The sequence below is a fragment of the Coptis chinensis genome, chromosome 6 (assembly GCF_015680905.1).
Source record: "Coptis chinensis isolate HL-2020 chromosome 6, ASM1568090v1, whole genome shotgun sequence".
Taxonomy (NCBI): domain Eukaryota; kingdom Viridiplantae; phylum Streptophyta; class Magnoliopsida; order Ranunculales; family Ranunculaceae; genus Coptis; species Coptis chinensis.
Genome location: NC_141461.1, coordinates 76,070,525 through 76,142,613, shown reverse-complemented (window position 1 = coordinate 76,142,613; position 72,089 = coordinate 76,070,525). Strand labels below are relative to the sequence as shown.

The 72,089-nt window shown below is 40.0% G+C and overlaps 2 protein-coding genes, 1 long non-coding RNA gene and 1 pseudogene across 7 annotated transcripts; 1 reads left to right on the top strand and 3 right to left on the bottom strand.

The window, feature by feature from the left end:
* Window positions 1-1,432: 1,432 nt before the first annotated feature.
* Window positions 1,433-6,079, bottom strand: LOC147494514 (uncharacterized). Its single transcript, XR_015199928.1, has 7 exons — window positions 5,845-6,079; window positions 5,563-5,676; window positions 4,591-4,664; window positions 3,641-4,476; window positions 3,405-3,531; window positions 3,257-3,309; window positions 1,433-2,437 (listed from the first exon to the last, which is right to left on the bottom strand). It is a non-coding gene; the product is annotated as an uncharacterized LOC147494514 (long non-coding RNA).
* An 8,803-nt stretch (window positions 6,080-14,882) lies between these two features.
* LOC147494513 (metallo-beta-lactamase family protein) lies at window positions 14,883-30,300 on the bottom strand. Of its 4 annotated transcripts, none has more exons than XR_015199926.1 (12): window positions 29,921-30,204; window positions 29,272-29,315; window positions 28,504-28,584; window positions 26,671-26,778; window positions 25,828-25,919; window positions 25,669-25,743; window positions 25,429-25,498; window positions 25,170-25,271; window positions 24,481-24,589; window positions 23,956-24,018; window positions 23,552-23,777; window positions 15,881-23,437 (listed from the first exon to the last, which is right to left on the bottom strand). XR_015199926.1 is itself a non-coding variant. In XM_086568931.1 (11 exons), exons 1-11 carry the CDS (start codon window positions 30,123-30,125, stop codon window positions 15,122-15,124), a joined length of 1,041 nt encoding a protein of 346 aa, XP_086425057.1. In that variant the 5' UTR covers window positions 30,126-30,300; the 3' UTR covers window positions 14,883-15,121. The 4 variants fall into 4 exon arrangements, 2 of the variants coding, with proteins under 2 accessions (XP_086425057.1, XP_086425058.1); XR_015199927.1 differs by having other exon boundaries at window positions 15,881-23,623; window positions 23,701-23,777; XM_086568931.1 differs by lacking the exons at window positions 15,881-23,437; window positions 23,552-23,777 and adding an exon at window positions 14,883-15,213 and having other exon boundaries at window positions 29,921-30,300.
* Window positions 30,301-30,343: 43 nt separating this feature from the next.
* LOC147494512 (heat shock cognate 70 kDa protein 2-like) lies at window positions 30,344-62,030 on the top strand (annotated as a pseudogene). The gene is made up of 4 exons (XR_015199925.1): window positions 30,344-30,821; window positions 31,158-31,309; window positions 52,455-52,461; window positions 60,444-62,030. The product of XR_015199925.1 is annotated as a heat shock cognate 70 kDa protein 2-like (transcript).
* Window positions 62,031-64,505: 2,475 nt separating this feature from the next.
* Window positions 64,506-69,107, bottom strand: LOC147494511 (ankyrin repeat-containing protein BDA1-like). Its single transcript, XM_086568161.1, has 3 exons — window positions 68,683-69,107; window positions 65,613-65,808; window positions 64,506-65,378 (listed from the first exon to the last, which is right to left on the bottom strand). Exons 1-3 carry the CDS (start codon window positions 69,090-69,092, stop codon window positions 64,710-64,712), a joined length of 1,275 nt encoding a protein of 424 aa, XP_086424287.1. The 5' UTR covers window positions 69,093-69,107; the 3' UTR covers window positions 64,506-64,709.
* Between the last annotated feature and the right edge of the window lie 2,982 nt (window positions 69,108-72,089).

The window sequence follows — 72,089 nt, the reverse complement described above, 5'->3', positions numbered from 1 at the left end:
ATGGTTTGGTTACTCAAGTAATCGAGATCACGACGGCGCCAATGTAAAGGCGTGATATGGTTTTTCCTTACAAACATCTTTAGGGATTTGGAAATAGATAATTGGATGAGACCGAAGTTCGACTTGAGAGCGAACTGCCTACGTATCTTACTCTGGATTCCAAGGGGGAGAGTAGAATCAGGTCTGGCGTAGTTCATAGGAGAGGTATTTATAGAGATTGAGCGTGTATCCTTGCTCTCCACGTGTAAAGGGTGTCCTAAACGTGAGGTGGAGATTAGGATGGCATGTGAGAACTGTTCTCATAGGTCTCTTTTGTAATGATGTGGAGTGGCAGTCTGTACAAGTAGCTTGCGGCCGTGATCAGTGGCTGATGGTCAAGATATGTACAAGTACTCTTTAGTCATGATTGCTTATAGATAGGGGATCTGTGTCACTTCCTAGCGTGGTTCGCCTGATATTGCGATCTGGCTGTAGCGTTCTACTGGCTCATGGATGCGACCTGTCTCCATAGGTCGATGTGTTATTTCCACCATGTTAAGCGCGTGCTGGATAGAGAATATCACTCCCCTACAGTTATGATGTAGCACCTAGCTAGATAAGAGGCAAGCCACAGTATATCACTGAATACCCCACCGGCTGTAACTTGAACCCCAGCTCCTGGCCCAATTATGATCAATGGATGGTCCTTGTATCTTGTCGCTGTGAAGGAGATGATATTATCATAACCCGACAATCGTGCATTTCCATTACAATGAGTTGTAGAGCTTAGTGTTGGATTTGTTGGTTCTTATTTGTAATGGCTCTGGTACAAGGCTTTGCAATGGGATATCAGCAAGCTCAAGCTTAGCAAAAAAACAATGGAAATGACTTACTGGGACTACTTTCCTTTGACTATGCTCGTAACTTAAACTACACAATCACCTGAATCTAGATGGATGTATTGTGCAATATACCAATCAGTTATTCGGATCACTACTACTCAACTTCACTTCAAACATGAGAACTCCAAAGGAACACAGTTTATAACGTGAGTTTACCAAAATGCAACCTAACTACAGCATAAATTAAAATTTCATGAACGACACCGAATTGAATCTTTCTTCCCTGCCATATATCTTACTTTATAAAGTATTATTTTGGTGGCTATGACCAGATAACATTTGTAATCACGAGCTCTTATGCATAGTATAATACGAACTAAGGCACACACAACGAGGTGTATTCCTAATTTCCTAGCATACCGCTCAATGACGTTAGAGAGAGAGTATTTTCCTTTTACCCCAAGCGTAGGATCTAAGAAGGTTCTATTTTGCGGGAAGACAGAAAAAATCTAACTACGTTATACTTTCTTGAGATGCACACACTTTAGCTTGCTGTGGGCTATTGTATTATCTGTTCTGATTAGTCAACACTAAGCAACCAAAACCTCATATACACACTTTAAAGTTATACCCATCCAACGGTAACAAAATATACACTTTAAAGTTATACCCATCCAACGGTAACAAAATATCATAGCTGAGACAACAATATCATCTACATTTGGTTCCACTGGGATATTATACAGTGGAACCCCTTTTAACAGGTGAAGCATTTCTCACTAGCCAGACCATAAACACATGCTCTCAACAAAATTCAATTCAGAGTCCACACCATACGCACTAGCCAGACCATAAACACATGCCTCAACAACATTCAATTTGGGTCCACAATCCACACCATACGCTTCGTACTAAACTTCAAAATCATCCTAGCAGAGATCTGACTGTTGAATCCATGGTAACTGATCCTGCCTGATTCATCATTTTTTTCTCCTGTCTATACTCCAGTACATACTACACTTATTTACCTGGACCAGTAACATAGGAAGTTCTTCACATAACCACATTTATAGACAGGGAGCAAGCACATTCACTGTTCTAATGTTATATATATATATATATATTTACAGTTTAAGCAAAATGAAGTCAGCCAAAATCCACGATGCCTATATAACAGTAAAGCTCCAATCCCATTTTATATCGCCCAACACAGAACCCAGAGCTCCTTCAATGGAGTATGTGTGCCATTATAAACACACCTGCATTGATATTTTTTGTGTTGTATATGGTATATACTCTTCTTTCTTCACCTCAACTGTAACTTTGTATGAGCGTAAGGACATAGGATTCTCTAATGCACAAAAAGAACCGCCTTGGTAGCTGCACCAATTGGATCAACTGCATCCATCTTTTGCATGTGAAAGATTTCCCTGCTAATACGTTGCTTCTATTTGATCTTCTCTCTACCAGTAAGAGGTTGTTTAGTCACCATCTCTGAACGTTGAAGGTTGAAAAATGGCGGCATTCTACACCAACAAGGTCATGAACCAGAAATCTTTTGAACAATCTAGAAGAGAAGCCTCCAACACCAAAACAAAGTCCCAACTGGTGACAAGCTGATTCCAGAAACAAGAAATACTAGTGAGAAGGGAATAAGGGAGTACACTTCAACATTATACCATGCTGCAGCTCCTGCCCCTCACAGTAAGCATATGGAAGAGAAATATCTAAAAACAAATAATTAGTATAAAGCTTTTTGAAGGTTCAAGTAGCTAGTAAAAATATCTCCAATTAGACAAATGAAATTGGTATATCAACTCACATAAAATGTTCTTGGTTAGACCCATGGGGTCAGTATTTGATTGCAAAATCTTTAGTTGTTGATCATGAATCAGAATAGCTAGACAGAAAATGGACAACTAGCAATTGTAACATGCAAAGTTATAGTATCAACTATCAAGTAACCAAAATATAAATGCAATAACAATGTTTGTCACTTGACTGACCAGCAAAAACCATGAAGAGAACAAACATGAAAGTGAGATGATGTTAGGAGAAATCCAAAAGCAAAAGTAGTAAATCCCACAGGTAAAAAGAAAACAGTAGTCCTTGTCTCCACTATCATATCTCAAGACATTAGATATGATAATAATAACAATACCAACATTACTGACGAACATAGCACTAACAATAGCAGCAGAATATAGAAAAAAGTAAAAATGCCAATGTAGCCATGTTATGCAATGAGTTTGATCAGGAATCAATGAGGTCCAAAGCATTAGTTTCTGCCAACGATTATGTGTGATACATCATAGGTTAAAAAAATGTCACGCCTATGTTCAAGCTTTTAGAGCAGAACAATATAAACGCTAAGCCTAATATAAGAATACAATTATTACAAGAGTCTAAGAAGGACATTCGAGAATATAGCTTACCAGATTAAGAAATACTAAGTTCCAGAGCCAGACTTCTGAACCCACACTTGCTTCTGCACATGCATAAACTCACACTGATTACCTTTGGTCCAACTAAACACATACCATGATACTAGGATAACTTGAAGGAAAACAAACTATCACCAACCTCATGGGAACCATATCCAGTAGCACCTCCCCTTTTCGTAGTCTTGCCCTCACTTAAATATAAAGATCCATCAACATCCTTCATCCCCTCAAGCAGGACCAGGGACGACCACCATACCTGTGGGAACCTGGACATGAATTGGAGATAATAGGTAATGTGTTAATTTTACAGCGAGAACTAATTATTCTTGATTATCTCAATAATTATTAATCGAAAAATCTTTAAAGATAACTAACCATTCTCCATAGATGAGCTACTTAATGCTTCCAATTGTTTTAACTTCACCACTCCTGCTTGAATTAGGCTGGTCAACCCTCATATCTACATGACTTGACGAGGGATTTCGATGGTTCCCACTGATATCATCCCCTAGTTTACTAGTCCCAGTGGCAGGTGTATGATGGGGAATGGACATGTTTTCCAAGGACTCTGACAGTGACAAGGTGTCGTCATTTCCATGAAATCCATCTGAATGGCGATGAATCCAAGCCGTATGATCAGGTCTATCCTTGTTTTTGGTGCGCTTGTCATTAATAAAACCTGAACCATGTTGATCACTCCCAATAACATCTACAGTCCTTTTACCGTCAAAATATGCACCACATGCAGGGTGTGAAACACTGAAGAGGTTATCCCTCAAAGCCGAGCAGCTCTGTTGCATGGGTACGCCTTAATTTCCTCTGTATCGCGTACCCGTGTCATGCAGACACGGATACGGACACGGACACCCGGACAAAAGCAAAACAGTACCCTAATTCTCAGATCTCACCGTGTCCAAATCGTCGTACCCATGTCCAAACCAGACACTCCATCCCGTACCCATGCAACACAGCTGAGCGGATGTTAGAGGACCAGGGAGGTCTCTTTTCTTTCTTCGACGGCAGATTTTGGATTTGCTGTTCAGACTGAACTGCTGTAGATGGTTGACTCTGACACGGTTCCTTGTTTAAAAATATGCTTCTGATAATTTTTCCACCAACGTCACTTCCCTGACCCTGTTTGGAAGCAGGTGAGCCACCAGAGTTTCTCACTGAAGCTGTCACATTTCGTTGTTGTGAAACACCTGTTAGGACTGACAAGAAATCATTTGAGTCAGAATTAAAAAACAAACTGTTTTCCTTAGAAACAACAACACGTTCAGCTTGAAGCTTTAGTGAAAGAAATGAGAAAAAAATGCAAAATTTACCTGAGACCCTTCTCGCTCTTTCCCTTTCAGAAGTATAACTTTCTTTTTTCCAAGATCGACAGTCCCAGAAGCTCCTGCAATAGCTCCGTCAATGTTTGCAACTGAAATCTACTTACTATGTAAAAGAGGGCGAACATACATTCTACTAATTACTCGTGCTAACAGAAGCATGCTCAGGATACAAGCAGAAGCTTCTCGACCGTAAAGGTACAGGGCAATAACCATAGACTCACAACTTCCGAACCACGGATATGTGCACAATTTCATTACCATTACCCTGGCACCATGTGCAAAAAAATCCCGACCTATCGGACTATACTGGCTACATATATCACAAAATCAGGTAACTGCATATCAAACTTTTTGATGTATATGCAACAATTTTACCCCCTTTTCCCACATTTTCCTTGACCTGTCAATCCTATATTTTCGACATCCGTGCCTCGGCATGTTACAGTCAAAAGATGTTCCAAGTCATTAATTGGCATTTTTCTCATTACCTTGACTGTTTCCATCACTAATTCTTGGTCGAACACAGCTAATCCACATTCAATTGTACTATAGATAATCCCTACAAATCTTGGGAATATACATATAGCATATAAGACCAGTAAGTTACTAATTACAGAGAGTTGGAAACATGTCTCTAACTATGAAAAGGTAAGGGACTTAATATAAATACTCAGACCATACAAGCATGATTAAGAATAACTTTCGTGTAAATTATCATTTCTCGAGATTTGATTGAAAGTTTCACCATTACCAAAATCTCCACCCTTTCCAGTTTCGACACACCCACAATATGTTGCAATGTAGTAATTTCAATATTTAAGATGTCAAAGACATTACTTAACATGCAAATTTTGAATTGCTTAGACGTGTTCCTAACATCAACATTCGTAATGGTTAATTGTTGAGTTTAATATTGGTGAATAACACTGAATAAATTGGGAGTCAGTTTCCCTTGCATACCACTTTCATCTGCTATTATTTGAGCTCCACTTTCTGTCGGCGGATGATCCTCATGCCTTGGAACTAGAATGTATGCCGGTTTATCCTTCCCAATGTGCTATCTCTCATGACATACTGTTTCATTAAACATGTTTATACATTCAAAAACAGACATATAGCAGGACAGTACCTTCTATAGACATAGAGGCATAGAGCATATAGATCAGTATAAAACAACATACTATCAAGTGCAAGCACCCAAGAGTTTAAAAATATATATATCATTCAAAGCCAAAACATTACCTCGAGATGGACCAAATACCAATTGAATGTAGGCAAATACCAAGTGGTGGATACACCCAAAGGCCCAAGCCCAAAGCCCGACCATCCATAGGCTATCTGAAATTCTGAAAGTATAACACGATCAACGGAGATATGCCAATAGGTAAGGTTGCATGATAACAATTACCGGTCAACATTTGCTTAAACCCTAAACAATTTTTTTTCTAAAACCTCATTTTTGTTATCATCACTCAACAGTGGACTAGTATAACTGCATAGCAGTGGGGCGTGAGCGGAGCAGTGCATTTTGTTAATTATGTGCATTTAAATACTTTTCACAGGAAATAAGCATTTAAAACACACACCATGACTGAAAATCCATTTAGTGGAGGTTGTTTCATACCTGAAGCAAGGATTTTGTGAATTCTCATGACACTGTAGATATAGAGCAATCCAAAGGGCTAGGGAAAAGAGCTGCAAAAAGGTTTGGCTGCACATTAACAACGCAAAAAACCAATCAATTCCCTGTTTAAACTTTGAAGAAACCATGTGAGGGAAGATAAACAATCTAGGCATATTTGATGGGAGTGCTTATGCTGGGCCGAAGGGCTGAAGAAGTTGCCATCTTGCGGTAGCAACCAAATTTTAAAAAAAAAAGGAGGGGGCGGGGCGGGGATATGAAACAAACTTGGTACCTCAGGCAGAACACATATTAAGTAAATCAGAAGAAGTAGACCGTTACAATGTAGCAAGTAAAACAGAATAGATTTGAATTAAAACAGATTGTGTTCCAAGTAAGAAATTACGAAATTAGGTGTTCCCACTACTAAAAAACTAACAGGGAAACAGGGATTATGCTAACTTTATAAAATGCTAACTAAAAAACTAACATATTTTAAAATGAATTGTTTTTTTGCTAACTTTATAAACATTGCAAGTCCATAACAGAACTCAGGTGAGGACGACCAAGTTACCCCGACTGTATACAGAAAACTGAAGTCCAAATGGTGAAGAGTCCATGTACTCGGTGTCAGCGTGAAAAACACTGTGGGCCTAGAATATGACATTGATTAGTTATGCTGGTATGCAATACTGATCCGATAGGCGGATCTGGTATAGTGGTGTTCTCTCACTCGAGCATGCTCTATTGTTCTCTATTTTTATATATGTTGGTCATTTCGTTTTGTGCGCATACAATTACTTCAATTCGTACTTTAGTTCTCTCTTTCATTGCAAACACAAAAGAATAACTGGAAGAAGAAGCTTTGTAACGAAAATGGGGACTAATAAGGGGCGATTATTCCATTAGGGGCTTTTTGGTCCTTGTTCGGAAATTAGTTATTTTAGGACAACAAAACATGAGTACTGTTAATCTAAGCACACCAACTCGTGAGGAGAGTGAAGACGAAGATGGAGAAATTCTTGCAGGAAAATTTGAGACAATCTTTGGGCAAGGATCACTGGAAAAATTCTTGCAGAAACGTTTATTGAAAATTCACAGAGATGTTTTACAACTGGAGGAGGAACGTGAGGGTAGTGAAGAGGAGGCAACTCGAGGAGTTGGCCTCGACAGAAAGGATGATTCAGCTGGAATTGAACAACCACCACCAGGTCCCGTACTTGCAACAAGGCGAGAAACACAAAAGGAAGGAGACACAAGTAACAAAACCACTCAAAGGGTCGACAAGGAGATAGTAACTGGACGACATTTTTCGAACCGGTAGAAGTGGAAAAAATCTCATCCTGGGCTGATATACTAGGTCGTAGCTCAGTGGGGAAGAAGAACCTCAGTTATATCAAACCAACTATGGTGGATGGGAAGGCCATTGTCCATGTCCAGTCCAACCAATTTGAGCATGTTAAGAAGAAATACGAAAATCTTGTGGTGGGGAGCTTTGTTGGGAAGAAACCAGGCTTCATGTATGTCAAGGAAATGGTTACGCGTACATGGCGACTGAAGAACAAGTTTACTATGAAAACTTATGGGGATACCATGTTCACCTTTGAATTTCAGACGGAGGAAGATCGGGAGTCTGTGTTGGACAAAGGGAGCTTCCACATCGCCAGCCAACTGTTTGTAGTTAGGCCTTGGAAGCTATTTGTGGAGGCCGATGCAAAAGAGCTTAAAACCATTCCCATCTGGGTCATCCTGAAAAACTTCCCGTTGGAAATGTGGGACTCCAGAGGGTTCAGTAAGGTGGCAAGTGCGTTAGGCATTCCAATGTTACCCGACAAGCCAACAGAGGAAATGACTAGAACCACCTATGCAAGGCTGTGTGTGGACGTAGATGTGGATTGCACGTTCCCAACAGAGATACCAGTGGTGGTAGACCAAGTAAGGGCCTTTAACATACCAGTTGAGTACAATTGGAGACCACCGATCTGCTCCCACTGCAAAGTTTTTGGGCATAGCGATGCTAAGTGTGCCAAGATAGGGAGAAAAGCTACAGACCAACCACAAGTATGGCTCAAAAGGAAAGAGCAACAGGAGCAAGGTGCAAAGCAGGGCACAATGAGTGGGAAAGAGCAAAGTAATGGGACCGATACAGAAGCAGTACAACCCCAAGTACTGCTAACAAGGAAAGAGCAACAGGAGCAAAGTGCACAGCAGGGCACAATGAGTGGGAAAGAACAATGTCTTGGGGACGTCTGACGTAAGCGGTACAAGTGAAAGACACAGGAGGCAAAGAAAGAGACGAGCAAGGGATGGGTCGGAGGAAAGGGCTAGCCATGAGGAAGGATGGGAAACCCCAAACGAAGCCATAAGGTAAGAGCGTAATCAGGCCGCGGGGTGCCCGAGAGGTACTACAAGTGGTAGTGCAGAAAAGGGAAAGGCAGTGGAAGGTGACCCAAAGGGACTGACCACAGGAAGTACAACAGAGCACCAACGGGATAATCCAAGGGACAGAGCAACAAGTGCTCGGGAGGGTAGGCCAGCGACCGCTGTTACAATCCTCAAATCAGCTAGTAGCACTGGCAGTACACAAAAGATGGGAGTGAAAGACCATCCAAAGCCCAACCAGTTGCCCCTTAATCGTTTTAAATGATGAATATGGCATGTTGGAACATGAGGGGGTTCAATATGGGGTTTAAGCACATGGAAGTGAAGGAAATGATCAGGAAGTTTGATATTAGACTATTCGGGTTCTTTGGACACGAGTAAAGCAACAAAATGTGGATGTTATTAGACATAAAAAGTGGTACCAGTAGGAATTAATCCATAATTATCGGTTGAATGACACAGAAAGATTTGGATATGCTATGATCCAACTTCGCGGTACGATTATGAATGTGACAAGGAGCTGCAGACATCAGCCCTCGACATAGCAATGAATGATGGGAAAGCATTAGTGATTACCGCGGATATATGAAAGTACCGATTGCAGAGTTAGGAGGAAGGTGTGGAATGACTTGATAGACATGTCTAACGTAATTCAAGCGCCGTGGATTGTGATGGGGGACTTCAATTCCATCATGAACTCACAAGAAAAGGTGGGGGGTATAGCAGTAAGGCCGAGCCGGTTTATGGAGTTAATGGGACTGCACATCTATTGCTGGGTTAGTTGACCTACGATTCAAGGGCAATTACCTAACCTGGAATAATAAGCAAGATAACAGGGTGTGGTGTAAGCTAGACAGGGTCATGGTGAATGCAGAATGGGTAGATGAATGCAACGACTACGAGTCTGAGTTTATGAACCCAGGGGCGACCTCTGATCATTCACCGATGGTAGTATACTCCCTAACACAGAAGAACAAGCGGAAAAAATCATTCAGGTACTTTAACTTCTGGTCCAAGGAAGAGGGTTATATGGCGCTCATACAGAGAGCATGGGATACCCCAGTGGTGGGGAACCCGATGTATATCCTCATGAAAAAGCTGAAAGTAACTAAGGGGGCCCTCATTGCATGGAATAAAGATAGAGTAGGTGATGTGGTGATCAGACTGGAAAAGGAGAAACAGCGCATGAATGAGGTACAGGAGAAACTTCAACAGCGGCCGCTGGATGCACTACTTATTCAGGAAGAGAGGGCTGCCATCACTGGGTTTGTGCGAGCATCAATGCATGACGAGGCATTCCACAAGCAGAAATCCCGAGACCAAGTCATTGTCCTAGGGGATGACAACACCGCCTACTTCTTCAAGTCCATCCAGACCCGAAGAATGATGAACAAAATCACCTGCCTCAAGGATATAAATGGGAGGGCTCTTGAGGATACCGAAGAGATTGGAAAAGAATGTGTAGAGTACTACCGGAACCTATACAGCCCAGTCACCCTCAACACCTTGGACTTCTCAGCGTTTGAGGGTATTCATAGGACTCAGATTGGAATGGATCTGCGAGAGAAATTAGAAGCGGAGGTGACAAGAGATGAGATTGTAGAAGCCCTGTCAAGGATTGACAGTGACAAAGCTCCGGGGGGGGGGGGGATGGGTTTGGATCCCACTTTTTCAAATCTGCTTGGCGAATTGTGGGTGATGACTTCGTCAAAGCAATCAAAAACTTCTTTGTGTCAGGGCGACTTCTAAGTGAGGTAAACTCTACATGTGTTACTCTAGTGCCAAAGAATCTGAGTCCAGTGTCCCTGAGTGACTACAGACCAATAGCTTGCTACAGTGTAGTTTACAAATGCATTATGAAAATAATGACGGCCAGAATGAAAGACATTATGCCCATAATAGTGTCTCCATGCCAATCTGCTTTCATCTCAGGAAGAAGCATACAAGATAGTATCTTGTTGTCCCATGAGCTTTTACACAACTACCACAGAGATGAGAACCCACCAAGGATGGCCGCAAAGATAGACTTGAGGAAAGCATATGACTCGGTGCGGTGGGAAGCAGTGGAATTTGCACTGAACAGAGTCGGAATCCCTACGAGGTTTGTGGCATGGGTTATGGCATGTATTCAGGATGCTCACTACTCCATCATGATTAATGGTGCCCCACATGGGTATTTCAGGGGTAAGCGAGGCATCCGTCAGGGAGACCCCTTGTCGCCATATCTCTTCGTGCTTGTTATGGAGATGTTCTCAGAACTTATGATACACAGTGTCACAGTGGGGGATTACAAACTACATCACAGATGCCAGAACCCAGTGATAACCCACTTATCATTTGCGGATGACCTCATTGCCTTTATGCATGGCGATCTCATTACAGTCATGACGCTCAGGGATACTCTCAAACGGTTTAGTGGCTGTACAGGGCTTGAAGCTAACGTACAGAAGAGTCAATTATTTTGCACAGGAATGGATCAGAGGCTTTGTGAGGAGGCAAGGCAGGTCATACAGTTCCCACAAGGCACCCTACCAGTGAAATACTTAGGGCTCCCTCTCATCACTACCCGATTGACTTATACAGACTGTATGCCTCTGTTGGAAAAGGTTACTAGACGCATCCAGAGTTGGAAGGGAAAATTTCTTTCCTATGCTGGAAGGCTACAGCTGCTTAAGTCGGTGGTCAACAACTTAAGCATTTTCTGGTTAGCAGCCTTCATCTTACCTAAAAGAGCTATTGATGAACTGAATAGAATGTGCAGGAATTTTTTATGGGTAGGACCTGACGGAGGCACATCCCATGCACTCATCAGCTGGGAGGATGTGTGCTACCCATACGAGGAAGGTGGGCTTGGAATCCGAAGCTTAGCAATCGCTAATCGGGCTGCGAACTTAAGGCACATATGGCATATAGTAAGCAAGAAAGACACTCTGTGGGTACACTGGATACAAAACAACCTGATAAAGGGGCGAAACTTTTGGCAGCTGAAAATCCCTGGTGATTGTTCCTGGAGCTGGCGCCACATTTTGAAAGACCGAGATGAAGCGAGGGCCATCGCCACACATCTGATAGGGGATGGGGAAGGTACAAGCACGCGGTAATACGACCTTTGGCACCCGATTGGGGATCTTGGCGAAAAATTTGACATGAGGTTCTTCTATGACTCGGCATGTAACAGGAGAGCTAAGGTATCAAGGTTTATAGAGGATGGGCACTCGCAAATACCACGCCGATTCAAAAGATACCATCCAGAATTAGTGCAAGGCATCGAAGAAGAGGTGAACATCCATTCGGGTGAAGACGGTGATCCGGCGATTCTGACGAAGGGGAGATTACGAGATGAAGGACACATATGAAAGCATCGAACCGCCAAACAAAGCACCCGTGGCACCACATAGTCCGGTTTCGCAACAAAATACCCGTGTACTCATTTATAACTTGGTTAGCGATGAGGAGAGGGTTGAAAACACCGCAAAAACCGGAAGGAATGGAAGGTGGTGGCTAATGATGGATGTGTACTATGCAATAGGGACTGCGGAAAGAGGAACACCCGTTTTTCTTTACTTGCAGCTATGGCGGAGATATGGGAAAGGCTAATAGCAAAGAGTCGGGTATCAAAGAGGGATAGAAACCACTTGGCGGTGAACCGGATTTGGATAGCCAGAAAAACTAGAGGGAAAGGAGGCTACCAAGATGTGTTGAGGTCTTTGCTCACAGGATACATTTATTGGACCTGGAAAGAGAGGAACAACAGATGTTTGAACACAAGTTTCATAATCGCAAAGCAACAAGCGAACGCATAACTAATCATAAATGAAATTAAGGTTAAGGTCCAAGCAATGGAGGTTAAAATGGAGGAGGGGCCGGAAAAGGAGAGGTTCGAACAACCGTGGGCGTAAGCAAATAGAGGGGACTCAAAGATAAAAAATCAAATGCAAGTGGCAGAAGGCGAGGGAAGGCAATCACACTCTAAACTCTGATGGGAGTGTGAAAGGAACACAGGGACTGTGGGCAGCAGTAATACGAGATAGCAATGGGCTTGTAGTGGCAGCAGCCCATGGGCATTCAGCATACAACAACATAGCAATGGTGGAATTGCAAGGGGTAGAGCAAGGGCTCGTTCTAGCCTTAGCGCACAATGTCAGAAGGGTAGAAGCGCAGACAGACTCCTCTAATGTGGAAGCATTCCTAAACACGAAGAGATACCCCTGGCAGGCGAGAAAATTGATAAAAAACATAGAAGCAATGCAAAGTCGCCTCACTTTCTTCTCCATAAACCACATATATCGAGAGACAAACCAACTTGCAGACGCACTCATTGCGAACTGCCCAAATGTAACATTTGTCGAACTTGTACCTAGTTCCTTTGCAGAGGATGTAAGGAAAATAGCCTATGATGATGCCATAGGAAGAGAGTATGAGAGATGTAACTGAAAGCTTCTTTTGTTAATGAAAAGGGGTAGGGGACCTCTAAAACAACCTCGCTTACCAACCAAAAAAAAAAAAAAACACACAAAAGAATACATTGCCTATGCAAACTGATACAATAATGGATTTCATCATTTCACTTTTTAAATCATGCCAAGTACAAGGGAATATCAAAGTTAAACTGGATGAACTCCCAAACAAAAGTAGCCCAAAATCCCAAATCAGTATAACAAAAAGAAACCCACCCAGAAATAAGATACAATCTGGGGGTGATGAATCCAAGTAAACAAAGCATATCACCGATCATGAATTGAACTAAACAAAAGCAAGTTAATTTAATGTTGTCTAATCTACAATGAATCAATGATTACTGCGTCAAAACGTTTATGGATGTTGAAAGGAACTTACCTATCCACAGTGATTGATGCCTGAGTCCTGATTCGTGAAGCTTTGTAGAGCCGTAGGATGGAGGAGAGATTGGGAGAGGTTGGAGGCAAAGAGAGGAGAAACGGGAAAAAAGAGATTGTGTTTACTCTCTATTACACCATTCAAAACGGTGTCATATATGATATTTGGTAATTAACTGGAAAAACTTGCTAGAATTAAGAGTTCTATACTAAGAAACATGGACACTATATTCTTAAAACTAGTATACTGCGTGGCAGTAGGGAGTGAGCGGAGCTGCGGCGGAGGGAGAGAGTTGGGTGATGGGGAGAGAGAGAGAGAGGTGGGCGAAGGAGAAAGGTATTTGGGCGAAAAAAAAAAATAAGAGAAAAAATGAGGACAGACAGACAGAAACCAACCAAGTTGATTTTGTCTCGCATAGCCTCCCTTCTCTCAAAACGCTTCGCTCACTCGACTAAGTGGAGTTAGAAAATGTGGGCTTTTGAGCTTGGGTCAGAGCCCAACCAAGAAAATAACCCATGGACCTTGTGATTTGGGGTCCTACAAGCCTTCAAGCAATTGTTCGCTTAATTTATATATCAACTTCTTCTCATCACCATTTAAATGATTTTAAGAATGGAGAGGGATAGAGCCATATTTACTGTAGTTACATTATAAACGAATCCAAATAAAATTGTAAACTTAAAAGTTGAATGTAGTGCTGAATTTTAGTAGATAGGATCTCCCTATTATGGAGAACATGCTCACAAAAATTTAGCTAATTCAAAGAAATCTAACCTTAGCTCTTAGGACATGCTCACAAATTTTTTTCGAAACGTTAGATTTAAAGTTAAAAAATAAACATTAATTTTTACATGGTTAGACATATTCAAATATTATAATTTTTTGTGACAATGATTTTTATAGTGAGGAGATTATCTCCACAAAAAATCAAGTCTTAATGCATTTGTATGTCGAAAATGTGGCTATAATGTGTGCATAAGAATGTGGCTCTATCGCTCCCCTAGAATTGCATATTTGCATCCAACGGATATCACTTATCACTAAGCAGTTTTCACACTAGGCACTAGCTCGTAAACTTGTTTTTTTCTTTGGTACTCCCTTTGAAGGGTTACAGAAAATAAGATATTATCCACCTTTGGGGATCTTAAGTGTGAAAAATTACAAACTCTATAAATTTGAAAGCCGCAAATGCAAAAAATCTAATGTCATACACTGTTGGACAACAAACAACTTCTTATACCTGCAGGCTCAAGAAATGGTTTTTCAAAAGTTAACATACTGTTTAAAGCTAAATCTGGAGTACCTGTAACAGAGTGGCAAGATAGATGCAAACTTTCATGCTAAACAGTTCATGTCCCTGCTAGTATAACGGGCTGATGAATAATTTCTTTCTCAAGTACTTTTCCATGGAAGCAAGTAGGCTGAGAAATAAAACGGGATATGGGAAACATTGTTTGGCCAGGATTGTCACCTCTAATATTACTCAAGATCATGGTTTTATCACAAAACAGGCGCTCATTACTTTCATGCTCATCCTACACTCGGTAAGCTCATTATCTGGACTGTCTGTATTAACTTTTACATGCACCCTAAGTACAGACTCATCAGTCATCACAGTGACCTACTAAACAAAAATATAGTACATGGAATTAAAAGTGAGCATTGAGCTTATCAAACAAACTAAACTTGAGCTTGCTCTTTCTTAGCTAAAAAAGCCTCTAGAGAAGAATTCTTCATTTCTTTATTTCTATACTGAACCCTCCTTCCATGACCTGTAAAAATTATGAGATTCTTAGCTCCACTATACAGTAATGTGTTTTTTAGTATAAGAAATAATCTAGTTGAAGTGAAATGTCTCTTTCAGTCCAAAATACAAGATAATGAATGAAGACAGATTGAAAATATAAGATTCGCCCAAAACGGAGAAATGATTAAGTTTCTAAGGAAACGGATTAAGCTCTACAAGAAATAGCAATGAGACCAACATGTGGATAATGCACAATCACAAATAACACCAAACTGACTTGAACGTGAACCCAAAGATTCAGAACAAGTTTCACAATTAACCGAAATAGTAATACACTAAACAATTCCGGAAATGTTAGGTTGACAGTATCCAGAATTTTGATGTCCACTACCATCTGCTAAAATGAAGTCGGATTGGGGACGACATGTCACATCTCATTCTTTTTCTTTTTGGCTAAAGTTTTGGGGAGAAGGCTGATGCAGTTCAAGATCTGGCTAATGCGTACATGGACACATATGAACGAGCTTAGGTCGTTTGATTACTTTCAATTGATAGGCGCATGCCTATGGTTGGTTTCTTCTCTACTTGATAGGCACACGCCGATAGGATGTTTTGTAGTTGGTTGTTTTCATTGATAGGCACCTATGGTTCTTGTGTAATTTACAGGCGCATGCCGATAGGCTATTTTGTAGTTTTTATTTTGTTAGTGTTTAGGTCCAATATAAGGCCGCCTTTAGGTTTTTATTCTAGGCAGGTAGCAATGCTAACCCGCCAAGTCAAAGCCCTTAATCGGCAACCCAACAACCCACAAAGATCGTGAGCCTCAGGGGGATGAGTTGCTGGCTGGGTTGCCTCCTATAAGGGACATACAACACCGCAATGATTTGGTCCCTGGTTCTAAAATCCCTAACCGTCCTCCCTATTGTATGAGTTTGAAAGAGCATGCCGAGGTACAGAGACAAGTTACTGAATTGCTTGAAAGGGGATTATTTGCGAAAGTTTAAGTCCCTGTGCAGTACCAATGTTGTTAGTTCCAAAGAAGGATGGTACATGGCGTATGTGTGTCGACAACAAGGCTATTAATAAGATCACTACAAAGTACAGGTTTCCTATTCCACAGTTAGATGATGATCTTGATCAGTTACATGGTGTTGCAATGTTTACAAAGCTTTACTTAAAGTCTGACTATTACTAGATTCATATTCATATTGGCGATGAGTGGAAAACGGCATTTAAGACGAAGGAAGGCCTATATGAGTGGTTAGTTATGCCATTTGACCTCTCAAATGCACCTAGTACCTTCATACCCGTCATCAACCATGTGTTGAAGCCGTTTTTGGGCAAGTGTGTGGTGGTCTATTTCGATGATATCTTGGTTTACAGTAAGGACATCCAGTCTCATCTCCAGGATCGTCAATCTGTGTTGTGCCAGGCTCAACTCTTTGCTGCTGTGGCCAAATGTGTGTTCTGTACTGATTTAGTTTTGTTTCTGGGGTATGTGGTTTCGAAAGAAGGTATCTCTGTTGACAGCTCTAAAGTTGAGGCAGTCCGTACATGGCCTAGCCCCACGACATTAATAGAGGCGCACAGTTTCCATGGGTTTGCTTCTTTTTATCATCGTTTTGTTCCTCTCTTTAGTACTATGACTTTAGTATATTACTGCTCCTATTATTGATTGCTTGCGTGGTACCAAGTTTCTTTAGTCTCAGGTAGCTGAAGAGAGTTTTTAGCTTCTAAAGACTAAGCTTATTTCGGTACCAATTCTTAAACTACCGGATTTCTCTCTACCCTTTGAAGTGTGTACTGATACTTCTAAAATCGGTATTAGTACAGTTCTTAGCCAGGGTGCTCATCCTGTTGTTTATTTTAGTGAGAAACTGACACATGCGAAGCAAAATTATAGTGCTTATGAGCTCGAGTTCTATGCCATTGTTCAGACTCTTAAACATTGGCGTCACTATTTGATTCACTTAAGAGTTTATTTTGTATTCTGACTATGAGGCCCTAAAACACATCAGTAATTTGGATAATGTCAGTGCCAGACAATTGCGTTGGTCCAGTTACTTACAGGACTTCACTATTGTTTTGCGTCACAAGTCTGGAGTTCAGAACCGTGTGGCTGATGTGCTTAGTAGGCGTTCCTTCTTATTGGTGTCATTATGCCCTACTGTGTTGGGGTTTGACTCATTCCCTGATCTTTATCCGAGTGATCTTATTTTGCTCCTATATTGGGTGCCATCCAAGGAAGGTTTATCATCTGAGTTCTCTTTATAGGAGGGTTTTTTGTTTAAAGGTCGTCGCCTCTATGTTCCAGACTGTAGCCTTCATCTACGCCTCATCACTGATTTACATAATGAGGGACATTTTGACCATGACAAGACACTGAAGCTTTTATTTGATTCATATTTTTGGCGGGTTTAGACAAGGATGTCCAGAAATTTATTGCTCATTGTCATGTTTGTCAAGTATCTAAGGGACATGCTACTAATGCAAGTCTCCCTTCAACTCTATTTTGTGGTTGTGGATCGGTTCTTTAAGATGGCTTGTTTTATTGCGTGCAAAAAGACTACTGATGCTGTCAATGTTGCCCAATTGTTCTTTCGAGATGTTTACCGTTTACATGGTCTCCCTGATTCTATTGTTTCTGATCGCGACACCCACTTTTTAGTCACTTTTGACGTTTCTGGAAGTTGTTGTATACTGATATGGAGTTTAGTAGTACCTATCATCGTCAAATTGATGGGCAAACCGAGGTTGTTAACTGTTCTTTGGGTAATTTATTGCGTAGTTTGGTTGGTACTAAGGTGAAGCAGTGGGACTTTCATCTCTCACAGATTAAGTTTGCTTTCAACCGATCCGTTACTCGGAGTTCTGCATATAGTCCTTTCCAGGTTCTTTATGGGTCTAATCCTCAAGTTGTTGCTGATCTCACACCTATTCCTGGTTTACACCCTGTACATGCTACTGCTTGTGAGATGGTTCAATAACTTCAAGATATTTATGTTGTTGTTCGCACTAATTTGTTGGAGTACGAAGTACAAAATTGTCGCTGATCGTCATTGACATCGACGACATGTTGATTTTGAGATAGGTGATTTTGTTTGGGCGGTGCTCACTAAAGAATGATTTATAGCAAACAGAAGCATAGTAAGATTGGTCCTGTTGAAGTGGTTGAGAAGATCAATCCTAAGGCTTATCGTCTCCAGTTGCCTAGCCATATCCGCACTTCTGATGTCTTTAATGTGAAGGATCTCCTCCCATATTTCGGTGACTCCTCCGACGATGAAGATGACTCCAATTCGAGGACGAATTCCTTCCATCATGATGCATGATGCATGATGGGAATGATGCAGTTCAAGATCTAGCTAATGCGCATATGGACGATATGAACGAAGCTTCTGTAGTTTGACTGCATGCCTATGGTTTCTTCTCTACTTGATAGGCTTATGCGCCCGATATGATGTTCTGTAGTTGGATTGCTTTCATTGATAGGTGCATGCTGATAGGTTATTTTTGTTTCGGTTATTTTATTTCAATAGGTTGTGAACCTTGTGAACATCACAAAAGGGTAGTATAGTCTTTATTTTGTTCGTGTTTAGGTCTCCAATATAAGGCTGCCTTTAGGTTTTGTTAAAGACACTTCTTATTTGATCAATTCTTGGTTAAGGATCGACTCTTTATCATTGTTCCTTGGTTAAAGGACGATTATTTAGATTGTTTGTGAGCTAACGCATTTAGTCATACATTAAAGGCTGACCCCCATATCTACCTGTTACATTTGACAAAGCATAAAGCTTACAATCACCCCTAAAAGTATCATCATGACAGGGAGGTATTAGCAGAATTGATAGTTGGATATGTGCAGGCTAGTTTATTAAGGCAGCATATATTCTATCTTATTTAGTCTAGCTATATATAGAAGAGTATATTGTATATAGACATAATTGATAGGCATTTATTCTTACCTTGCATAGTCCGATGTAATGGCTGATTTTCAGCCTTGTAATTAGCTCGACAGTTTCTATATAAAGAGAGCAACTCTCACAAGGAAAGGGATTCAGAACAAAACCCAAATTGACATGGTATTAGAGCCACAAATTATTTTCGCGGTTTTCTCTCGGCTTGGCTGAATTCTTGGTTTCTTAGAGTATTCTGGTTGTGACGAATTCTTGGTTTCTTGGAGTATTTCTGGTTGTGACGAATTCTTGGTGGTTATTATGTCTGGAGAAAGGGAAAATTCTATTGTTCGCTTTAATGGCAAGAACTACACTAGTTGGGAATTCCAGTTCAGGATGTTTGTGAAAGGGAAGGAGTTATGGGGACATTTGGATGGGCCTTCTAAGGCTCCAACTGATCCCAAGGAACTTAGTTCATGGGAAGGCAAGGATGCCAAAATTACTTCCTGGCTACTCAGCTCTGTTGAGCCTCATATGGTCAACAATCTTCGTAGGTTCACTATTGTTAAGATGATGTGGGATTACCTTCGGCGAATTTATTATCAAGATAATTTTGCCCGAAAGTTTCAATTGGAGTTAGACATTGGAAACTATCACCAAGGGAACCTCTCGATTGAGCAATTTTATTCCGGTTTTATTAATTTATGGAGTGATTATTTTGGGTTGGTGCATTCTCAAGTTCCCAAAGAAGCTTTAGCAACACTACAAGCGGTTCACTATGAGAGCCAGCCGGATCAATTCTTGATGAAGCTCTGACCCGAGTTTGAAAGTGCACGAGCTGGGTTAATCAAATGGGCACCTGTCCCATCTTTGGATGTTTGCTTGGGTGAACTCTTGCGTGAAGAACAGCGTCTCGCCTCACATCTTGGCCTTGCTCAAGATGCTGGTGGTTCTGAGATGGTTAATATGGACCACGTTGCTCAAGGCAGAGGACAATCCAAATCTCTGCCACAGTGTTATAGTTGCAAGGAAATTGGGCACATTGCAAAACATTGCAGCAAGAAATTCTGCAATTATTGCAAGCAGGAGGGTCATATCATTAAGGATTGTCGTGTACGCCCTCAGAATCAATCCGCTCCTGCTTTTCATACTGCTGTTCAGTCCACTTTTGTGCCTACATCTTCTGCTCTACCTGCTGTTACGGGTTCTGCTTCCAACATTACTCCCAAGCAGGTTCAACATGTGATTATTTCCGCTCTTTCTGCTCTTGGTCTCCAGGGTAAGAAACATCTCCTTCTCCTTGGTTAATTGACTCTGCGGCTTCCAATCACATGACTGGTAGTACGGCAACTTTACATGATGTTCGTAAGTATGATGGTAAACAACATATTCAGATCGCAGATGGCAGTACTCTTCCTATTACTGCTGTTGGAAATCTGGGGTCTTCCTTTACTAATGTTTTTGTGTCTCCTGATTTATCTGCCAATCTCATTTCTGTTGGGCAATTAGTAGAAGAAAATTGTTCTGTTCATTTTGATTGTTTTGGTTGTCGTGTGCAGGATCAAGCGTTGGGACAAGAGATAGCGAAGGGGCCTAAAGTGGGACGTCTTTTTCCTCTTCAGTCATTTTCCGTTCCTCGTTCAATTTCTGTTGGTTGTTCTACTATTGCTAATAATAATAGCCATTATTGGCATAAGAAATTGGGTCATCCCAACTCTGCAATTTTGACACATCTTATGAAACATGGTTATTTGAGTAATACAATTGAGTTTTCTCCCTTGTCTTTTGATTGTACTCCTTGTAAACTTGGAAAAAGCAAATCTTTACCTTTTCCTTCGCAGGGTAGTCATGCTTCTACATGTTTTGAAATTATTCATTTTGATGTTTGGGGTATGAGTCTTGTTCTTTCTCATGCTCAATACAGGTATTTTGTGACATTTATTGACGATTACGTCGTTTCACGTGGGTCTATTTTCTTCGTTTCAAATCTGATGTATTTTCAACCTTCAAAACCTTTGTTGCCTATGTAGAAACCCATTTTTCTACCTGTATTAAGATCTTACGCTCAGATTCTGGGGGAGAATACATGTATCATGCCTTTCAATATTTTCTCCAACAGAAGGGTATTCTCTCTCAGCGTTCGTGTCCTTACACCCCTCAACAGAATGGCATTGCCGAGCGTAAAAATAGACATCTTTTAGATGTTGTTCGTACATTGATGCTTGAATCTTCTGTCCCTCCGAGATTTTGGGTAGAAACATTATCTACGGCTGTATATTTGATTAATCGTTTGCCTTCTCCTACCTTGCATCTTGATTCTCCATATTCTCGTTTGTTTGGTGTTCCTCCTGATTATAATTCTTTGCATCTTTTTAGTTGTGTTTGTTTTGTTCACTTACCTCCCATTGAACGTCACAAGCTTGCTGCTCAATCAGTTTAGTGTGCTTTTCTTGGCTATAGTAACTCTCATAAAGGGTTTGTGTGTTATGATGCGGATGCTAACAAGCTTCATATTTCTCGCGAACATGATCTTTTTGAAAATCAATATTTCTTTCCGTCTCGTACTAATCTTGTTTCTTCCTTTATTTCACTTCCGATTTTGATGATGTGTCTAGTACTCCTTGTTTTAAGCCAAGTATTGTGTATCGGCGACAGCGACGCCGCCCATTGCCTCTTTCCTTCCTCCTCAACCTCCACGATCTGTGTTGCCTCAACCCCGCCGGGTCTACTTTCGGGCTTCCCAGCCCCGGATTGGTATGGATTCTCTTCTTTCGCTCTTCAGGCTACTCTTGATACTACTTCTGTGCCTAAGTCTTATTCTCAGGCTTCCACTCAAGAGTGTTGGCCAAGCTATGCAGGACTAACTTCAGGCTCTTCAGGACAATCACACTTGGGACATCGCCCCTTGTCCTGTTGGAGTTAAGCTTATTGGGTGCAAATGGGTCACGCCATCAAGCTACATGCTGATGGCTCTATCGAAAAGATATAAAGCTCGCCTGGTGGCACTCGAATCGGCAGGAGTATGGGCTTGATTATGAGGAAACATTTGCTCCGTGGCCAAAATGACTACTGTCCGCGACTGTTATGGCCATTCTTTGTTTCGAAGGATGGTAAACCCGTCAAATGGACGTGAAGAATGCATTTTACATGGTGATCTAAAGGAAGAAATATTTATGTCACCTCCTCCTGGCTTGTTTCCTTCCTCTTCTGTTGAGGTTTGTCACTTGAAGCGGTCTCTGTATGGTTTGAAGCAGGCACTGGGGATTGGTTTGAGAAGTTTCGCACTACTATACTTGGATTTCACATTTACTCGAGTCAATATGACTCCCTCTCTTCTTTCGCAAGAGTGCCCTTGGGATTGTTATACTTCTTGTGTATGTCGATGATATTGTGATTACTGGATCTGATCTCCAATTAATTGAACAGCTCCAACAGCGCCTCAAATCTTCTTTTCATATGAAAGATCTTGGTCCACTGCAGTGTTTTCTTGGCCTTGAGGTTCAACATTGTCCGAATGGCACACTCTTACATCAGCATAAGTATACGCAAGAACTTCTTTCTTTAGCAGGCCTTCAAGACAGTAATTCAGTTCTTACACCTATGGAGGTCAATTTGAAGCTACATCAGGCGGGTGGTGATCCCTTATCTGATCCTTCGATGTACCGTCAGCTGGTGGGCAGTTTGAATTATTTGACCATTACTCGACCTGATATCTCGTTTGCTGTTCAGCAGGTCAGTCAATTTATGCAGGCACCGTGTCAGACACATTTGGCCGCTGTCCGTCGTCTTCTTCAATATCTCAAAGGGACATCTGGTCGCGGCTTGCTTTTCCCTTTAGGGAATTCTTTACAGTTGGAAGGTTTTAGTGATGCCGACTGGGCTGGTTGTGCGGATACTCGTCGTTTTGTTACGGGTTGGTGTATGTTTCTTGGCAATGCCCTCATTTCTTGGAAGAGTAAAAATCAGGCTCGTGTCTCGAAGTCATCCACTGAGTCTGAATATCGAACTATGTCGTCTGCCTGTTCTGAAATTGTATGGCTTAGAGGGTTGTTAGGCGAACTTAGTGTTCCACAGCTTACTCCTACCCCTCTTCATGCTGATAATACCAGTGCTATTCATATTGCTGCCAATCCCGTTTTTCATGAGCGCACCAAACATATTGAAGTGGATTGTCATTCCATTCGTGAAGCCTTTACTCGCAAGGAGATTACTCTTCCACACATTTCCACTGAACACCAAACTGCTGATGTCTTCACCAAGGCTCTCTCTCGTCCTCGCCATCAGTTCATGGTTGACAAATTGCTGCTTCTCGCCCAGCATCAATTTGTGGGGGGATGTTAGCAGAATTGATAGCTGGATATGTGCGGGCTAGTTTATTAAGGCAGCATATATTCTATCTTATTTAGTCTAACTATATATAGAAGAGAATATTGTATATAGACATAATTGATAGGAATTTATTCTTACCTTGCATAGTCCGATGTAATGGCTGATTTTCAGCCTTGTAATTAGCTCGACAGTTCTATATAAAGAGAGCAACTCTCACAAGGAGAGGGATTCAGAACAAAACCCAAATTGACAGGAGGTACTAATAGAAAGACCAATTACAACCCTACCCAAGAGGGTTCCACCAAAACTCGTCCTCAAGTACAATCCAATACACTTCAATTGTCTCTTTTAATTGTTTACCCACCTAGTTTCGTGTAAGCAACAAATCAATATATATATATATATATATATATAGAGAGAGAGAGAGAGAGAGATTTCAATAACATAAAAGGAATATATCCAAATATCCAATATATACTACCTCGAGTATGTAATCAGTTAAAGCGCCACACACCAAATAAGATTTAAGGAACTATACGCACCAGGTAAGATCCACTCAAAGTCAAGGGACAACAACTTCCGAACGCTGCTCACTTGAATGGGAACTGCCACACAGATCAATTTGTCAGTCAAATGAAAAACTGCAAGGGAAGTAAATGATCACTAAACTTTGATTAAATCAACTACTTTTTTCTTTTATTTTTTAGATTCTTTTTACAATTGCTGTTATAATGTTACACAAGAAATGATACAAATGGTAAACAAGAAAAGAATGCATTAAACAAACCAATAGCTGCATTTGTTCCACTCTTTACCGCTTATTGGATAGTCGTAAACAGTTTACTGTATACTTGACAGTTAATTCAGTGTTTTTAGAAATTTTCAGAGAACTCATTATCTTTTTCTAGAGGAATTTTCCATTTGTCACATGTGAAGGAGTACCCAAAACTCGTCAGCAATAGTCTAGAAGAAAGTAAGGAATTTGCTTGAAAGAACTCTGTATAGAATGTAATAAGGTAAAATCTACGAGCCACTTCTCCAAGCGCTGGGGAGACTTTCTTGCTTACCTGAACAGCGATTGTATCTTTCCACAATACTGAGTTCATTTAACTCTTCGCACAAATGGTCCCCAGTGAACAGGATCCTGAGTGGCTTGTAGAACAAGCAGACTGATCCCTGCAATTGAAGTTAACAATCTGATAGTATCATCAACTCATTAATCTGGTGATTCATCAGATAATAACAATATTTGTTAGCATTCATATTCGCACCATTGTTTGTTCCCGGAGAGAGCTTGACTAGCCAACATATGGTTATACATGTTGAAATAAGTATGTGATGAGAGAGAGATAGTCCCAGAGAATAAAATTAGGAATAAGCCAAGAAAATGCAGTAGTCCAAATAGCTGATAAATTAGGGGAAATACAAATGTGATGGTTTGGCTATGATCAACATAAAGCACTGATATCCTACGTTAAAAGGACTTTTTAGGTTGGGTCTATATTCACAACAATTCTCTCAAGCAAATGTGATTGTTAAATGCAACACTCTACATGGATGATCGTTAATACTCGCTTTTACAATACCAAACACACTAAAGCCAAATGAGTTAACATGCTCTTTGTCATGTTGTTACAGAGCTCAGAGAAACAGTGTTAAAGATCTCGTACACACTTGCTGGGGATCCTTGTTACATGGAAATATAGAATTGAAATAGATACAGTCTCATCTACGAGTTTCAGTGCAGAAGACTTACTTCAGTATGTCCTGGAGTGTGAATAAGCTCAATGTCCTTGCTGAGACTCCATGGACCAGAACCATCTAGTTTCATCTCCACATCAGCTGTATAACCATCGACCTGATAACATGAGATGATGAAAGAAGAAATAAATCAGACGAGTCAAAAGAAATACTTGAATGTAAATTTATGTTCATTTTCATTTTCATTTTCATTTATACGTAGAAGGAGCTTAGTGTATGTGCAGGTGTGTGTAATTAACATGAGCAAATCTCACTTCTTTTAAGTGAATAATCCTGTCACAGCTTAGCCTCTTTGACCATTTCTCATGATCTGCCACATCATCGCTGATCATCAAAACAGAAAATAAGATAATTCAATTTCTATTCACACAAGAAGGAAGTAATAAGTAGCGCACATGGAATGTTTTTTTCTTAATCAATAAGTAATGCACATGGCATCACAAGATCCCTACTGAAGACAGAAAAATCATTTCAGATTATATATGTAATCATACCTGTGGGTTAAAAACATGTATCTAGCTCCCCCTAGCATCTCAATATTATGTGCAAGTTTTTCGGTGTATCTAGGGCTGGACAAAAAATTAACTACTGAATCAGTTTCTCTGAAACGAATCAAAGACATCACTGAGAAAAAGTTAAAATTTTCTATCTACCTATCTACAAGAATGTTTCCTTGTGGGTGCACAATGAAATAAGAAGTTGCTCCATATGATCTCTCGGAATGATATCCACAATGAAAGACACCCTGATATGATAGCAATTTTTTGGCAAAACATGAGTGATGCAGGTAAGCCCCTTGAAATAATGTAACTTACTTTTCATTCAGAAGTTTTACTTCGAAAGAATCTAGTACTGAAAGATAGCTAATATAAAAGAAAAAAGATTTTTTCAATGAAAAGAATGTAAGAGTAGAAAAGAAGAAAGACTAAAAAACAAAGTAAGAGAAACAAAAGTAACTGCAAAGCTATCAAAGAACATTCAAAAGCTCAGAAATCTTCTATAATCATTGTTGCCGGACGTATGACATAATTTTCTGTGGAAAAAATACAAAAATTTAGTTCAATATATCTGGATGCATTGACATCAGAGAGCGAAAACTTAATTTCGGTAACTTGATAGACTTTAGTGGCCTAAAGAATCTGCACCTACTGGCTAAAGTAGGCCGGGATTCAAGCAAGAGAAACAGGTGTCGTAACATGAACATTCTGAATCCACGAATCGCCTATGATGAGAGCTTCACTTCATTAAGGGTCCTACTTAAATTATCTCTCTTCTCCCCCATGTTGGAGTAAATCCAAGCAAAAATTCAAAACGAAAAAAGCGCTTTACTTACAAAAAAGGGAATGAAAGATGCAATAGGCAAAGCATAAGGAAACGTTAAGATCCTTGTTAATAAAATAACTTCCATGTGTAACATGCTAATATATCTAGTTTCAACTGATTATTTTGAGCAACAAATAAAGCTGAACTGGTATCAAGAAATTGGAGCTAATTACCGGAATTCTCTGCTCATCAATAGGAAGAGGAAATGTCTTTTGCACTTCTAGAATATCATGAGGAGGTTTCTCTGTATGGATTGAGCTTGTTGGACAGGAGAGTAAAGCCTGCACATAGCATGAGGACAGCACGCGTTAAGGCCCGCAGATTGAGAAAAGTAAAAGCTGCCCTCAGACTCTCCAGCAAAGCACAACATTGACTCATTGAGTATAGCTGACACTGACAGTATGCTTATGCAAATCAACCTCAATATGAAAATAAAAATTAGGGCTGACGATTTTTGAATGTTTGAACCAAGAACTTCCCAGTTCCCACAACCAAATAAGTAATCTAACAATATTCTAATGATAGCTGGATTTATGTTACAGTAGATGTGGTACCCTTTTCTTTATACACATCTAAACTACGTGAATAGATTTTGCCAGGATTTACTCTAACAGGTCTTCAAGAATGAATATGTAATTAAAAATAATACAAAAAATAAAACATAAAACATAAAAATTATGAATACAACAAATGGCTAACTTGTGTTATCAGTAAGAAAAAAAAATCTTACTGATAATTATAGATATACAAGTTATGTTGGAAATATGACAAAGCTTACTTATATAACAAAGTTCCCCACCATCCTATCCTAATCCACATAAACTCTCTTCTCTAATACCACTTTGATTCTAACTTTAACATCCAATAAACGTGCCTATATCCAACATCCCCCATCAAATTCCTAATAAAGAAGAACATTAAGAGTTTCCAAGAAGGAGAACTAGCAAAACAACTAATGAAGAGGTCTACAAATACTGCTGCCTGGGGCCACTAATGTTGGACAGTGTGTGCATTCTTAATTTGTGGAATTTGCTTGAGTTCGTGTCATTTGTACTGTGTGCAAGCAAGAACAATGTAGAAAGATTGCCACTAATTACAAAAGGGCACAAGATCTTTTGTTTAACATCAGGTAAAACCACAGTTCGGGAAGGACCACCTAGCTCAGACTCACTTGGCTTGGCACCGCTCAACACCGCTTCCAAACAGGATTATGCTAAAGAATTCCAGGCCCAGGTGTACTAATAACTCCTAGTCCAGACAAGTCAAGTTTCTAACACTGGCAACCTAGTCACGAGCACTCACCACCACCACGTGCAAAAGGAGAAAGCATGGCTCTGATACCATTTAGAACCAGGAACAACAAGTAGAAAGTAGGTATAGCCCCAAAACAATTGATTATGAGACCTAAGCGTTTTCTGCCACTGAAAATGAAAAAAAAAAGAAGCAGTGAAGCAGTTTTCACTAAAACCTTCTTGGCCATATCTTCAACAGTTCTTTGTTGGCCAGGTAAGGCGATGAGAAAATATGATTAGTTTATCTTAGGCCTTAGCTTACTTCCAGTCTGAGCAAATTTTATTTGTGTTGCTTCTAATGCTTGATTGCATAGTCAGACCACTCTGTAGTAATATGAGATACTTTCTGATTTTATTAAGATGTTAACACACAGACACAACTTTGACAGTGCCTGATCTTTCCATGCAGGGCAAGTATAAATGTTTAATATCACCATGTTTTCTTTTTTTCAAATTTTCAACTTTAGGTGTACGGAAATTCTACAAAAGGCTTATTGAATTTTCTATTAAGTTAGTAACTCAAAACCTCAAAATGCTGTTGTGAATACTTAAACTTCTCGATATCTCAAAACCATAAAAAGTGAGTGACCAGTCTAATACGCAGTTTGGATTATCTCGTAAACCACCAGTTCCTTCTAAATAGTATTAGTAAATTCTAGATGTTTTATAAATACTAAAGAATATAATTGAAAGGGGCAGAGCACTGTCAGCTACCTGAAGAGCACTCATTCTTTCTTCTTCACTATCTGGCTGTTTGAAGACAGCAGATTTTTCATCTACTCGAGTGAAGATTTGCTGCAAAAGATGAAGTGATATATTTGTAAGACAAAATAAAATTACACGGGATTTGAAACATAAAGAACAAAAGATTACTACTTTAACTATAATTTGTGATTTAGCCTAACAGTTTCGCATAAACAACAAATTCCCATATTGGAGAAAAAGATATAATGTATACTAAAAGAAATCTCAATCAAAGAAAGAGGTTGAGAAGACCTACAAGTACAACTAGCTAGTAGCTACTATTTACTACACAAAATCGCAGTAAACAACCGATTCCCACTAAAGCAGAACACAAATTTCTCAATTCACTCAAAATAATCAAAACATGTCTGCCTATAGCCCTCTTAGTAACTCGTCCTATCACTCTTTTTTCTTTTCGTTTTTTCAAATCCACTATCAAACCTACTCATCCTGAGTCAACCATGTTTATGGAATTATATGGACTAGAAGATAAAAATCAAAGGAGATCAAACCATGACTAATTTATAAGCTTCTACTTCTTATGAAACGATAAAACTGACAGAATATCTAAACCGAAAAGCGCACACATTTACAATTATGGAATATCATCGATATAAGGTATATTCGAGTTGAGATTTCAGATAGGTTTCTACAAAGAAGAAGTTGTTTGCATGCCTCAGCGCATTATGCATATATGACTCTAGATTGACCAAATGCAAGAAAACTGGTAACATTTACCGGAGCCATCCAACGACAAGTGTCGCAATCTATGCATGTGTGATCTGCAAGACAATCAAAAGAAGAAAAGACTAAATCTTTAGTACATGTTAATTGAGCATTTCAGACAAGTGTACCATGCATCTACATAGAAACCCCATTACCAAACACCAACAAATAAAAAAGCGGTCGAAAGAACCATAATCCAGCAAAATCACCAGAAAACATAGTTAAATCCAGAGTCTTGAATCAAGTTCTACAAAATCAACTGAAGCTTAAGTTTTAAACATCTTTTTATGAACAAAAAACAGTTCAAAATGAGCTTATAAGCTTCTTGCAATAGTCAACTTGTGCAAATTCATGGTCATTAGTAACAGGTGTGGGTTACGCACTTCAGCGCCATCCAATTTTGGGGCCAATTGATTAGTAACAACTCCTCATGCAACAAATTCGCACTTACACACTCCTCAAACTAAGTCACCCTTAAATGCCAAAAATCACTAATACCCAAAATAGAGCTAAATATCAGATTTTTCACTACTTGGGCTTAACAAAACAGGTTCAGAACAGCTCATAAGTAAAATTTTCCACAACCCAAAAAGGGCATTTGCAGTTCTGATTAATGATGTTTATAATAAAATCAACAAATAGTTATAAAAAACAAACTTGCCTACAAAGAAGTCTCCTTGCACGTTTTGAGGACGTTTCTCTCTTTCCTTGTTCCTAACTGTCTGTTTTGGTGTTTGAATTGCTCTGATAGTTAAAATATTTCCAAGCTTTTGAGCTGAACTGTTTCTAGTTACACCACAAAATCTCTGGTGGTCATTCATGAATTTTGTGCCATTGAAATAGGATATGGTGCTTGCTAAAAACATTTTGTTAAATTATTCTGACATGCTAGTTGTTAATGAGTTTGGTACTTTATAGTCCGATGCATTTCAGTAATACAGGCAGCCTTTCTTGACTCTATCGAGACCGAGTGGCATGCATCTTTTACAAGTTCCATCACTGTTCAGCTATACATAGTTTAATTGAAAACTTAACTTTTGATCATTGTTTGGATTTTGATATGGGCCTCTTTAAAGGGCCACAAGTTTTGATGGTTAGGCAGGCGCAAACCCGGATGACCCTTGCCGCGCAAAAAGAAATAGAAGTTGAATTCTTGAATCCCAAGAAGTTTCTAGTTCCGCCTAGAGCATTCTAGAAATGTTCTCATAAATCTTATATATACTCCCTTTTTCCCAAACACTCCCAACTCTAAAAATCGCAAAAGTGTTTATTACATTATTATTTGTTTGTTTGATCTCTAAGATTTGTTCTACATACAACTTCGTTAATAGTTTAGAAGCAAGAAGATATGGCAGGTAAAGGAGAAGGTCGAGCGATAGGAATTGATTTGGGAACGACGTACTCGTGTGTTGGAGTATGGCAACATGATCGTGTTGAGATAATAGCTAATGATCAAGGGAATAAGACTACTCCATCTTATGTTGCTTTTACTGATACTGAACGTTTGATTGGTGATGCTGCTAAAAATCAAGTCGCTATGAATCCTATCAACACTGTTTTCGGTAAGTATTTTACATCCAGTCCACATCTGGTTTTAAATTTCTTGTTTTTATGGTTTTTTAGAAGAAAAGTGTTTTGCTTAGTGGTTTGGACTTGCTGTAGAAATCATGTTATAAGTACTTAACACTTTTCTGTATTTGCAATGTTTTTTTTGTTCTACTTGGCCTGTTAAAACTTAGTTGCTTAATCATTAATCTGTTTCCTAATTCTGTGAAGGTGTTTAGTTATGAAGTAAATTGTAATAAGTATGTTTTTTTGGGTGCTAGTATAGTGTGTTACTACTTAGGATACTTGAACAATACATCTAATTATATGTATTGTGTATCTTTATTTTCCAGATGCGAAGCGTTTGATTGGGCGGAGGTTTAGTGAGGCATCTGTTCAAGTTGATATGAAACTATGGCCCTTTAAAGTTACTGCTGGTCCTGGTGATAAGCCCGTGATTGGCGTAAACTACAAGGGCGAGGAGAAACAGTTTGCTGCAGAGGAAGTATTGTAAAGGAGTAATATCCTCATTAAAGAATATTAAGCACGCGTTAAGCATAAGTAGAGATAAATAATGCTAATCGGGACCTATAAAAAGATTGACTCATGAAAGCTCGCTTTATATAGGTGGTACACTCCAGCTCGCTCGAGAATGTTCCAAGAAGACTAAACGACCTAGAGTGGAACGCTTTAGATAAAGACATTTTCCTTAATCCAAGGGTAATCATTACCAAAGTCATATCTGTATTTCCAATTACCGGGAATTATGAACTACTGCACCCACTCCCAATGATCACCGCCTTCCTACCAGAACCAACCTAACACTCATTCGTAATCTCCACCCTACATATGTATAAGGAAGTACACGTGTCTCAAAGATCAACACTCTCTTGTGCCTATAAATACCACCTACATGAACTACGTCAAACCTGATTTTTCTCTCCCCCAGAATCAAGAGAAGATACGTAGGCAGCTCGCTACTTAGCGAAATCGGTCTAACCCAAATCCAATCCCCTTCTTCTTCCACCTGTATATGGAAGGGAAAAACACCCATTTACATTGGCGCCATCTGTGGTCTCGATTACTTGAGATATTAATTTCACACAAATCATCAAAATACAAAAACGAAAATTTTCAAGCCCATGAAACATGGCAAGCCTCGAAGCTCAAGTTCAAAGCCTTGCGAACCAGTTAGGTTTGACCAATGAAAGCATTTCCTTGCTCCGGCAGGAAAATGCCGCTCTTCGTGCACAGGTGGACGACAACAACAACCAGTTGGGAATGTTGCTGAGAACGGCATCAATGAAGTTAATCAACAAATTAATGAACTATCGCAAAGAATCAGTCAAAGCACAGTGAGAAAAGACGCAACCCAGATCGTCCAGAAAATGCTCAAGATGTACCGTGCATCGCCATTCACCACAGAGGTATTAAATAAACCCTCTCCTCTGGATTTCGTTCAGCCACATTTTCCGATGTATGACGGCAGCACATGCCCTGGACAACATATGGCTCGTTATATCCAAAGCTTGGCATTATATAGTGCACTAGAGTTCGATCATCTCCACTGTCGCTTGTTCCCTGCAAGTCTCAAAGATGGAGCACTCGATTGGTTCTTCTCACTCGAGCCAGACTCAATAAAAACCTTCAAGCAACTTACCGATTCATTTGCTAGCCATTATGTGCACTAGCTTAAACGACACAATTGGCTCGCCACGTGGAGCGGTATTTTTGGGCGATGGCGGTTCCGTGAATTGTTTGCAAATAAGGAGGGTAATGTCTCAATTCCAAAAAGAGGAGTCCACGGTCGTTTTTTAGCGTGGCAATATTGCAAATATTTGCAAAACCGAGGATAATGTGCTAAATCGAGAGGAAACGTCTAAATTTTTCGGTCAAATACCGGTCTTACCCTCTCATAACATATCTTATTACGAATTTACCTTTTAATAATAATTGTAATAACAAAACTTGTTCGGGGTATAACCGAAAGAGGCACTATTCAAGATTGAACCAAACTCTTTAAAGTAGTTAGATAACATAATCAAAAGAAAGCAATGATCTAGACTTCGCTTTTCAAATAATATCACTTGGCTAAGAGCGAAACAATTCGCGGAATTTTAAGTCGGTTCAAAGCCGAACTACTATGCATGGAAGCGAGGATTGAAAGAGTAATTTTTTCGCCACCTTGGCATTCTACAACGCTTTGCCGGTAAATGCTAAAACACGGCACTTTCGCCCATCGGCCGATGAAAGAGCGTCCAAAGACTTTATCCGAGAAATGCCATTTCGACAAGTATATAAAGTTGCAAGAAGGCCTGAAGCGTCAAGGCCTACCAGAAGAAGAAGAGGTCGCAGCAATATCAGATAACCCCCCAGTCTCCAAAAAGTGCCCCAGACAGCAGGAAAAGAAGCCAGGTAAGAATGAATAATAACCGCGAGTTCACCATTCTCACACGCTCACCCAGTTACATTTTAGAAAAGATCAAACGAGCTTCATATTTCCGACCTGATGTGCGGCAACCAGTAGACCGACCTGACAAACCATATTGCATTTTTCACCGAGCCAAATGTCACGAGACTGATGCATGCTGGGGGCTAAAGCACTACCTCCTAGATCTCATCGAAGCAGGGCATATCAAACAGTACACTAACATAGCCGACGACGACTTACGCCATAAACTCATGGCTCACCGAGTGCGCAGTAGATCCCTACCTCGCCAGAACCATCACAAGATTCAAGCTCGCTCCGCAAAGCAGGGCGCCCCGGGAATCGACCGGACATTTCGCCATGAACGCCGGCAAGATTCGCCGATCGCGACAATGCCAGAGCTATTCATATGATCACTTTCCCAGATGATTCTGTGACATCTTCCAGAGAGAAACGCAGGCGTGTCGGCGCCCTCCAAGAAGTATATAATTTTTCTTCGCAAGCGTCACACGCTCCGCGAAGTTCAGGTCGCAACACAGGGGATATTACGTTTACCGAGGCCGACCTCAACAAGGTTTGCCTCCCACACAATGATGCACTTGTTGTCCATGTCAAGATCAGCGACTGGACAGTCAAACGCGTCCTGATAGACCCTGGCAGTTCGTGCGACATCCTGTTCTATCATACAATTCAAGAGATGAACCTACCTAAGTCAGTCTTTATAAATCCGATTGCTCCTCTTTACGGGTTTAATGGCTCCAGGGCCGACCCAATCAGCAATATCATACTCCCAGTGTCAGTGGGATCTAGAGAGGACAAAGTCAGCTTCAATACACGCTTCAGTGTTCTTGACATCAAGTCGTCCTATAATGCTATCCTAGGGCGGCGCTGGATTCACCAAATGCAAGTTATACCATCCACGCTGCATCAAGCTCTCCGCTTCCCAGGACCAAGAGGCATGGTGGAGCTTCGAAGCAATCAACTTGAAGCTTATCATTGTAATCAAAGCCTTTCTGCAAACAAAACCGCTGACTTGCAAGCTCACACAAAGAACGAGCCCACCAGCTATACAATGGCCAAAGACCTGGTCGCTGAGGTCAGAGCCAAAGCATCAAAGCAGCAAGACTGGGGGCTCCAGCAAGAAGGTTCATTCGTCTATTTCGACTCTAGAAGTTAATCCAGTCATTGTTGCTCCACCAGGTCGAATCCCCGAAGTCACATCAGTTGTTATCAATCCAGCAGTCAAGAACCCAAAAGTCACATCCGCCGTTGTTGTTCCACCAGTTAGCACATCAGAAGTCGCGCTGTCATGTGTCACGCAACAAATCTCACTCCCGAAGGTCACTCCAGAATCTGTTGTCATAACCACAGAGGCCATTCCAGCCTTGTATGTCCGTCGCCGCCACGATATCGGCTCCACTCAGACGACCAATTCCACTCTCCCTCAGATCGATAAAGTATCCCCATTTGAGGACGCATCCGTACCAAAGATAACATCTCAACAAGCAGACAAAGAGCGAGTGAACCTAGGAACCGAAGATGATCCCAAATTTGTATATGTAGGGGCTAACCTTGACCCCACACTCAAGGCCCAGCTTGTAAACTTTTTGGCTATGAATAAAGATGTCTTCGCTTGGTCGTATGTCGATGTGCCTGGAATAGATCCTAATGTTGTGTGGCATAGACTAAACGTGAACCCTAATGCCAGACCAGTTCGCCAACGACCTAGAAGACTCTCTCTGCGATTCCAGAAAGCCATCAATGATGAAATCGAAAAACTGAAGCAAGTAGGGTTCATTAGAAAAGTAGACTATCCAGACTGGATCGCTAACATCGTCGCAGTTCCAAAAAAGAACGGCACAATTCGTCTTTGCGTCAACTTCACGAACGTTAATCAAGAAACGCCAAAGGATAGCTTCCCCCTACCTCGCATAGACCGACTTGTCGATCAAACGTGTGGCCATGAGCTCCTCTCTTTCATGGACGCGTACAGTGGATATAACCAAATCCCACTCGCTGAAGAGGATCAAGAAAAAACATCATTCATCACAGAACAAGGAATCTATTGTTACAACGTCCTCCCCTTCGGACTTAAGAATGTTGGAGCAACGTACCAGCGTCTCGTCACCGACATGTTCCAGGACATGTTAGGTGACACCATGGAAGTCTACATTGACGACATGGTCGTCAAAAGCAAGAAAGCGGAAGACCACCTCACTCATCTCGAGAAAGCGTTCTCCAGGTTGCGCCAAACTCGAATGAAGCTTAATCCTGAGAAGTGTCTCTTTGGAGCATCCTCCGGGAAGTTCCTTGGATATCAAGTATCACAAAGAGGGATCGAAGCTAATCCAGACCAAATCCGAGCGTTTTTGGACATTCCCGATCCCCAAACAAAGAAGCAAATTCAGAAATTATCTGGAATGGTCGCGGCACTTAACCGATTTATATCAAGGGCGTCAAACAAGTGCCGACCTTTCTTGCAACTTCTCAAAAAGGGACAACAGATTTCATGGAACGATCAATGTCACCAAGCGTTCTTCACCCTCAAAGAGTATCTGACTATACCCCCCGTCCTGGCCAAGCCTAAGGATGGCGAAATGCTGGGGCTATATTTGGCGGTATCAGATTTTGCCATTAGCTCAGTTCTTTTCAAAGAAGAAAACAACTCCGAGAAACCGATCTACTTTACAAGTAAAACGCTCACTCCAGCTGAGAATAATTACTCATACATTGAAAAGAATTACAAGATTGATTGTTATTATTTCGGCAAGAAAATTCAGGCCCTACTTTCAAGCACATCCAATCAAGATTCTCACCGACCTACCTTTGAAGAAAATTCTTCACAAAGAAAACAAGACAACTCGCATGGCAATATGGGCAGAAAAGCTTGGAGAACACCACATGGAGTTCGTCCCTCGCACTTCACAAAAAGGCAGGTCGTGGCTGATTTTCTAGCAGATTTCCCTGTTGATGACCCAAATTGGGAACCAGAAGCAGAGGTCGTACCCGCAAAGGAAGCCACCAAATCAATATGGTCTCTTTTTGTCGACGGTTTTAGTAATCCTGGAGGAAATGGAGTCGGCGTCGTCTTAACATCCCCAGAGGGAGCCATGGTCGAGAAATCAGTTCGCATTGACTTCGCGACCTCTAACAATGAAGCCGAGTACGAAGAGTTAATAATGGGACTTCGCATGGCGATGCAGCTCGGTGTCAAGGAGCTTCAGGTCTTTAGTGACTCACAACTAGTTGTTTGCCAGATTGCAAAAGAATACATTACCCATGAAGGTAACCTCGCTAAATACCTTCAAGTCGTTAATCAGTTACTTCCTTCTTTCAAAAAAGTCACGGTACACCATTTCCTATATGACGAGAACCGTCACGCAGACAGTTTAGCTTATTTGGCCACTCAAACACCGGACTGCACCCCTAGACAATTACTCATTGAAGTAGTTGACCGACCTGCTTATCAAGTAGAGTAGGTATTAAAAATCAGCGACCTATGCCCGCTCTCTGCCAATCAGATGAGCCAAACATGGATGCAGCCCATCATTGAATACATCCAACACGGCACGTTCCCAGACGAGCGTACCAAGGCCAAGCAAATCCCATATCAAGCGCGCCATTACTGCGTGCTCAATAACAAGTTATTCAGAAAATCCGCTGGCGACCTTCACTTGAGGTGCGTAAACCCAAAACAGGGCCAACTGATTTTCGCGGAGATTCATGAAGGAGAGTGTGGAAACCATTCGGGAGGTCGCTCTTTGGCTCACAAAGCGATCTCCTAGGGATACTTTTGGCCTCGCATGCAAATCGACGTCAAAACATATGTACTCAAGTGCGTCAAATGCCAGACCTTTGGCCACAACATCATACAACCAGCTCGAGAGTTGATTAGCATCGCGAGCCCTTGGCCATTTTATATGTGGGGCATGGACATCATGGGACCATTCATCCCACAGAAAAGTACTGGATTTCGTTTCGTCTTAGCTGCAACTGACTATTTCACTAAATGGGTCGAAGCTATTCCACTAGCAAATGTCAAAGAATCACATGTCAGAAACTTCATATGAACTCATATCATCACCAGATTTGGTTTGCCGCACACACTGGTGATGGACAACGGATCACAATTCAAGGGCAAAATGGTCAAAGAATTTTGGCCAAGTGGAAAATAGTTCATGCATTTTCTACTCCCCAGTACGCACAAAGTAATGGTCAAGCTGAGGCTAGCAACAAGGCAATTTTAGAAAATTTGAAGAAAAAGATTGAGAAGACCAAAAGCCAATGGCCAAATCAACTAGAAAACATTTTATGGGCTTACCGCACCACAGCTCGCGCAAGTACAGGCGAATCACCATTCTCCTTGTGTTACGGCACAGGAGCCGTTATTCCAACCGAGCTGACAGTCACCACTACTCGGTCAGAACTTGTCGAGTCTGGAGACAATGATTCCGTTTTATTACGAGAGGTCGATCTGCTGGAAGAACGGCGCGACCTAGCCGCTATCAGAGTAGCATCCTATCAGTAAATTCTAAAGAAGTCCTACAACAAGCGAGTGCATCCTCGATCTTTTCAACCCGGTGATCTAGTTTTGAAAAAGACTCGGGATGACTCCAAATTAGCTCCAACTTGGGAAGGCCCATACATAGTGGAACGCATTGTAGGCAACGGAGCATACTGGATCAAAACTCAAGAAGGAAAATTATTACCACGACACTGGAATACCTTTTTGTTGAAGAAGTTTTATCAATAAAATTATGTTGTTGTATACCCCATATTTTCTTTTACTGTAAATTCAAAGTTACTCTTGTTTATTATTACAATTCACTCCATTTACTCGCAATGGTGAATCTCGCAATACGCTTTCATAAGCCCAAACGCTCTCCGTGAGCAAAACGCTCTCAAGAGCTTACAGGCTCCACAACCTCTCTGAGTCTCGCTAGTCGAGGACCTATACTTCTAGGATCGACTCAGCGAGAACGCTCTCAGTGAGCAGCACGCTTTCATAAGCCCAAACGCTCTCCGTGAGCAAAACGCTCTCAAGAGCTTACAGGCTCTACAGCCTCTCCGAGTCTCGCTAGTCGAGGACCTATACTTCTAGGATCGACTCAACGAGAACGCTCTCAGTGAGCAATATGCTTTCATAAGCCCAAACGTTCTCCATGAGCAAAACGCTCTCAAGAGCTTACAGGCTCCACAGCCTCTCCGAGTCTCGCTAGTTGAGGACCTATACTTCTAGGATCGACTCAGCGAGAATGCTCTCAGTGAGCAGCACGCTTTCGTAAGCCCAAACGCTCTCAAGAGCTTACATGCTCCAAAGCCTCTCCGAGTCTCGCTAGTCGATGACCTATACTTCTAGAATCGACTCAGTGAGAATGCTCTCAGTGAGCAATACGCTTTCTTAAGCCAACACGTTGCCTACGGGCAGAACGCTATCTCCAGCTTACAGGTTCCAACGCCTCACCAACTCACCTAGTGAGAAATCCCTAATATTAAGCTCAGCTCGACGAGAATACTCCCAATGAGCCTCACAGCAGAGCGCAACAACCACGAAAGAAAGCGGTAATTACAAGCATAACGCTTTCTTAAGATAAACCATAGGTTCCTTGCACATTCCATCCCATACGCATTATAAACAAGATGCTAGCTATAAACATTCAAGCGGAAACATGCATCCATACATAGTCAAGGGGAAAATTTCGCCAACGCCAAGACATTAATATACCGATCTGCTGGGTCTACCCAAAAAATCCAGATCGATACTTCTAACATGTTTACAAAACATCGAACTGCCACTCTCGTGGAAACCAGTTCTCAGTATTAAAATGGCGAACTGCTCAGGCAAGCCTGAAGACACAGCTCTATTGTTAACTCTCATATAAGATAGGTGAACTTACAAAATATTTCTAACATTCCCATAACTGACAAAGACAAGAAGATACATCACAATCAAGAATCAGCCACAACATGCTTATCTTCGGGCAAAGACTAGTCGAAGGTGTGTGCTGGCGGATCTCAAAGACACACACGCGATACCGTAACCCCGCCCTCACCATCATTCGCCTTCTTCAGCTGGTGATATTTCTCATCCAACTCAGCGTATTGGACACAGGCAATGGTATATGCCTCTTGCGCCTTGCGCGCCACCCTCTGGCATTGTTTGGCATATTCAGTCACTTTAGCCGACTTGCACAAATCGGTCATAGCGGTAAAGATACGCGTTCTCGCCAAAGAACATCCTTACACTTCTTGGTCATCACCTCCAGCTTCTTCTTGTCGGCTCCCCACGCAGTTCACATACATCCTAGCTCGACGTGGGGATTAGTATCAGAATCGGCGCGCTGCACAGAGTTCTTCAACTTGTCGTACCCTGCAAAAAACTGTAAGTACAATTTTAACGACAAAACTGCCCAAGTAACAGAAACAAAAACATCACGCATAAATTTCTCACCAAACAAGCAGCCATGTCCATGGTACTCAATAGCGTGTCCATATCTTCATCCTCTACCTCAGCTTTGTCACCATTCAACACGATCCCCTTCAGCAGACTGGTCACTATGGGTGCCGAGTGGAAGCTGCAATCAGAACGTTTCACCGCACGCTTCTTCCCCGTCTTCCCCATGTAGTAAAACTCGCTCCCCATGTCACTGTGACGTGGAGACGAACTCTCACCAACGACGTGGTGACCTTGCCCCAAGTCGCCACGCTCCTCAACATGTCGATCGGTATCATTGACTCGTCGAGGCGACCTGAATACAACACCACCAGTCGAACGACCTGCCTTTTTAGGTTGCTTGTTCCTTTTGGCTTCTACCGCAACAGCTTTCCTCTTGCCCCGATCACCATGCACGTGGGGATGGAATTCCATTTCCTCCATTATCAGAGGTGAAGTCTCCCTCAAACTTCCTACCCCTCTTACATATCTGCAGCACCTAGCCATAGTGTAACCTACGAGCGAGAATGACAATACGCGAGTTACCAACCAAAACAACAATCTTTGTTCAAATGGGATACCTAAATAAAGAAGACAAACGTACCCTGAAGAAGCAACGAAGAAGATGACGCAGTACAGGTTGGGGACGAAGAAAGGCAGTAGCAGGAAGAGCAATGGGGAGCAAATGCCTTTGTTCTCCAACGAATGATTTTACTTATGCTGTAGTAACGTATCTTCCCTAGGCACATTATAATTGCATCGAGATGCCAAACGTCAGGCCACCTGGCAGCCATCATTGCACACATCTAACCGCTCACTTGCCTACACGTGGCATACACGTGCGGAACTGTTTCACTTCTACAGAACGGTGATATCGACCTACGTCCTACTATCGATCTACGTCCTACGATCACAGGTTACTTAAAGTCAACTATGGACACTAAGAAGCATCTACACAACCATACAAATATAACGATGTCTCCATTCATATATTTAACCAATACAAGAATCTTACAAAGCAACGAATCAAGAGATAAGCATAGCATATAAGCAAAAAGCGATCTGCCAAGGCAGGCCCAAACACATTAAGCAGATGGCGGCCGAAATAGCCGAAGTCTACTCAGAAAATCCAGCTCAGTTAGCCAACATTCATTATCGCATGGTTATCCAGTGTTCACAAACAGAAATAAGAAAAGTGAACTGCCCAGGTTACCCTGGGAAACCTAGTTCTATTATATCACAACTAACATCATAACTCGCTAGTTCCAGGCATAACGGCCAAACCTCCAGCCACCAGCGAGTCGTCAACTTCAGCTTCTTTCCCCTCAACTACTATGGACACACCATCCAGACTTAGACTCATAAGAACATCAGACGCAGCAGCTTCAGTGGGGAGGCACAACAATTTCCGGAGCAGCGATAGAAGAAGTAAGAGCACCACTGGTATCTCCCTGTACTGGTACCACTAGAGGACGAAGAGTACAGCGTCCATGCTCCTCTTTCAGAGCTTTATAATCAGCTTCTAGGTCAACAAAGTCAGCGTCCAGCTAGTCATAAGCTTTAGTAGCATCTTGAGCAACTCCCTTGCAGTGCAGAGCATACTCATTCAGCCTACCAATTTCCACGGTGAATTGCGTTCTCTTCAAAGACTCAGTAGTTTCAACCGGATCAGATCTTCCGTTCAAAGATCTTCACCAAATTGAGAGTTTGGTGCGATTTCTTCAGGTCTTCAAGCTCCTCGCGTTCCATCTTAGCAGCATCCTGAACATTCTTTAGTTCCTCAGTCGGCTTCACCACAATTTCCCTATCTGTCTCATAGAATTGGGCAATCTCCTTTAGCTTCTGAAATCCACTCACAAGCTACAGACGCACACATATGCTAATAATCAGTTCACAACGAGTTTACTAAGTAAGCAAATAGGTTAAAGCAGGACAGCCCCAAGTACCAGACATTGAGCGATTTCCATCCGTTTTAAGTTGTCCTCCAACCCCCTCTCATCCAGCTCCCTACGGTTGTCATCCAAAGCTATATGATCAAGTAGACAGGCCGCTACCTTACTCGACCTGAAGCTGCAATCAGTCCGCTTCACAGTACGCTGCACCCCATTGTCATCCAGATACACTAGTTGGGTCTCCAAGTCCTCATCAGCCATAGTTGATTTCCCACTCGCCTTACGGGAACTCTTCGCCTTCGCTGCGGACTAGGCCCTCGCACCACCGGCGACGAGCTCGGCCTAGCTCCAAAAGTAGCCAGGTCCAGAACCTGCTCCGGTCTTGCCCGAGTTTTGCGAGTGGTAGTCTCACCAATTCGACCACCACCAGAACCACCCCCAGTGCTGGAACTCTCCCCCAAAGTATACCTCGCAGCTTTAGCTACCCTAACAGCGTCTTGCTCAGACGCATCAGTTTTCCTCTTCGACGACCTGCTCCTAACACGAGGATTGAAGACCACCATCTCTAGCTCTACAGGGGCACCAATCGACCCACCCTCAGGTCGCCATCTTGACCCACCCGCACCTGAGGCACCAGCACCTCCTAAGGGTCGTCTGGAGCTAACGCGACCCCGGTTTCTATCCTCCCTGGATACCAAGTCACTTGCGCGCTTCTCCATCACTTCCCTCCTAGCTTGACCTCGAGCTCGATCTTTCTGAATTCTCCTTTTCTCCCGGATCGCTGGACCCCCTTTCTCTACAAAGAAATGAGCAACTTCAGGCAGCTTCGCTTGCTTCTGCACTCAACTCAACCGCGCGAACCTCTCTATTTCCCCACGATCAGTTCGCGTCTTGACAGAAAAATCTACAAGCTAAACAAAGACACAGATCAGTTAGAATAGCAACAACTCATCTATTAAAATGACATGTACAAGACACTCCCACCCACCGGAGATATTGCAAATCCTAGTTTGCAACCTACACCCGCTAGCATAGTAGTTGCCAACTAGCAGCAACGGCCTCTTGGTCCATGCCTCGTTGCTCACACCGTCGATCACACCAGAACGGGTGGTCATAGTTTGCAGGTTAAAGTTGAAATTACCATATTTTACAACGAAATGTTCGGTAATATCAGACACCCCTATATAGTACTCGCCACTTGCATTCAACAGGTCGAACACCTTGAACAGTCGCCAGGTGTTTCCAACAAACTGACAAGGGGACTTCCAACAATGAGCTAGAAAGTCGCAAACCATCTTCGAGAACGGTATTTGCATATGCGCTCTCAGTTGACCCTCACAGATTATTACCCCACCATTCGGCGGATTGTATTCTTCACTCCGCACATTTTCACTCAGCCTTGGTTCGTATATCTCCAGGTCCGGTACGTTTATTCCATAAGCTGCCCTCAGTTCGGGGAACGCACTCACTGCACAACGATCCACCGTCCTAGGGGGCAACCCACTTGAAGACGACCCCTCACTACGACCTGATGTGCTAGCCACAGCACCAACAGAGCCAGATCGAACACTACCCTCATCTCCCCTAACTTCCTCACCATGATCAGATTGATTACCAAGACTCACTGACTCTTCCTTGTCATCCTCATACTCACCACAGCTTAAAGAGACCTCTCGAACCTCTTCAGATCGAGTATCGTCAGAATCAGACATTTTTACGTTTTCTTCTTACCGACTACCCAAACTTAAATACTAAAGCCTAAACACCAACCTATCTACTAAACGTACAACGCTTGACTAAGATGAAAGAAAATGAAAAACACAAAGACAGCAGCAGCAGAAACACTCACCTGAGAAACCCTAGCTTGCAGTTTGGCTGAAGACGAAAACAAAAGATAACTTTGCAGTTGTCCCAAATTTGATTTTGTGCAACCGCCCATTCAGTTACCAAGGAGTTATGATTACAACCTACGGACTAGCCCACACACGTGGCTCAAGGAACTGTCTTTTCACGATTTCGGGAAATGCGGCGACACGTTTTCTCTACCAACTGCTATGATTCAGTCACATGCCAACCACGTGACAACTTTTGTTTTCCAACCGAATCTCCATGCAACCCAAATCGAACGTGACAGCGTGCCAATTACTCAACCTACACTAGCCGCTCGTCCACTCATGCTCAACACGTATGGTTGTTTTCTCTCAGCAGCTCGCTTTCATGAACATCACAATCTACTGAGAGGGGGCTGTGTAAGGGAGTAATATCCTCATTAAAGAATATTAAGCACGCGTTAAGCATAAGTAGAGATCGTTGCGCAATCAGGACGTCGTCCTCCAAGATCGACTCGCGAAGTAGCTCGCTTTATGTAGGTGGTACACTCCAACTCGCTCGAGAACGTTCCAAGAAGACTGAACGACCTAGAGTGGAACGCTTTGGATAAAGACATTTTCCTTAATCCAAGGGTAATCATTACCAAAGTCATATCTGTACTTCCAATTACCGGGAATTATGAACTACTGCACCCACTCCCAATGATCACCGCCTTCCTACCATAACCAACCTAACACTCATTCGTAATCTCCACCCTACATATGTATAAGGGAGTACACGTGTCTCAAAGATCAACACTCTTTTGTGCCTATAAATACCACCTACATGAACTACGTCAGACCTGATTCTTCTCTACCCCAGAATCAAGAGAAGATACATAGGCAGCTCGCTACTTAGCGAACTCGGTCTAACCCAAATCCAATCCCCTTCTTCTTCCACCTGTATATGTAAGGGAAAAACACCCTTTTACAAGTATCATCCATGGTTTTGACAAAGATGCACTACAAGAAAAAAGGCTTTATATCACTGTTAAAAACAGTGACAAAAAGTCTTTTGTGACGGTTTTTTTTTTTCCAAAACCGTGATGGAGTGAGAGTCATTTATTTTTTTTCCCAAAACCATCACAAATATTTGTTCCAGACTAGCCTCTCTCTACCATAAAAAACGGTAACAACTGCTCAAAAACCGTCACAACAAATCATATCATTTGTGACGGTTTTAAATAAACGGTTATGCATTCATCCTTTTTAACGGTCACAAAATCATAAAAAATGGTAACAATCGCGCTCAAAACCGTCACAACAAATCATATCATTTGTGACAGTTTCAAATAAACAGTTATTCATTCATCTTTTTAACATCATAAAAAAGTATCATTAGTCATGATTTGTTTTGGGTAAAAACAGTGATATATGTATATATAAATATATTTTTTTTTTATTAAAAATAAAAATAAAACGTGAATATATATAAAAACCCCCAAAATTGGGGACCTGCAATAAACTACACACCTGAATAAACTACATATCTGAATATGATCCATTAAATTTCAAATAACACTCATATATATTGCTAATTTCATTGAAACATTCCAATCCCATTAGATAACCAATATATATTTGTACTTAATCGTAAAACGTAATGAAATAAATAACACATTTCCAATCTAATTCATATAAATATAATCAGCCTAATCCAAATCCAAATCCAAATGAAAAATAATCTAATCTCATCAAATTCGATCACCCACATATATGTCTCTTTAGCCTTATGGTCCATCTTCATCTTGAGGATAGTTCATAATACATTCTTGGATGAACATAACAAAATCCATTCGAACTTCATTTATTTCTTTGTCGGTGAAGGCCTTTTTATTGCTAAGATTTTTTATCTGGAATATAAGAAACAAGTTTAATATTTTGCAAAATAGAGAATAAAAAAAAGTTAAAAACACAGTTGCTAAAGATATCAAAAGCATAAATTAAGTTAAAATGTGAGAGGTATTTTATTTACTTTCAATGAAAAAGGAGAAGGATCGCTCATTATGTCTCGCGATAAAAGCATTGCATGAATACCACACATTGTTTACCGTGCAGTTTGCAGAGGCCCCGCAAAAATATCAAATTATCAAATTGAATCAAGGGGCAAATTACTTATTAGGGGCAAAATTGTATTTTCAGAACAAATTAGTTCTAAATAGAAAAAATGCAATCGGAGGCAAGGGTTTCACAATAAGAATTGCAGCGCCTGTATCAACCAGTTGTTTGTAACTGTATATTAGGGTCCTACGCATCGATGTCAGAATATTGTCATTGTTAAAATGATAACCACACAGGATAGGAACATTGTTAAATTAGTTTCCAGAGTACAAAAGTTACATTATTTATACAAATGGAAAAGCTAATGGTAAAAGAAAAGAAACGAGGTGAATTGCTGCTTCACTTCACTTAACCCTGGAAAGAACAGATGACAAAGAGACTACGCACCAAATATATTGTTAGCAATACAGTTGCATCAAGTAATAAAACTACGAACTATAGCAACATAGATCCATCACAAAGGAGAAGACTGAGTGAGCCCCGACACTCATCCACGTGCTCAACTGCTCTAAAGGCAGTGGTGTCTATCTCAAAGCCGCATGAACATGTGGTGAGGTGTTCAATGGAACCACATGAACTTGCTGGGGAGGGTTATCACTTTGTTAATCAGTGAAGGGCTCTTACATAGGTATTTTCTTTGACTAAATATGAGAAAGTTCTCAAAATTTCCACACGATGCACTTGTAACTTGTAACGTGATATTCAAGAAAAGGGACAGTTACGATAAAGCCCTTCGTCAGCAACAGTTCAGAGTATGCCAAGAAGTAACACATCAAACGTCTAACACATTGAGACCTCTAATATTTTGTGAGGTCTCCATTCATTGAAAAATGTACAAGAGAAATTCAGGACTTCACTGGAATCTAGCTTTTATACCACTCTTTACCAACAAAGTCATTTAAAACTTTAAATACTTGAATTCAGTTTACTAAAAAGCTTTTCCGCAAAACCCAAATGCTACTCGGTTCTTACCATACCTCTATGGCCTGTGGGATGAATGTCAGGCTTTCTTATCGATGGCAATGGATTATGAAGTATACCAGGCATAAAAAATTGAATGCTACTTTTGCATCGTATCCAATCCTATTGTCACTCTTTTCTTGAGGAAATCATCATGAGTAGTACCTCCAAACAAGTCAGCTCTAGACAACAACATTGAGATCAATTATACACACTAATGAAAAGGGTGATGTCTTTCAAGTGAAGTAGCGGAACTAGGTATATCCGAAAGTACATTATCCAAATTCAGAACTGCAATCCCTAATTATCAATATAAGAGGGACCAACGCAGACTAGAGACTGAAGCACATACAAAAATCCTATTCATAGATGTTAGCCAGATCACCTAATTGACCTAATCTATTATTTAGAATTAGTCATACAGTTAGTAAAACAGAACCTATCATCACTTTGAACAAAGACCAACTATTTAAAAATAGAGGGGAGAATTCACTTACATTGGTCGGTAACAATCTTCCGACATGTTAACAGTTAATATCATGATGACATTGAAAGGGTCCTACGCATCGATTTTGACCGGTGGTCTATGTAATGTAGATCGGATGGATTAGTTTCCTCTCGTTTTGAGAGGTGTATTCCACAGGCGTCAAAGTGCGTTGATCGGATATTGGTTTGACGCTTAGGCAGGAACTCTTGTCATCATTTTGGTAAGGAAGAACCCCTGCTGAATTGCAGATGTATTTGGTGTTAAGACACACAGCCGGGTTGTGCAGGTCCCTTTCCCGGTAGGTCCGATTGATGAATATCTCGCGCCGAGGTATGAAACTACTAGGGGATATCTCACTATCGTGGAAAAGGTCGCTATAGTTCGAGAACGCAGAGGTGATGAGATGAGCGAGAAGCTCCACACAAGTAGCTGTTAAAGGCAAGATCGGTGGTACGGCCGAACCACTCATTCAATCTACTATGAGAGTCATGGAGTTGACCTTGTTCAATCAAGCACCGAGGGCAGTCATCCTAGCTTAGAAGAGATGGCGTGCTCTCCGGCTTGGGTATGGAGAGCATATGTGGTAAAAGGGAAGCGTGAGTCCTTATTCGTAAGGCCCTTGGTCTTCTAGTGTAGTCTCTTCGAGTCTTGGGCTAGTTGGTTGTCGTTTCCATGTCCGGTTCTTCCAGTTCTAAGGAAGCCGGTGAGTGAGGGAGGTCTCTTTCAAGACTGCGAACCGACTCAACTAAAGCGTGTGTTTTCCTTGAGGGAAGAATAAGTTGGGCATTGACTCCAAACATCTTTTTGGTGGGACAATTTGTTGGAAATGTGGATTTTAATAATGCCAAGTCAAAGAATTCAGGTTGTAACATGGATGCGAAGATATTTTCGCGAAAGCCCAAGTCTCATGCATGATATCATAGTTTGCTTGATTAGATCAAAGATGAAGTCGGAAAGGGTGAAGGTTTCAAGCCGCCTTCAACTTCTTATTGTGGAGCTTATAGAATTGCGGGGGCTTGTATCAAGGGCTAAAGCTAGCTAAACAATACAACATAAGAAGAATGGAGGCAAGGACGGACTCTACAAATGTTATCTCCTTCACTAAAAGCGGGGAGCAACACCCGTGGCAAGCAAGGAAGCTTTACAGATGCATTGGAACTTATGGGTCAAATGGAAATGTTTTCTATAAGACATGTTTATAGAGAATGTAATAAATTAGTTGATGCTTTAGCAAGTAATGTACCCGATGTAAGATACATAGAAGTTATCCCTAGCTCATTTTCTGTGGATATAAAGAAAATAGTCTATGATGATGCTATGGGGAAAGTGTATGTCAGGATGTAATACAATTTTTACAATTATTAATGAAAAGGGGTAGGGGACCTCTCAAACAACCTCGCTTGCTTATAAAAAAAAAAAAAAAAAAAAATAGTAACTGTAATCGTTTACCTTGATGTGGTGCCAACATGGTTTTTGAGAACTTCTATTCACTTGGATCCCTTTTAAAGCTATCAACGCACTTCAAGTTAAAAATTTAAGCAATTAATGTCAATATAAGAAATAAAAAAGTCTACATATATAATAAAAAAAGTATACCAATAAATGCGTATGGAAATAGTTACGTACGTGTTGATAATGATTTCCATGTCACCGGTGCATTTACCATGTAATGAATCCAACCAATAAACATCCATACTAGACAAGTCGATGACAATCACAATCCAATGGAAGCTAAAACCAAACAAGTTATTAACTAGCATTTAATATGTACTTGTAACCAAATATGAGTTCAACAAAACCAATATAATATATGTCCATACCATGGGTTGTAAGGAATGAAAACAATTTCATTCATGTTTGCTTCCCTCGATCCTATCAAGAACAAGTTTAGTTTTTTTTTTTGAATCCACAACACTAAAGACAGCCGGTTGACAAACAAATATCCATCTCTAGAACAAACAAATTTCTCATACAAGCATCCTGAAATGTGAAAACACAACTCATTTTATAAGCTTAGTAAACATTCAATAAAATAGTTAGTAACAACGTAAGTTTTATCACCTCATATATGCAACCATACAAGGAGACTTGACAAAAATTCAAGATTACAAACATCCTTCACGTCATTTGTCTCTATGTATGAAAACTCTATGTTATCTCCGAATAATTCTTGTCCATATGGAAACTTAAGTCGACCACTTTGAATAATTGTACCAATCATGGCACCAAAGGAAGTGCATAGATCGCTTCCTTTGTGTGGGGGCTACCGACTTAGTTTTTTCGCCTTTACTTTTACTCGGTTGCCCTATTTTATCCTGATTCAGAAACCGAAAAATAAAAGATAAGCATAAAAAATTATAATGTCATGTCTAGCAAGGGTGGCCGCAACATGGCCTATGTGTACGTGGACTGGAAGTGGTCTGTAGGTATCTGGCAGTGGCTTGAAGTGTCCTGCAGTGGGCTGTGTTATGGCCTATGTGTATGTGGAGCGGAAGTGCCAGATGCACATCTACACAAATTGGAGGTGGAATGTTGAGTTGTGTAAGGATCATGAGGTGGATTAGAAGGAAGAAATGTATAAATAGAGGGAGCTAGACAGAGAAAGGGAGAGGTCCGATCCTAAAGTGGGATTCTTATAAATTTACAATCATCGATATTTTTACCTGGTTGGCTTTCACCACTAATTCCCTGGGCCAAGCAACGTGTGATCCAATAGCGTCTTCCACAAATTTCAACTTATCACCAACTGGTACAGGAAGAAGAGCTTGTTCTTTACCTTCCAAAATCTTCCCAACTGCTACATGTGAGTTGTATTGCCCTAAGGGAACATTGTGCAACTTAGTTTCCGGTCCAAGCTCCTCGTAGACTATACCCTTAGCAACAACATTGGATTTGAAATCCACACCAAACTGCAACTCCGCCCTAAGATGAATTGTAAAGTCATAATGGGTTAATTGCAAATACAACATAAAACGAGGGATTCAAGCACTAGTATTCACCTTTCCAAGATCCCATGTATGATTTCAGATCTTGGTGCATTTAATTTGTTACTTCACATTTTCCTTTTTAGAATTTTTGGTGGTATCGGAGAATTAGCCTTTTTGGTCTTCAACAAATTTTAGGTGAGAATATTTAGAACTAAAAAAAAAAACTAGACACACACAAAAAATATTTTAAAGTACTTCAAAATAAATTAAAACTTAATGAAATTACCTCAATGCCTTTCAATACTAAGTGCTTTGGCCAAGCAACTTGTGATCCAAGAGCATCTTTTCAAAAATTACCACCATCGCGAACCGGGTATAAGAAGAGCAACATGATCTTTACCTTCCAAAATCTTATCAACTGATACGCGTGCATTGTTTGGCCCTAAGGGAACATTGTGCAACTTAGTCTCTGGTCCAAGCTCCACGTAAACCTTACCCTTAGCAACAATATTGGACTTGGAACCCACAGCCAAACTGCAACTCAGGTCCTAATTGTATACAGAGTTTTTAGTAATTAACAATATGAAAATAATGAAGTGGATTAGAAGACTGTGGTGCTAATTAGAACCTAATCTATCTATTATATTAAGTAAAATGTGATACTGCAAGGATTGTGACAATGATACCTTTCCAAGAGGAAGCATAGGATTTGGAAGTGGGGAATGACTTGTTCCCTTAGCATGTACCTTCCTAAAATCAGGTTCAGAGTTTGTTTCCGACAGACGACTCTTCTCTTCCTTGTTCTTTGGCTATATATGTTAGAGAATATTTACAAAATAAAAACGAAATAGGAAACAAAAAACACCCAATTCTAAAGTAGTGTAAACAATATTTAAAAGTTTACTTTACGCTTGCTATGTGCACCACCTAAAGGGGGGAGATGGTCTCTATTGTCACTTTTGTAGCTATTCGAAGCAATTTTTTCCGACGCAGGAGAAGTGAGACGATCATTAAATTTTGCTTCTAACTCCTTGTATTTATTCTTCAATTCTTTTCTTTTTTTCCGTTCTTCCTTTCCCTTTTCTTCTGCCTTTTTTTCTTTTTTGTTCTTCCTTTTTTCTTTTTTCCTCTTCCTCATGAAGCTTCGACTCCAATGCGCACATGTTTCTTAGATCCACGCTTTATTAGGCTTAAAGTGCTGTGTGGGGTGACTCCATCTCCTACGCCTCTAACACCCACCACCGTGTTCCAGAGTACCCAATGCTAGAGTCGAAGACGCCTTTAGTACCCTCAACCTCTAAAGTTCCTTCCTTGACCTGCATTTGATAATCATCCTACAAGATAATGAGAGTGTGGATGTAGACTTATCACCACCCAAAACCACATAAGTAAAACAAAGGCAAGATTTGAATTAATAAGAGGGTTGGTCACAACCATAATCTACACCTTGTTTATTGTTTCTAAGCAAGTATCTCGAAAGCAACCCATCAAAAGTTTCTCAAAAGTGTTGTCACCCTCTCAGTTGAACTTTGATTCATACAATTGGACTTAATAATCACACAAATGTTTCTCAAAATAAAAAGGAGTTTTATGACACCCCATGAAGTGATTTTGAACCCCCCCCCCCCCTGTATATCCATTCTAGTTGTGCACGCGCATGGGGCAGCGTGAAAAGGAGTGCAAGTGGGTAACTTATATTCTTAAAATTTTCCATGTACCATTCAAGAACTGCCCCTTAGTATGATAAGCTAAGCAACATGATCAAATATAGAAAGTAAAACAAGAGAAGCAAATCATCACCTTGGTCAATGTGGCACCTTTCTACTGCCTCTATATTGTAACCTTATTATTACTATTAATATAACATTCACACTATACTAGGAAGTATACTAGACTGAAATGTACTATTCTCTCTCAAGAACTTCTTCCTTGGTAGCATCATTTGCATAGTTACCATCTTTGCCTTGGAGGGAAAGTTGCCACCCATAAGACCTGTCCTTTCCAATAAATGATGCGCCCTCCTCTTGTCTCTGTTTTGAAGTATATAGCACATCAAATAATAACAAATTAGAGGAATGCAATATTACATAAATAATAACAAATTAAAGGAATGCTATATTACATATCAAATAACAAATTAGAGGAATGCTATATACATTTACTTACCTTTTTCTCCACGCGATTAGCAATACTCATCCTGCCTGTTCGGTGGTTAAACTTCTTTTGCTTTCGCCGCGTAGATTGCACTTCGCTAAGATTCTTACAAATTAAAAAATAAAAATAAATACGTGTTATGTACTAGAGCTGTTTAAACCATTTCTTGAAATAATACTTTAGCTGGAAGTAGTTTTGAATGAGAAAAACATTCCTATAGGCCCTTAAAGTGATTAACTCAAGAAGATAACTCAGACGCCTATAGGAACAATTATCGATATGGGATTGTAAAATGGCAGTGGGTTATACACTCAAAAACCTCAATATCCAGCAGACATCCCTTAAAACCTCAAGGTAATAGCATAGTGAGATACGTGAATGCGTATATAGCAAATAAAGAGAACAAGCATAACAGCCTAACGCGTGAATGCGGACGATAGCTTTCTTGTTCTCTCGCCCCCTAGTAGCTAGTTTTGAGTTCCCTTCCTCTAGTAGCTAGGTCGCTTCTAGTAGCTAGATTGTTTTGGTTTGGAGTGGGGTGGGACGATGTGATACTCAAGTATTCCCTCAGATCGGGTACTCTTTCCCCGATCGAACAAGGGAGCGGGACCAAAGAATGACAAATATGAAGATAGAGGGAAAGAGTACCGCCAAGAAGGTATCGCTTGAGGGGTCCATCCAAATTTCCGGGTTGCTTTAGGCCGAATGGGGGATCAACCTCTGGAGACCGATCTTTGTCGGGTAGCTCCTTATATTGGGGATACTCCGAAGCTTCATTAGTTCACAACATGGAGGCCACGTGAGGCAAAGGCATCGGGGTGCCTATTGTCAAGTCGGGAAGCCGGAATATCCCGAGAATTGGAAGTGGGTAGAGAGCCCCTTAATCCGGGTCAAGGTGGGTAGCCATTCGCTCGTCCTTGTACCTACCCCCAAGTTTGTTGACAATGAGTCGAGTCATCGAAGACAGTTAGACTCGAGATGCCGAGCTCCCGAGCCATGTTAAGCCTAGAAGACTTTGTAATTACTCTGATCGTGTGTGCGTAGAAGTAAGGCCTAAGCTTTTTAACCGAGAACACTAATGCGAGGGATCTCTTTTCGATCTAGGAGTACCTCGTCCTGCGCCGAAAGCGTAGTTCGGCCGACGGCACACCGATGTTGTTCTCTTGGGTAGTAATTCAATGTATTGTCGAAACCATATAAAACAAAGATAAAACATTATCAAGATAAAACAACACTACCATTTGGAGGGAGGGAAACTTCGAGGTCGATGCTTTGGCTAAAGGCAGGAGCATCTCTACAACCCGAATGAAGCTACCTGGACAAATGGCAGACCTACATGGTTGGTTGCAGAAGTAGGAAGCACCTTTTGATAGGCTTTTTAGATTTGATTAATTGTATCCTACCCTATAGATATAAATAGTAGTAGATGTAGTTTAGCTTGATTCCTAGCAGGTGCATTGACCGCTAATCTCTTTGTACTCAATGTACATTTCACTTTCATTTTTAACAGAATTTATACTTACAAAGCATAAAAAAAAAGGGTTAACTCCCCCTAGTGTCTAAGAGTCTATCTCTAGAGATGATCATAATTAACCTTGACCTATATCAAATTTCAAGCACTTATGAAACCCACTGCTAGTCGACCATTTCATTTTGGCCTCATATTTTCATGCACTAGTAGTAACCCCTATTCAAGTATTCAACTAAAAAAATTCCAGCTGCAAACAAACACAGAAAATATCAGACTGCTGATGTTATTGGTCTCCATCCATGCAAAAACAAGAAAAAAAAAGGTGGCAAATATCGTTGGGTATTTCGTTTCAGTCCTCCACTTACACAAGTTTCAATACTCCCTATTTTAACTTTTTGAAAATCAGTCGACCGTTGAAGCTAGCTGCGTAAAAAAAGAGTTGAGTCATGGTGGCAACACTGAGGAAGAGACAACGACTTTTAGAACAAACACTTGAAAGTTCTAAACAAATCAAAACACAATGACCATAAGGGACAAACAATCTCAATCTACCAAAACATCTAATGATGCTTTTGGCCTTCGGTATATACTTCCTAATATAGTGTGAATACAAACTCCCACAGAATTCTAATCATCTAGACATAGATTTAGTTATTATAAATTTAGACTAATATCATTTTGTCACATTCAAGACACAATTTCAGTCAGCAAGACCCCCTTGAACTCGGTAAGCATGATTAAACAATGGCGGACTTGAGCGTGAATACAAAGGGCGGCAGCAGAGAAGGAAACTCGACAAGGAATACAAAGGGCAGCGGCTGAGCAATGAAGACCTAACCAAAACCAAATGACAAATCTAAAGTAGAAGCATAGAGAGATAAAGCGAGACTTTTACTATTGCGATATGGAGATAACAGTTTAAACACTTAGTCATGCCAACCGATAACTCGGAAGGGAGACTACAACAGCCTAAGGATGACATGCAACCAAGAACAGATGATGCAAGGGAATCCACCTAGAATCTTACAAGATAAATTCTCGCAAGCTCTCTTGTATAATCAACCCCTACGGAATCTAAAAAAAGGAAACCACAAATCAACAAAATCCACTCAAACTAAACTTGGCCTTCTCGCCACAAGTCCAACCTCCCCGTGCACGACCTCTTTGCTTGAATCCACCAAGACATGGATACTAGCCTCTTTAGGACTTTCAAGAAACTAAGACGGTAAAACAATAGCTTGCATGCATGTACAAACAAAAGCAAAATAAAAATTAAGAGAAATACGCACCAGAAAATGTGTGTAAGTCTACTTTTTACAAAAGTATCCCAATCTTCTTGACTGATTACTTTTCTATACAACTTTGGTATTTTCTTGAGTCTCTTCGGTTTATTCTTAAAAGGTAAGATGTACCGTCTAGTAAGACGAGACTTGAATGCTTTCCACAACCTGCCCATCGCACTTGTACGAATAGATTTTTCGTTTGTGTCCAACTTAAATTTTTCCTATTTGTAGGTAGCATATTAGTTAATCATGTAAACAAAATGAAATTAGCTTATAAAGCATTAGATTAATGTACCTTCAAAGAGATCCACAAATTTTTTTTCTTCAATGTTGGTGATACATCTTTCCAATTAGTTATTGTAATCCTTACTCTTGCCCTCACCAAGTAGCCTCCATAACTACCGATGTCGGTTCCACCTTGACCAATTGGTTGCCTGTGATTCATTATAAACAACTCCTTGATATTCACCCTTTTTCAATTTTTTATTTTTACACACTTTTGCTTCTTCCGACTTTCCTTTTTTTTGCTTGAACCTTTTTGCTACTGCCTCATCAACTTCCATATCTTTTTTGAGCCCAACCGCTTCTCGAAGTCTCGAATGGTCTTCAAAGCCATCTTCCGAAGTTTGAATGCCCTTGTGAACCATCTTTGAGTTCGAATGATCTTCTCGAGCCATCTTCCGAAGTCGAATTCTCTTCGAATTTGAATACTCTTGTGATTCTCAATGCTCTTCCGGATCCATGAGTGTACCAGTAAAGACCATTTTGTTTTGCAAGGTTTGTCAATATATATATATATATAAAGCTTCCACCAAGTAGGTCTTTAATTGTTTAGAAATGTAAACATGCAAATGTAAAATCCCATTAAAAGACTAGTCATCTCAGTTTAGCTGTAAGTTTAACACAAAAACTTGAAACATTCTTAAAACCCGATAAAAAACAACAAAAAATAAGAAAAAAAAAAAAAAGTCCCATAATGACTAGTAAGAAGTCTTATTTAACTTAAAGAAAAACTCATTCGGCTCATTCAACCCAAATCCCCTTCACAATTTTCACGAGCATAAGGCAATGGCAATTCATTAGCTAAATCAAAGGAGTCAATAGTTGGCGTAAAAGTTTTTGTGCAGAATGGAATCATCATCGAACCCAAAGATCATCATTCTTATTGCGATAGTCTCTTTCGGGGAGTTGCAAGGACAACTGACCATCCCATATTTAGTTGGTCACTCACATAAAAACTTGCTTGGCTTGGGACGCTTAAAATAAAAGGGTCGAACTTGTGGCCAACTTTACCAAGTTGCACTTGGATGTGAAACCCAATTCATCAACCTTAATGCCTCTCTTGTCATCCAACCCAATCACACTTGAAAATAGGAATCTCAAGGTCAAGTAATCCAACACCCATACTTCAAGTAAGCACACCATAAAAGCACATATCCAAATTACAGGATTCTTGTCCTTGGCACTAGAAATCTGCATTCTTTGAGGCCACTACACCGACTCCTTTGTTTTGGTTGACTAGTTTAGCTTCTCGGTCCTTTGTGTGATAGCAAAACCCTTAACTTCATATCCGGAATATTTTAGCACATCTAGACTAGGTCCCATGGCCAAAAACTGCAACGTTTCTGGAGACTTTGTTATTTGGTATGTCTTGCTCTTCCTCAACACGGTTCTCAAACAATATTAAGAACAGTGTTTTAATTTTTAAGTAACAATAGAGTGTTAACAAAACATACCTTTTGGCGAAGCCAATTAATAAAGGTGCGATTATGCTAAGCTTTTATCCATTTTACACCCTTGTGCGATGATTTTGAAGCCTTAGGTAGTCCATATGCTCCCTTTTATGTTAATAATTAAAAGAATACAAGTATTAACTACCGGTTCCCTTATGGAAAGCGTTGGAGATAAACATCTAGTTAAATTGAACTATTGTGTGTTTATCTACTTACTTGATATAAGGTGAACTTCTTTCATGTTTTCCAACACATAAAGATGTGCTTGTTGCCGGACTTCTCATCAACTTCAACAACATGCTAACCCCCCAATCGGGTCTTCCACGCAAATTGTATCTCCATCTTCCAAATCATTGTCTGCATCATGTTTCTTGTGGAAGGAACTCCAATTGCATCTACTTCACTCAAGAATTCAGCACAAAACTCAACAGCTTCTTCGCAAAATTATTCTCCGCCATACATCCTTCTGGACGGTTTCGATTCCTAACATATCCCTTTAACACCATCATGTACCTAGAAAGTTTTTTAAAGCTTTAAACCTTTGATACGTGCATTGTGAGACATTTTTAATAAATAAATTAAAAAAATCATTCACTTACCTCTCAAAGGGATACATCCATCGGAAAAAAACTGGACCACATAGCTCGACCTCCCTTACAAGATGAACTGTCAAATGCACCATGATGTCGAAGAATGATGGTGGGAAAAACTTTTCTAACAAAAACAAAGTTACCACCAAATCTTTCTGAATATTATCCAATTTCGACACATCCACTATTTTTGTGCAAAGAGCATTAAAGAAGAAGCATAACCGAATAATGGTATACCTCACATGCTTTGGCAACACCGATCGTATCGCCACAGGAAGAAGTTGTTGCATTAGTCGGTGGCAATCATGAGATTTAAGACCATATAATTTCAAATCTTTCATTGAAACACAAGATTTGAAATTAGAACAATATCCATCCGGGACCTTCGGTTCAAAGCATCCCAAATGTGTTGCAAACTTCCTCTTTTCTCTTCTCTAGATAATGTATAACATTTGGCGGTAGGTAGAATCTTGTCCCCTCTTCTCTCGGTGCTAGTTCTTCCCTTTTAAGTGCATCTCTACAAGGTCAAGTCGGCTTTGAAGTGAATCCTTTGTTTTCAATGGAATGTTAAGCAAAGTCCCAATGATGCTATCACACATTTTTTTCTCAATATGCATGACATCCAAGTTATGTCTCAAAAGCAAATGTCTCCAAAGAAGGCAACTCAAAAAATATAGATCTCTTTTTCCAAATGACCTTCCTCATGATTTTTGTGTACACCATCAGTTTTCCTCCGCTTTGGTGTTTCAGATCCTTAGAACTTATATGCTCCTTTCCCCTTTTTCTTTTTCTTTGAACCTTTGGACCTAATTCGCCTTCTCCTTCTTTGATTTTTTTGACTTTCTAGCACTTTCTGGTGGCTTTCCCCATGAGTTTTGAAATGCTCAACTTTTGTGAAGATTTGCACCCCATTCAATGATTCGGACTTGATCGCAGCTCTTTGCTTACCATTAAATGGTCTTTTCTCCTTTCGCACGGATGGTTTTTTCGAAGCCATCTCCCGTGCCCTGGTATACATTCTTTTGCCGTGTTTCAATCTAATAGAATCTGTATTTTCCCCGCGATAATTGGACAAGCAAGATACCCTTGATTTTTGATAAACCAAATTTAAGTTTCCAAAGGCGGAAAATCGATTGTCCACAATAGCACAGCCCTAAGTATAAAGGATTCTTGCTTATAGGCATCATATACCTCAACACCGGGCTGCCATAACAACCTAAGATCTTCAATCAAAGGTGCAAGATAAACATCAATGTTGTTACCAGGTTGGTGCGGACTCGATATCAACAATGTTAACATTAAGAACTTTTCTTCATGCATGACCATGGTGGCAGGTTGTAAGTCGCCAATATAATAAAGCCAACAACTATGTCCGCTGCTAAAGAGAACTCAGGTGGATTAAAGCCATCGGTTGAAAGTGCAAACCGAAGACTTCTCGAATCAGTTGCAAACTCTGGCCAAGATTGATCGACGTGTCTCCATGCTTGGGAATCAGCTGGGTGACTCATTTGACCATCAACTACCTCTCTTTCATTCGCATGCCATACCAAATTCTTCGCCGTTTCAACAGATTGAAACATTTTTTTTAAGTCTAGGGATTATTGGGAAATACCATAGTACTTTTGCTGGAACACTATAATTTTGGTCAGGATTATTCTTTTTCACCTTATACCTTGACGCTCCACATGTAGGACAAGTAGTTCTATCCTTGTTTATTAAACCTCTATAGAGAATACAATCATTGGGACATGCGTGAATCTTCTCATGCTTTATTCTAAAAACAGACAAAGTTTCCTTCGCCTCTCTCTCATGGTCAAAGGCAAATTTTCATTGCAATGGGAGCATATCCTTAAAACAGAGCCAACACCATAGAGAAGCTTTTATCAAACCACCCACTCATTGCCTTCACATTGAAAAGCTTAACGAGAGATGATAACTTGGTGTATTTTTACACCCGTCATAAAAGGTAAATCGCTTCTTCAATCGGTTCACAAAGTTTTTCGGGGTTCCCCATGAAAGTCTCCGAGTGGCCTCAAACATTTTTTGCGATGTTTGCGGCCTCATCTAGTCCACCCTCATCAAAACCTTCCTCGACTCCCCTACTCGATGTCGACTCCTTTGGAGCATCTTCCCCATGCCACACCCATGTGCAATACGTTTGTTCAATCCTTTTCGTTCTCGATGATGGCGCCCCACCTCCACTATATCAAATTTCGTACATATTCCCACATTCAATGCATGGACAGGTATACAATTCTTACGTTTTGCATTATCAAAAGCAAATGTAAGAAACCTGATTAACTTCTACATGCATATTCAAAGAGAAAATATATCTCGACATCCATGACTTGTCCATCTCAAAGCTACCAAAACAAAATACGATAAGTCCTTATCGCCGACAAACAAGCAAATAACTAAAAATAGAGTTAACTGAAAAATATAGTCTAGTTTAAAATTAAAAACAAAAAATCATATTAGATAACCATTTGTGAAACCTTCGTTTATAGCCCCTAAAGTAAACCCCGTTTCATAAAGTTTATAAAAAGTAAACCTTCGTTTCATAAACCAAAAAAAAAACACTAACGACCACCTCAAATCGGGAATAAAGCACAAATTGTAAAAAAAAAATCCAAATCAAATGAAAACCCATACCTTACTTGATTTAACTGGATATTGTTGTTCGAGAGAGTTGTGAACACGTAGAAATCCTAATCACAATCAATTGAAATTCCCTGTTCCAAAAAAATATTGGTATAGAACTCAATAACCAAAACTTTTATCGCAACAAATTCAAAATCGAATAGAGATAAAGAACTAACCTTTGTCCGCCTTCAATTACCGAACTGAATTTTGGAGTGGTAATAAATTTTAGATGGAGAATGATGAAGAGAGAGTCGTGGAGGAATTGATTTAGGTTGAGAGAGTGAAGATAGAGTCGCCAAGTGTGTTTAGAGTTTGAGTTTGAAGGAAGCTCGAAAGTGTTTCGTTTTTTCGTGTTTGTATGATTACAGAATTTGAAGAGTTTCAACTAAAGCGGGAGTTGAGCTTAACGTGGGTGTGTCGTGGTTTTTTGTTTTTTAGTGGAGCCGTGGGTAGACCAAAACTACCTAGGTCATATAATGGGTCAAACGGTCACTTAAGAGTCGGATAATACGTAACTATTTTAGTGAAATAGTCACAAATAGTTCTCCACACATATACACCTTCTTTAGAAAAAAAAACCATTTGTGACCGTTTCGAAAACGCACGTCACTAAAAACTTTTTAAAACAGTCACAAAAACCCTTTTATGCCATTTGTGACCGTTTCGAACAGAACAGTCACAAATACCATTTTAAAACAGTCACAAAAAGCCTTTTTTCTACTAGTGATGCGTGAGATTGTAGAGGCATATCTTGGTTCCACTGTGAAGAATGATGTGGTTACTGTCCCTGCTTACTTCAACGACTCTCAGCGTCAGGCCACTAAAGATGCTGGTGTCATTGCTGGTCTTAATGTTATGCGTGTCATCAATGAACCTACTGCTGTGGCCATTGCTTATGGCCTTGCAAGAATGCTGGTAGTGTTGGTGAGAAGAATATTCTGATCTTTGATCTTGGTGGTGGTACTTTTGATGTCTCCCTCCTCAATATTGAAGAGGGTGTCTTTGAAGTGAAATCTACAGCTGGAGACACCCATCTCGGTGGTGAGGATTTTGATAACAGGATGGTTAACCACTTTGTTCAGGAATTCAAGAGGAAGAACAAAAAAGATATTAGTGGAAACCCAAGGGCTCTTAGGAGGTTGAGGACAGCGTGTGAGAGGGCGAAGAGGACACTTTCATCCATTGCTCAGACTACCATGGAAATTGATTCCTTGTTTGAGGGTATCGATTTCTACTCTACCATTACTCGTGCAAGATTCGAGGAACTATGCATGGACCTCTTCCGAAAATGTATGGAACCAGTTGAGAAGTGTTTAAGAGATGCCAAGATGGACAAGAGCAGTGTTCATGATATTGTCCTTGTTGGGGGATCAACTAGGATTCCAAAGGTTCAGCAGTTATTGCAGGATTTCTTTAATGGGAAGGAACTATGCAAGAGTATCAACCCTGATGAAGCTGTTGCGTATGGTGCTGCTGTGCAAGCTGCTATTTTGAGTGGTGAGAACAGCGAGAAGGTTCAGGGCATGGTGCTTTTGGATGTTGCTCCTCTTTCCCTTGGTTTGGAGACTGCTGGAGGTGTCATGACAGTGTTGATTCCACGGAACACCACCGTACCTGCCAAAAAGGAGCAGGTGTTCTCTACTTACTCCGACAATCAAACCGGTGTGTTAGTTCAGGTCTTCGAGGGCGAGAGAACCCGAACAAAGGATAACAACCTTTTGGGTAAATTTGAACTCTCTGTATCCCTCCTGCTCCTCGTGGTGTTCCCCAAATTACTGTCTGCTTTGACATTGATGCGAATTGCATATTGAATGTTTCAGCCGAGGACAAGACTACTGGAAAGAAGAACAAGATTACTATTACCAATGACAAGGGCAGGTTGTCTAAGGAAGAAATTGATAAGTTGGTTCAAGAGGCAGAAAGGTACAAGTCAGAGGATGAAGAGCATAAGAGAAAGGTGGAGGCAAAAAATGCCTTGGAGAACTATGCGTATAGTATGAGGAATAGTATGAAGGATGAGAAGATTGGTGGAAAGCTTGCTGCCTTTGATAAGAAGAAGATAGAAGACTCCATTGAACAAACAATCCAGTGGCTTGACGGCAACCAGCTTGCTGAGGTGGACGAGTTGGAGGACAGGAAGAAGGAGCTGGAGAACATTTGCAACCCCATTATAGCCAATATGTACCAGGGTTCCGGTGGTGACATGCCCGGCTATATGGATGCAGATGGTCCGTTGGCTGGTGACAGTGGAGCAGGCCCCAAGATTGAGGAGGTTGACTAAGCTGCCGATAGTATGCTTAGCTTGGAGGAACAGTGTTCCTGTTTTGATCTTGTACAGTAACATTAGAGGGCCACCATTTTTTTGCTTTTGTTTTTGTTGTTTGACTTGTTTCCCATATAATTATGTAGTTTAGAAAGTAACTGTTTTTGAGATGGCCGGATTTATATAGGATTATAGGTACATACATAATTTATACATAATCTTTCTGTTCACTTTTTGTTTCATATCCTACCTACATTAATATTGGTTCTTCCAGGATGCTCATAGTGAGCCATGTCAGCAAAAAATTTAAGTAGGTACCCAAAATTAATTAAAAATCAGGACAATATTTTGATTATTTGCGAGTCAGTCCCTACTAAAAATTACACCATACATTGGATTTGGTCGAGATTGGTTATGTGTTTTCGAGATCCATAAAATTATGAGAAAACAATTACACACCACATTAAAAAAGGATTTGTGATATATCTACGAATCGTAAAAACAGCAAAATTGATTCAAAAAACAAAAAAAACGTCATTCTACTTTAAACTACGAAACCTAAAAACCCAAATAGCCGACAAGTTCTATATATTTTGAAACTCTTCATAATTAAACTCCTGCAAAACCTCGAAGGAGTCTTCATCAACTATCTTCTCTCTATCTCAATCAACACCCAATCTTATTTTTCCACTATTCTTTCAAGAAATTGAGATCTATATTAAATTTTGAGTTATTCTTTTCGTATTTTTTGGTTAGAGATTTCTTTTTGTATGATTTGTTTTGGGTAATGGATGAAACCATCGTCGTCCTCAATCCAATCTATCTTCTCAAATCGACAATGGCCATTTTTGTCAAACTCCCTTTCTCTTCTACCTTTGTTTCTTTCTTATTTTAATTTTTAGTTTTGATTCACTTATCACAATATAATGGTTGACTCTTGATTTGTAATGAATGGTTTATGAGTTTCAACGTCTGACGGTTATGGTTTTAAAATGACTAAAATTTAGGTTCTTCTTTCCATCTTTTCATTTCAAAATGGGCATGTTCAGTATATGTTGTCATGTTATGATGCAGAACTTCGCTATGATTGCTTCAAACACCTTTCAAGCAAGGTATCAAAGTTTATCCTACATTTTCGTTTTCACAACAGTTGATTTCATGTTGTGAAATCACAACAGTTGACACCCATCACCACCTCCAATTTCATAACACAATCACAATAGACTCTTAGCTCCTGCAAGTCTGCATCCCACCAAGATGACGACATAGTCATCCACACCATCATTCAAGCAGAAGAACCAACAACATATTACTCCCACCGTGACAGGTGCCTCCATATCGGCGATAAGAACCATTGCTACAATCTCATCCACACAAGAGCATCAGTTGTTCCTCTTGTCAAAGGACTCACTCCAGTAATACTTTACTTCACAGATGATGATCTCAACAAAATATATGCCCCGCACAGACAGAGATGCACTTGTTGTCCAACTCAAGGTCAAAGGCGTCCGCATGTAGAGAATCCTAGTTGATCCTGGTAGCTCTTGCAACATCCTCTACTACAACACTTTCAAGCAGCTTGGCTTACCTGAGTTTGTCTTGATCCCAACAGTCACCTCAATCTATGGCTTTAATGGATTACAAACTGACCCCAAAGGCAACGTCCTCCTACCCATGTCCATCACGGACAATACAAGCTACGAAGTCGCAATGCAAACCCATTTCAACGTCTTTGACATCCCATCCTCATATAATGCCATCTTGGGGAGTCGTTGGATCCACAACATGAATGTAGTACCATCCACTTTGCACCAAGTCATCAGATTCCTTAGTCCACAAGGCATTATGGAACTATGCAGTGATTAGCTACAGGCACAACAGTGCAATCGAATCAATACTGGAACTCCCCCAGAAGAAACTCTCTACTAGACAGTGTTCACTCCTCCTCTACTACCCACTAAGTACTCCTGCTGAACCGGCCCCTGAACAAGGTTCGATCTCGACACCTCCAATTCCTAAGTTAAGCACTGATGTTCCAGGCGTCCAGGTCAACATAGGCATAGAAAAAATCCCCCAACATCTGTTCATTGGCAGTGACCTAGGACCAGTTCTCTATGACCAGGTTGTAAATTATGTTACAAGGCAAGGCCCATCCCATTGCATGTTTCTTTTGGGTAATAAGATAAGATTTTTATTTTATTTTTAAGAGGTTAAAAATTGAGCCAATGGTATTTTTTCCACGAAAAATTGGTCTGCAAGATGCCAAATTGCCAACATTTTATTGAAGTGGCAACAAGCTAAGTGAATAATAAAAACAATTGTTTCTAAGCACAATTCGCACTAACTAAATTTGAAAGCAAAACTATTGGCGTAAATTTGTTTACCAAATAAATATATATATTTTTTAATTGCCTAGCATGAACCTAAAAAATTCTTTTTAAAAAAACGTAGTAGGTAATATCGCCAAGAACATTTGCATTCAGCATTCAGAGCGAGTTCATTTGGATAGAATACAAACAAGTTTTCAACATTTAGCATTCAGTGTTCAGGATTCAGAGGGTGGAACTATTCAACATTCAGAGACAAAAAAACAAACGATTCCTTAGACTACTAACCTACTCCATGTGAGACTAAACCACATACTAGAACTTAATTACATATATCTCAACATATATTATGCCAAAAACATAACCTTCCATGAAACTCCTTTGATCATTCGTCTGGTGATAGTAGTCTTCCATAAGAAATCCGATGTTTCCTAGACAACATAACGAAAGAGGCTACTAACAAAATCATTACTGGAATACAAACCATTCGGACCGTTGATATTGTGGCCAAAGAAAGGCTATAACCAATATATACGAGGGATAAGGAAAGTGCAAGCCATTTGATTGGCATGTGACCGGTGACTTGCAGTATTACTACTGTGGAAATAACAAATCCAGCAGTAGCGAGGGATGAGATTGCGCCATATGCAATGGGATTAGTAGTAGCTAAAATAGGTGTTCCCGCAGAGTACTCTTTACCATTGATTTCACCATTATCTTGCCAAAAACCACCAGGCGGGTTTACTCCAACTTGGAGCGTTGCTGTCATAACAAATACAGTGGCTGTCAGTAATGCATTTTGGTTCTTTCTCACCTCATCTTGAGGTAAATTGAAGAAATTCAGTAAATTTGCTAGATATTTGTCTTGACGTTGATGAATAGTTTGTGCACTCTTGGCTCCACCACGGCGGAGGATGCGTTTCAATTCAGCCTGTACGGCTGGAGCAGGAGTCTCTTCTAAGATGTCTAAAGCTGTTCGACCTTCGCTATCTTGGACATTAACTCCTATTACCCACTCTTGCAACTTCCATGTACGAAATACCAACTCTATCATCTACACAAGGATAACAAACATATCGTTAAAAACAGTTATATTCCATCTTTAGATAATATATGTTTTCCTGCTGTTGCAGGCGCAACATGCGTTCCCCCCTTAGCTACTGTGTGTAGCACCATTTGCTGACAGCATCCCTTTTTTAATAGAAAAGTTACTATCTTCAGCGCGCGTGCCCATTACTAGTAACTATAAATGAAGCAGTAAAAGACGACAACAGGATAGATTATTTGCCTGGAATTGTCGCTTAATGATCGCCAGATGCAGAACAGTGTTTTCATCTTCATCTACCCAACTTAGAATCTCATCTTTTTCCAACAATTTAATGCAGTCTATCAAGACTTTGAAGGCTCCATACTGATTATTCTTCACCGAAAGGTGGAGAGCCGTCTCTCGTCTAACTGTCAACTCTTTGACTGAATCAGGGCAAACATATTATAACACTCCGTGTTTTATTTATTTTATTTTCCTAATAATATTAATAGTAATAATAATAATAATAATGTAAACAGATAAAACAGAAATAGGATATCCAGTAGTTCGGATAAAACCCGTAAGTAAGTAGATAGGTTTAAAACCCTTGTTTTTGGGAGGTTTTAAAAAACTAGAAAATAAGGGTTTCTCATATGAGTTTTAGGGAAAAACAAAAAGGGAGAGTTTTACAGAAAGGAAGAAAAAAGGGTTTGAACGAGAAAGATTATCTTTTCGCGCGACAGTCGACTTCATTCTTTGGGGGTTTTTCTGTTTTCGGAAAGCTGTTCGGTTTATAACAGTGAGTAGATACTTTATGTTTTTTTTATAAATTTCTCGTTATTTGTTAGATAAAAAAAAAAAAAAAAAGGATCGCGGTTCATCTTGCGGTTTTGATACGGTTTCGCTTTTTCCGCAGCTTATTCTATCTTTCTCTCCTCTGGTTTAGCAATGGAATTTGGTTATATGTTAGCATAGGGAATTGGTTAATAACTGAACTCTAAATTGAATCGGCCGGAACTCGGAACATAGCATCAATGGCGTCGCCATCAGCTGAACCAAACCGTTCTTTGTTTTTTTCTGAAGTGTGGTTTTTATTGATTTGTGGTAATGATAAATTGTTAACTGTGAATGTTTATTGATGATGTTTGGTTGTGGTAGTGAAGGGTTGGGTATTGAATTGGTGTTTGGATTGATTGGGTGAGGGAAGCTTTGAAATGACCATTCCGGGCGCTCAACCAAGACCCGAATCGCGCCTGCTTTTTATTGTTTGATTAGTGTTTTTGTTTGGTTTTTTTGTGGAGAATTTGTTGTTGGGTTGATGGTTGATTGTTGAAGGGAGATTGGGTAATGGAGAGTGTGATTGAAGCTTGAATAAACCTTTAATGGCGTCGTTCGAATTTTCTACAAGATAAATGTAATCATGATTTGATGGTATAGGTAGGTGGGGTTTTTGTGAGGATCAAAACCATTTGGTTTTTTTTCATCATGGATGGCCGGTGGTGGCCGTTGTGGTGGTCGGTGGTGGTTGGAGAATGAAGGAGTGAAGGAGATGAACAATAGCAAAAAAAAACAATCTTGGGCCAAAATCGTGGGCTAATATCTTTTTATTTTTGGATTTTTAAAAATTTGACTTTTAAGATTAGACTATGGGCCTTAGGATTTGGGCTTTTGGGTTTTTGGAGTTTAGGCCGGGTTGACCAATGTTGACTATTAACCAGAGTTGACTGTTGACTTTGACCAGGGTTGACTTTGACCAGTTGACCCAAAATTTGACTTTTACCTAAAATTATGATTCGGTCTAATAGGATAAGTCTAGGACTATTAACGTGGTTGACTTTAGGCTAAGACCTTTATAAATATACATGTGTACGTGTATTTACTGCTTGGTGATTTTTCAGTCTTTTGCGATACACAACGTTATGACACTTATACGTTCATGAAATTAATAACGCGTAAACTCAAAAAATAATTTAATCAAGATATTCATACGTTCTCCAAATAATATATACAATAAATTTCAATAATCGTAAACAAAACTTACCGCGACCCTTTAGAACTCTCCACGCCTAAAGTTTTGGAATTTGAGTTTTACGACCGATGATGTCATATGTTAGGTGGGCATTTATTGAATGTGCCATAAATGGCCCGTTAAGCGTTATATAAGGGTATTCATTGAATGTCGCATGAATGACCCGGGTATTCATTGAATGTGCCATGAATGGCCGTTAATGATATGATAGGTATTCCTTTGAATGTGGGGAATGACCTAAGGTGTTCATTGAATATGCCATGAATGACTCGAAGTTTTGTGCCCAAAAGGCTGTGAAATATGTGTATGAAAGCCCAGAGATGGCTATGATATTGTGGTATTTGGTGGGAGAGAGCACACGGCGAATGTGTGATTTGGCAAATGTGTGGAGTGCAAATCGTGGAGTAGGTACTAAAAGGGTGGGTGTACAAAAAAGTAATTGATTAATTGGTAAGAGAAATGGATTTGTTTATACGAGGTGTGCTTGGGTTTATCTTTGAATACATATAGAATATCTACATATGTTATATATACAAATTCTAACTTTCTTTTTGCGGGGAGGATAGACTTAATAATATTTTGTCTTGAGGACGCCGGTCCTACCCCTTATCAAATGGGCGGACATCGGTAAAGTGTAATTCAATTATTTAGATATTAAAAGGAGTTATTAGAATGAGTCAATAAAATGAAAGTTAATAAAATGAAAGTTTTGCTTGGGAAGAAACTATGCGGTTGAGATGACGGAACCACCGTCTTTCCAAGCCGAATGATTAGGTTATGATAGATTTAAAGTGTTAGTTGGATAAGTAAAGTTTGAAATGTGTATATGTATTTAGTCTACTCATACCAACAAATTCAATTTTCGACTCATGTTTGCTTTGTTTTTTTGGTAACGGTGTGTGTTCTTGGGAACATAAGGTGGAAGGCGCGATGGAACGGGCGTGTGATTGGGCGGTGGCCCCTGGAGCGATCCGTTAGTTTTCTTTCAGGTCTGATCTTATTGGAATGATGTAATAACGTAGGTTACATTTTTATATGACATGAGAATATGATGTAAGAAATTGTTATTCTTAAAGTTTGTTTATGTTTGTATTGGGATGGAAGAAAGTTTTTAATAAAGTGATAGTTGAGGAATTTGGAGTTTATTTGTGGTTAAGTTGATCCTGTTGTGATGTGGGTTTTAGGTTTTGACATGTATTGTATCCCCCGTCATAGCCTGGGTTTTTAGACAATTGAATATAGTGATGTTTGAAATATTTATATTTCAAATATTCATTATTTTAATTGTTTAGAAATTCGGACTGTGACACATATATCATTTTCCGCAAAAGAAAAGTGTTATCTCCAGCTGCAGCTACAGAATGCAAAGGAGTTTTACCTTCCTTTCCTTTGACACGGACAAGTTCGCCATCCATTGTTAAAAACCCCCTAACTAGTTTCTCATGTCCATTTTCCAGAGCCAAGTGTAATGCGCTAAAGCCGTTTAGGTTTAGCTTTCGACCCAGTGAAGGCTTTAAAATCATAATCTCAAGGGCAAAATGGGTGTGCCCAGCTGATGCTGCTGTGTGCAATGGACTGTCAATGAAAGGATAACAATCTATTGTATCAAGAATGAAAGGATCGCTCGCAAGTGCTGCATACAAGGCTTCAATATTACCATCTTGAGCAGCTTGAGTTAAAGTTGGAGCAGCTTGAGTTAAATTGGGATCCATCGATTCCTGAAACCAAGAATGCAGAAACGTTTAACACATTTGAGGCCGCGTTAGCTGGGAGGGTATTATTTTATCATGAACAGTGGCGTGTGGATTCCTCCAAGCATTTCAAGGGAATTATCAACCATACACCGACACGTCTCATTTAATGTTACAAACATATAACTCAAACCACAACAAAAAAACAAAAAAAAATACTTAGAACCAAACGCGGAACCAGGATTTTACTCAAGGAGGGGTGGGTTATTATGAAGTTAGACTGTAGATTTATTTTTTATCATTTTTTTTATTTATTATTATTTTTTTTTTAAATTTTTTTTTTATTGAAGGGCGTGGGCCTCGAATCCCTGGATGAGTGTAGGTATATATATAGATACACAAAATTGGGGCGCGGTAATGGCACCCCAATAAATGGGACTAGCACCCCTTTGATAAAAAGTAAAACAATAATGATTATTCTTTATATGTTCTTTTACACCCCACGTGCCCATAGTTCTACGGTAGGCAGTTGCCGCGAGATCGCATATCCCATGGTAGGCAGTTGCCGCGATATATTTTTTTTGTGTTTTTATTTTTTTTTCACTTCAAATTTTGCGTATTGAGCACATATGACATATGGATACCTCATTTTTTCTTTAAAGTTTCTTTATACATTCCAAGAATAACACAAAAACCATGATAAAAAAAAATATACAATCGAGTCATAATTTTGCTATCTCACGGCAAATATTTTCATATGCTATAAGAAAATTTTGTGATCAAATTAATGAAAAAGAGTTTTGATAATTAACACAAGCAAAGACTCAATTTTAGTAAACAAAATAATCTCTGCGGCAACTAACTTTTTTTTATTGTGTCTATTAAAAAAAATTAAAAAGACCAACGGCAGCCAACTTCCGTGGGATATGGGATATCGCGGCAACCCGATGTTGTGGATTGTGCAATCCCGCGGCAGGTGCTTGCCGTTAGTGTTTTTTGTGTATTTAATGAAGGAGTGCTAGTACCGTTAAATGGGTCAAAGGGGTGCTAGTTCCATTTATGGGGGTGCCAATATTGTGGCCCCACAAAATTAGGCCCAAACATAGAAATTGACTAGTAATTACGATTCCGGCCAGTACCGGGTGAACAATAATTATGGTTTTAGGACTGATCAACATCAATCATTAATAATTTCACTATAGCAAGCTAATTTTTTTTTTTATTAATATCAATTATGATTTTTTTCTCTATCTAGCAAAAAAAAAAAAACTTCAACTAGTAAAATTTGAGATCTAGTTATTTCCATATTTGAGTTAGATAATTTGTGTGTTGAGATTAGTGATTTAAGATATGAGAAAACATCTTATTCTCTCGTGACAAATACTCTTCTCACTTTGTAATATACTTTTTCACTTTCCAATTCTAGCTTTATTATTCATTGAAGAATAATTTGGTCAATTTCGACACCGATTTGACAAACAAACAGTTGAACAACAATTTAATTCCTCTTCGAATCCTCAAATCTTGTGTTAATCAATTGTGTGATTTATCTCGATTTCGATATATATTGTTATCGTCAATGATATTTTTAAGTTAAGACTTGAGAGTAACAGTCTGATATACATGCAAACACCACTATGACACTCTGCATGTATGATCATTGCATGTGTATACCAACATGTACACACTATTATGCATGTGTATAACACATATGCAAACACTGCAATACATATGTATACATATGCATAACACATACAAATATTATTATGTATGTGTATACTACACATCTACACGCCATTATGCATGTGTGCAATAAATATGCAAACACTACTACCACACATGCACACACCAGTATGTATGTGTCCAACAAACATGCAAGCACCGCTATGCATATGTACAACATAAAATAAAATAAATTTCTCATGTTAGTCATAACATAAAATGTGAGTGTGATGGGGTGGTCAAAAACAAAATTAAAAAGTTACGTTGGAGTTTTCCCCATTGGCCACAACATTTTGAATTTGATTTAACTGGTAAAAACTTAAATAAGGGTAATATAGTCTTTCAGCAGTGGTTAACCCGGTTTGTCCTTAAGCCATAATTATTTGTGACCCAAACTAGAAGCTAAATTAAAACTTGCATGATTTTGTCCTATGGCCAGGTCCGTTCTCTGTATATATATCACAAAATTGGGCCCAAACATAAACATAGAAATTGACTAGTAATTACGGCTCCAGTACCGATTTTAGCCTTTTAGGACAAAGATGAGCTAACATCAACATCAATCATTAATAATTTCGTTATAAGGACATTTTCAGAATGCATGTGTCTAGCAAATAAAACATGCAAACACCACTATACATGTGTACAACATGAAATAAATTAAAATTCTCGTGTTAGTCCTAAAATAAAATGTGAGTGTGCTGGGGTGTTCAAAAGCAAAATTGAAAAGTCACGTGGGAGTTTTCCCCCACAAGTTCGAACACCACTGGCTACAACATTTTGATTTTGATTTAACTAATAAAAACTTAAATGAGGGCAATATCGTCTTTCAGTAGTGGTCAACCTGGTTTGTCTTTAAGCTATAATTATCTGCTGACCCAAACTAGAAACTAAATTAAAACTTGATAGAGAAAGAGAGTACCATGAGGGAGAGAGTCACGGTAATATTGAGAGAGAGAGAGTCACCAATGAAGATATGGGAGAGAGAATAGGAAAGAGGGAATATGAGCGAGGTTTGGGGTTTTCTAAAACCCTTCGTGAGTATATTTTATGAAATTTCACGTTTTAGTTAAGTTCGTTATATATATATATATATATATAAATAATATATATATATATATATAATTGAGTTCAATCCTAAAATTTTTGTGGATATGATATACTTAACATTAAAATCTCCAAAAATTTCAGCTTATTTGGAAATTTCTAAAATTGGCAAAAAAATGATTGCAAGTTCAATTTCGACCATTAGATTTTTTTTTAAAGATAACAACAATTTTTATCTATATTAAGTTT

Coding starts and splice junctions, on each gene's coding strand:
- LOC147494511 (XM_086568161.1), bottom strand. CDS start 69,092: ATGGATCCCAATTTAACTCAAGCTGCTCCAACTTTAACTCAAGCTGCT. Junction 65,809..68,682: donor AAAATGATATATGTGTCACA/GTCCGAATTTCT, acceptor GTTATAATATGT/TTGCCCTGATTCAGTCAAAG. Junction 65,379..65,612: donor TCATTAAGCGACAATTCCAG/GCAAATAATCTA, acceptor ATCCTTGTGTAG/ATGATAGAGTTGGTATTTCG.
- LOC147494513 (XM_086568931.1), bottom strand. CDS start 30,125: ATGTTTTTAGCAAGCACCATATCCTATTTCAATGGCACAAAATTCATG. Junction 29,316..29,920: donor GCAAGGAGACTTCTTTGTAG/GCAAGTTTGTTT, acceptor ATTGTCTTGCAG/ATCACACATGCATAGATTGC. Junction 25,920..26,670: donor TTGATGAGCAGAGAATTCCG/GTAATTAGCTCC, acceptor CTATCATATCAG/GGTGTCTTTCATTGTGGATA.